At 40.9% G+C, this 72,089-nt stretch overlaps 1 protein-coding gene and 1 long non-coding RNA gene across 4 annotated transcripts; both read left to right on the top strand.

The window, feature by feature from the left end:
• Positions 1–58,057: 58,057 nt before the first annotated feature.
• Positions 58,058–61,156, top strand: LOC107798163 (homocysteine S-methyltransferase 1). 3 transcript variants are annotated; one of them, XM_016621130.2, is made up of 7 exons: positions 58,062–58,315; positions 58,388–58,444; positions 58,516–58,721; positions 58,825–58,954; positions 60,271–60,474; positions 60,579–60,650; positions 60,748–61,156. In XM_016621130.2, the coding sequence occupies exons 1-7, from the start codon at positions 58,145–58,147 to the stop codon at positions 60,898–60,900; spliced, it is 993 nt and encodes a 330-aa protein (XP_016476616.1). In that variant the 5' UTR covers positions 58,062–58,144; the 3' UTR covers positions 60,901–61,156. The 3 variants fall into 3 exon arrangements, with proteins under 3 accessions (XP_075085749.1, XP_016476616.1, XP_075085750.1); XM_075229648.1 differs by having other exon boundaries at positions 58,058–58,444; XM_075229649.1 differs by having other exon boundaries at positions 58,246–58,444; positions 58,529–58,721.
• A 1,473-nt stretch (positions 61,157–62,629) lies between these two features.
• On the top strand, positions 62,630–69,255 carry LOC142168745 (uncharacterized). Its single transcript, XR_012698692.1, has 2 exons — positions 62,630–64,856; positions 68,636–69,255. It is a non-coding gene; the product is annotated as an uncharacterized LOC142168745 (long non-coding RNA).
• The last annotated feature ends 2,834 nt before the right edge of the window (positions 69,256–72,089 follow it).

Below are 72,089 nucleotides of genomic sequence, written 5' to 3'. Positions count from 1 at the left end.
CGATTTCAGAATCGAACATGTGCTTCGAAGGCTGATGGATCGAGAAAGATGATATTCGAGGAGGCTTAGAGTTCGTAGAAATTTATTAGTTCAGGTGATACAGAGAAGGATTTTGATTTGGGGCAATATTTGGGCAGCGAAGGATGAGGAAGGACATGGCAGGAGGTGTCTTGCGGTGGTTGAATTTCTAGTAGGTCATGTATGAAAAGCAGAGGTTGAGGAGTTGCTCAAAGGAGGTGGTTTAACCGAAGTGAGAGTGGAAGAGTAGCATATAGATTCCGTGGTAGAAAAACCACTTGCCTTAAGGAAAGTTTAGAGCTATTTGGGAATCATGGTGGATAATGACTAAGCTTATGCATTTCATTTGGGATGGTGGCTGCTGGACGGAGGAAGCTTGATTATGGCAGAGGGGAGTTTGCTGGAAATGAAGAGGAGTGAAATGTGACTTCGAGTTTGGAATGTATAGTCGGACCTTTAGTTGATGTCAATGGAGAATGAACAGACTTCTACAGCTGGTGGGCGAGCATAGGCTCAGGAGGGTTTACTGATTTTGCGGCAGCGCCGTTGGGAGATGTCGGTTTGGAATTCCACAGGTGGGCTATCTCCTCTGAGCAGGTTGGCAGTTGTGTGATTTTGATGAAGTTTCTACAAAGAGTTCTACTTACTATCTAGCAGGAGGTCGAACAGGTAATTGTGGCTGATAATTTGGGATGTTTTATGAAAAGTATAACAGGAGGTTTCAAGAATTTGACGGGTTAACGATGTGAGATCATGGTGATCGAGAATGAAGAATCTTTGTGGGTTCTAGATTTATGTGATTATAGCTTAAAGCTATGTGGGGGAGCCTACCGTCTACGATTGGATCGCGTGGTTGTCTGTTTGTGTAGCTTCTGGTTATTGGTGCATTAGTGGATTATTTATGACTAAGAAAAGAAAACATCAGGGGTGATTCGAGCAAAGGATTTGATGAATATGTGCTATATTCCGCCTTATCGATTCATGTGCAGTTTTGGGATGATTCAGAGTTTATGCTTCTGGTAAATATGATGTACAAGGAAAAAGCAATTCATCCGGTTGCTTCTTTGGGAGTTTTCATGGGCTGAAGCACACTAGAGTTTGGCTTATATTTGGGACCAAGTCAGAGTGGGTGACTCTCAATAGTGGTTCTAATAGGTTCGTTATGTGGTTGTAGGCCAATATTTTGCAGCATAGTGTGAAGAATACTTGGGGAATTTTCTATGTTATCATCGGGTCTGCGGGGCAGTATAGGAAAAATGGGAGAAACAGTTTCGGATTCACTGAAGGTCTTTCAGAATATGTGTACCAGTTGGAGACTATATTGTGCGCATGAGGAAGGTATGAGATGGTTCATGGGTATTGAGATGATGTGGCCTTGTTGAGTTTTATTATGATTCTCGAATTGAGCTACTATTATTTCTAAGGCAAGTCAAGAGTGAATTGGAAGAAGTTGGTTTGGTTAGTAATGGTTGAATCAGCATGATTGTGTCAATGATCAGTTCCGTTGACGTGTGAAGTTACACATGTGGTTTGTGGTTGTACGTGCGAGCTCGACAACCACCATAACTTGATGATTTGGGAGGTATTTGATTCAAATGGCCTTGTGGTGTAAATATATTCCGGAAGAGTCATGGCGGTTAGATCACGACTTGAGGTTTGTATTTTCTGTGTTTTGGGAATTCAGCCACGTGCTGCATTGGTTCTTCTGAAATCAACTAAGTGAAAGGTTTCTAACCAATGAAGTATTTATTCTACTAGTAGTTCATGGGTTATTATGAATTCTTGTTTTCTCGTGTAGCGGCATCATAAGTGTAGTGAGCGGCATAGGATTTTGGAAGTTGAGGATCAAGGTTGCGGTTCAGTGTTGACAAGAATGTCACGAAGGGAAGAATTTAAATGTTTAGAGTAAGTTGACATTATCCTAGTGTCGCCTGGGAATGGTGTTCTGTGGAAGGAGCATTGTGTATTGATTTGCAGGTTCTTGAATTGCTTTACAGATTAGTACGGTTGGTGGTATAGAGGTGCAGACTTTGCTACCTGGTGCGGACGGTTGTAGGAGCGTACTCCACGGGGAGATTTGTATATGTGTGACATGTTAGTCACTTGATTGTTAAAGATTGAAACCAAGTATGGAGATTTTTGGTACTATCGTTAATGTGAGAGTTTATGCCTGGAAGGCACTCTATTACTTTTTTATGAACTGTGGGAGTTTGGTCCAGAGTAGACGGCTGCTCATGTGTGTCATGAATGGGGCCATTATGGATTCCTGGAAGGTTATTGGCTCAATATGGTATGATCAGAATTGGTTTAAGGTCCGTTGGTGGGTTTAATATGAATATGTGCTCTGTGTCAGGTCAGATGTATTCATTCGTCGTAGCATTGCTTACGGAGGAGTCGTCGGACATTGGATGTTATTCCAGTCGTCAGCTATTCCGTGTAGTATCTATTGTGCCATGTGAGTTGTGAGACAGCTTGATTATTCGCACATGTGTTAAGGTCCCGTGTATCCTGTGGTGTTATATCATCAAGATGGCTCTCGAGATGCAGGTCAATTATCGCACCTTAGTTGTGCTTGGGTTTCGTAGTGTATGGCGCTATCCGTCTCCTCAGGATTTGTATTATGCACTTGGCGTACTTGTGGTCGATATTTGGGCATTTCGTAAGTATAAGCATTACGGATTGATGTGTGTTTTCTTCTTGATTGTTGTGTGCGGATAGGGTGGCATGCCGCCACAGGTATATTGTTTTGATCGGGCGGGCATGTTGTATGGATCAGGTTGCACGCCGCAACTGTGTCATATTGGATTGGGTTGCACGCCGCAACAATGAGATGTTGAGTACAGTTCCCTATACGTATTTTTGTGTATTTGTTTCCCATTCTTTGATAAAGGTACATAGCGTCTCTTTGGATGTTTTTATTAGTTACGCGGGCCGGGTAGTTCTTTTTCAAGAGTTCGTTCTCCCTTATGTGTCATATTTGAGTTGTAGCTTGTCGGCGCGTTTATCGCGTCGTATGAGAGTTGGGTCAATATTTAAGATGGCTTATTGCATGAGCAGCTTGTACTGGGTGAGACGAGATTATTGGACATGAAATCAGTGCAATCAGATCTATATAAGGTATATTAAAGAGCAAATATCATTATTAAGTTCAGAATGAGGTAATGGTCCTTGTCAGGAGGAGAGAATCCATGATTTGTTAATTCGGCAGGTGGTTATGAATTTCTACACGTCTCTTCCATTGTGGAAGTATTGCGAGAGTTGGAACATGGCTTATATGTGTTTTGAGGTATACTACGGGCTTCAGGTCAGTAAAATTTCAGCGGTTGTGCTTGGAGAAGGTTGCCATGGGCAAATGAGTTATGCGGTACATTGTACGATGTAAGCATAGGTGCATGATCATGTTTTGGTACAATCTGTAGTGATTGATACGGTGTTCGTATGTTAGAATCAGGTCTTGTAGAGAAATTCGGAGGTTGGAATTTGGTTCTAAGTCTTATTGACCAAATAAAATGGAGGATCTTCATTCTGGCTCGAGCTAATGTGCTCAACTGGGTTGTGGTGGCACGGGTAGGTGCACAAGGTGTTGAACAGTGATTTTGGGGATACTCTGGAGAAGTTCTTAGCATGTTCGAGAACGAACGTATGTTTAAGTGGGGGTGAATGTAACGACCCGACCGGTCATTTTGAGCTCTAGTGCGTTGTTCGGCGGTTCGAGACTTTGAGTAGCTTCACTTCATGGTTTATGACTTGTACGTGTGGTCAGAATTGAATTTCGAGAAGTTCAGAGTTGATTTGGTAAGCAAATTCTAAATTCGGAAGCTTTAAGTTGGAAGAATTGAAAAAGGTTTGACTTTTGAGTAAACAACCTCAGAATTGGGATTTGAAGGTTCCAATAGGTTCGTATGATGATTTCAGACTTGGGCGTATGTTCGGTTGAATATCGGGTGGTCCGGGAGCATTTCGGCGCTTATTGTAGAAAGTTGGTATTTTTGAAAGTTTTAGAATTTTAGAAGTTTGGTTTGAAGTGGATATTGATCTCATCGATGTCCGTTTGGGGTTCCGAGCCTTGGAATAGATTCGTATCATGGTTTGTGACTTGCACGCAAAGTTTGGCGTTATTCCGGAATATTTTGATATGGTTCGGATGCTTTCGTCGATGTTTGAAAGTTTAGAGAAGGATTTCGATCGCCGATTCGTAGTTTCGATGCTGTTTGACATTATTTGAGGCCTCGACTAAGTTCGTAATGTGTTTTGTAATGCGTTGGTATATTTGGTCAAGGTCTTGGGGGTATCGGGTGGATTCCGGATGGTTAACGGATCGGATTTTGGACATAAGGAAAAGCTGAAGAATTCTGGTTGCTGGTGCAACCGCTTTTGCAGAAGCTTCATCGCAGAAGCGAGGCAATGAATTGCAGAAGCGACTGGAAGGGAGCTGGGCAGAGGACGCAGGTGCGAAGACGTTCACACACCTACGTGATCGCAGATGCGACCACTAGAGCGCAGAAGCGGAGGTTGGCCAAGAAGGCCTGGGCTGCAGAAGCGCTTGAGGCCCGCAGAAGCGGAAGCGCAGATGCGCTACATGGGGCGCAGAAGCAAGGGCTGTTTGTTTTAGCTGGAACCGCACCTGCGATGGATTTTCCGCAGGTGCGGAGTCGCACAAGCGGCTACTTTTCCGCAGGTGCGAGGGAGCGATGGGCAGATTTGATTTTTATACGGGATTTGGACCATTTTCTTTCATTCTCTCTTGGCTTGGGCGATATTTGGAGAGCTTCAAGTGGGCATTTTCATCATCGATGTCAAGGTAAGTAATTCCCACATATTGTGAGTTAACTACATGGTTTATATGTGGATTTGAACACGGAAATTAGTAGAAATTTGGGATTTTGGTAGAAAACTTAGAAATACGTATTTTTGGATTTTGACCACGAAATTGGACATGGAAATTGGAATGAATTATATATTTGAGTTCGTGGTGTCATGGGTAAAGTTTATCTTCGAATAGTTTTGGAATCCGGGCACGTGGGCCCGAGGGTTGACTTTATTGACTTTTAGAGCGGAGTTGGGAATTGTTATAAATTGATTAATTATAAGCATTTGAGTATATTTTTGATTGAATTGCACATTGTTTTACTTGTTTTGGATTGTTTGGCTTGTATTGAAGAGTTAGTGAGGCGTTGGAGCCAGATATTGAACTTCAGAGCATGGTAAGTCTCCTGTCTAACCTTGTGAGGTGGAAACTACCCCCTAAGTGATGTAATTGCTATGTGATACTAGTTGTGGGTGTTACGTACGCACGAGGTGACGAGAGTCCGTACGTAGCTAAAGCATGTTTATGTTCGGGTAGACTTAGGACCTTATTTTGAAATAATTGAATTATTTGAACTCGTTCTGCTGGCTTAATTAATTGAACTTATAATTGAAATTGATTTAGAAGTAAATGTATGTATACTAGGCTGAGCCTTATCACCTCGAGTTGTTGGCTAGTTATTTGAGAAAGGGTAAAGATTATATTCACTTTGCGCTCATGTACTGTGTTGTAAGCACGTGTCTCGTAATTCAGTAACTTCCTTCCTTTTTTGTGGAGCGGGCCGAACACCTCGGCAGTATAATAGATGCATCTATGGTTCATTCCGCTCGACCCTCGGCAGTATACACATTATTCTAGATCGGGTCAAACGACCTCGGCATAATCGTGCGTTATATCACTGGTAGTCCGAACATCCATGAGGTTATCTTTCCACTAATGCCCGGCATTTTATATGGTATTCCTTATTCATTTGATAGTGGCACTTAACATTTTTTGAGTTGTTAAGGTAGAATACAAGATTGGGAAATTCACACTTTAAAAGAAATATTTGGAAGATTATGTAACTCAGTGATCTACCCCATTATTCTTGTGTGCTTCTGTATACGGTCGAAATCGGGCATGTCAGATTTCGTAGGCATGAGAAGCTGCCTCGAGAGTAAGCTCATAATAGACCAGGCTCGAGCTCAAAGGCAGAGTATGAAGCATGAAGATCGAAGTGCTCGCTGAAGATCGAGACCGAGCATGACTGACTTCGAGTAAGTCATAATAACAGAATGGCGAGATATTAGCAACCGACCGAAGATCTCGGCGGAAATTCCAGAACAAAGCGAATCAAGCAGTTGTTGACGCCAATCATGGGATTTGTTTCCGTTATTAGAATTGTACCTTATTTAGGATTGCTCTACTATATAAAGAGGGACCCCATTCATTTGTAGGGGGTATTGATTCACTGAAAGACATACAAAAACGCTGCTCTCTATTTCACTTACTATCCATTACTATTCATCATTGTTTATTTTCTGTTCTTTACTGTTCTTCTTGCCCAACCTCGAGACCATCCCGAATCGAGGTCGAAAGCACTGCTAGAACACCACTAAATTTTACAATTCAGATTATTTATTGAATTCCTTGTTTATCAATTGGTATTGGATTAAATCACGTATCCTTAAAACCACTAAATAAGTTTAATTGTTACTCGAATTTTAGGGTAAATAGTTTGGCGCCCACCATGGGGTTAAGGATAATAGTGATTTTTCAGTACTGATTCTGGTAAAACACACTATTTTATGCTTGTTCTTGTCAAGTATCTTTGCGTTCAGGTTAAAACATGTCAGACTCACAAAACGCATCCACACACAGTGACAATGGCCTCTGATTCCATGGTCAAAACGAAAATGTGATTGCTCTAGGAATCGAAGTGCCACAGGCTAATCCCGGGGGAGCACCAGTTGCCCCAACCCCGTCGATGCCAGTTCGCATGTTGATCTAAATGCGAACCTAGGCGCAGATCTCGATGGGAGTATATGCAGAGAAGGCCGATCTAGTGGCCAAGGAACACAGGGCAGAGGAGATGAGGGACTCAGTCTCCAAGTAATATTCGAGATGCTTCAGGCTCAGCAAGCTGCTATTGCTCAGTTACAAAATCAACATAGAGCTCCGAATAGGGTCGAGTCGGAAATTACTCGCCGTACCGAGCCAGTACTGGAGAGGCCGAATGGTAATGAATCAGGGGAGAAGAGAATCGAAGCCAACGATATATAAGTGGAGACATACAACTCTCGAGTTGATCAGATACTGGGGGTACTGCCAATCTTGAAAGGGATGGATTCAAAGAAGTTTATACAAAAACCCTTTCCTCCAAGAGCGGCTCCGAAGCCTATTCCAAAGAAGTTTTGTGTGCCAGACATAGCCAAATATAATGGTACTACCGATCCCAACGAGCATGTTACTTCATATACATGCGCCATCAAGGGTAACAATTTAGAGGATGATGAAATCGAATCTGTGCTGTTGAAAAAATTCGGAGAGACCCATTTGAAGGGAGCAATGATTTGGTATCACAACCTGCCACCAAATTCCTTCGACTCATTTGCCATGTTAGCAGATTCTTTCGTAAAGGCACATGCCGGGGCCATAAAGGTCGCAACGAGGAAATCATACCTTTTCAAGGTAAGATAAAGGGATAATGAAAAGCTGAGGTAGTTCGTGTCCCGATTTCAAATGGAACGCATGGAGTTGCCACCGGTCACAGATGATTGGGCCGTTCAAGCTTTCACCCAAGGGTTGAACGAGTAGTGTTTGATAGGATCACGTCAGTTGAAAAAACATTTGATCGAATATCCAGCTGTAACTTGGACAGATGTGCACAATCGATACCAATTGAAGATCAGAGTCGAGGACGATCAATTCGGAGCCCCTTCCGGTTCAGCACATCCAAACAGGTTGGCAGTTAAAAACCAGAGGGACGTTGACAGGGACCCAAGGTCGAACAGAGACCGATATCAACCATATATCGCAGATCGAAGGAACAATAAGGAGAATGGTTCGGGACGCAATTCCGCCCGGAACGATCGGAGAAGTGATCAAGGACTTATGAGCAAAAGTGGTTTTCACAAGTACACCGATGCCACGAAAGCACCTCGGTTATCAAAATATAACTTTAGCATTGATGCATCAGGCATTGTATCGGCAATCGGAAGGATCAAAGATACTAGGTGGCCCAGACCCATACAAACTGATCCTTCTCAGAGAAACCCAAATTTGATATGAAAGTATCATGGCACGCATGGTCACAAAACCGAGGATTGTAGGCAATTAAGGGAGGAGGTAGCCCATCTATTCAATGAGGGCCACCTTCGAGAGTTCCTCAGCAATCGAGCCAAGAATCATTTTAGAGAAAGAGACGCCAACAGGAAAAATGAACAGGAGGAACCCCAACATGTCATTCATATGATCGTCGGTGGGGTCGTATTCCACAGGGACCCGTATTCAAACGCACTAAGGTATCAATCACTAGGAAACCACGAACCCGGGATTATGTACCCGAAAGCACTTTATCATTCAACGACGAAGAAGCAGAAGGCATTTCTCAGCCCCACAATGATGCTCTGGTAATTTCTATCTTATTACATGAAGTTCAAGTTAAGCGTGTTTTAGTGGATCCAGGTAGCTCGACGAATATCGTACGATCGAGGGTCGTGGAGTAGCTCGGCCTACAAAATCAAAGCGTGCCTGTAGCTCGAGTCCTAAACGGCTTCAATATGGCCAGTGAAACAACTAAAGGGGAGATTATTCTACCGGTGAACGTGGCTGAAACCATTCAAGATACTAAGTTCCACGTGATCGAGGGCAACACGAGGTACAATGCTCTACTCGGAAGGCCTTGGATCCACAATATGAGAACAGTTCCTTCGACTCTCCACCAAATTATAAAATTTCTGACATCAGACGGTGTAAAAATAGTATACGGGGAGCAGCATGCTGCAAGGGAAATGTTTGCGGTAAATGAGATAAGACCGATATCGACACTATCAACCTTGGAAAGGTCGAGCATCAAAGATAAACAGGAAGTCAAATAGCAATCACAGCCACCAGCCTTGACCGAATCGGGGAAACAGAAGATAGAAGAAGAAGAGGAGGATTTTCTGACCCCTCGAACTTTTGTTGTTCCCGAAGATACCGACGCCACCAAATCAACGGTCGAAGAGCTGGAACAGGTTATATTGATCGAGTACCTGCCCGAGCAAAAGGTATACCTGGGAACGGGATTAACCCCCGAACTCAGGAAACAACTTATTCAATTTCTTGTCAATAACATAGATTGTTTTGCTTGGTCCCATTTAGACATGACAGGGATTGCACCGGAGGTAACGACGCATAGGCTAAGCCTGGACCCTAGATTCAAACTGGTGAAGCAAAAGAGAAGACCCCAGTCTGAAGTAAAGCACCCATTCATAAAGGACGAGGTAACTAAACTTCTCAAAATAGGATCCATTCGGGAGGTGAAATATCCCGAATGGTTAGCCAATGTAGTTGTAGTCCCTAAAAAAGGGGATAAACTTAGAATGTGTGTAGAATATAAGAATTTAAACAAGGAGTGCCCCAAAGATTCTTTTCCACTGCCTAACATCGATCGCATGATCGATGCCACGGCCGGTCACGAGATCCTTACTTTTCTTGATGCCTATTCCGGGTACAATCAAATCCAAATAAACCCGGAAGACCAAGAGAAGACTTCATTTATCACCAAGTATGGAACATATTGTTATAATGTAATGCCCTTCAGGCTAAAAAATGTAGGAGCTACTTACCAATGCCTAGTGAATAAAATGTTCGAAGAACAAATAGGTAAATCAATGGAGGTTTATATTGATGACATGCTAGTTAAGTCCCTGCGCGTAGAGGACCATTTGGATCATTTGCAGGAAACGTTTGAAATTTTAAGGAAATACAACATGAAGCTCAACCCCGAGAAATGTGCTTTCGAGGTTGGTTCGGGAAAGTTCCTTGGCTTCAGGGTATCAAATCGGGGATCGAGATCAACCCCAATAAAATCAAGGCCATCGAAGACATCGCCGTCGTGGATAGTGTAAAAGCCATACAGAAGCTAGCTAGATGGATAGCTGCCTTAGGCTGATTCATTTCGAGGTTATCGGATCGAAGCCACAGATTATTCTCTTTACTCAAAAAGAAGAGCGATTTTGCCTGGACCACGAAATGCCAACAGGCATTGGAAGAGTTGAAGTGATACCTATCGAGCCCATCACTACTTCACACTCCAAAAGCAGATGAAAAGCTTTACTTGTACTTGGCAGTATCTAAAATCGCGGTAAGTGGTGTCCTTGTTCGAGAAGAGCAAGGTACGCAATTTCCCGTTTATTATGTAAGTCGAACCTTAGGAGAAGCAGAAACTAGATATCCACACTTAGAAAAATTGGCACTTGCACTGATAAAGCGCCTCTAGAAAGTTAAGACCATACTTTCAATGTCACCCAGTATGCGTAATAACCACTTACCCACTTCGTAATATTTTGCACAAGCCCGAACTGTCGGGCCAATTGGACAAATGGGCCGTCGAACTCAGTGGGTATAACATCGGATATGAACCCCGGACGGCCATCAAGTCTCAAATTTTAGTGGACTTCATGGACGATTTCACGCCAACCCTCATACCCGAAGTTGAAAAGGAACTCTTGTTAAAATCGGGTACGTCATCGGGGGTATGGACCCTTTTCACAGACGGTGCTTCAAATGTGAAGGGGTTCGGGCTAGGCATCATTTTGAAGCCGTCCACGGGTAGCACTATTAGGCAATCTATCAAAACTTCTAGGTTGACTAACAATGAGGCCGAGTATGAGGCCATGATTGCAGGTCTCGAGCTAGCTAAAAGCGTGGGGCAGAAGTCATTGAAGCCAATTGCGACTCTTTACTGGTGGTAAACCAAGCAAACAAAGCCTTCGAAGTTCGAAAGGATATAATGCAAAGGTATTTGGACAAGCTTCAGATAAATTTGCACCATTTTAAGGAATGGACTTTACAGTATGTACCTCAAGAACAAAACAGTGAGGCCGATGCACTTGCAAACTTGGGGTCATCGGTCGAGGAAGATGAGATCAGCTCGGGGACTGTCGTTCAACTCTTGAGATCTGTGATCCTGGAAGGTCATGCCGAGATAAACTCTACAAGCATAACCTGGGATTGGAGGAATAAATATATTGAATACTTGAAGAATGGAAAGCACCAATTGGACCCTAAAGAGTCGAGAACCCTACGAACCAAACTGCTCGATTCACATTGGCCGAAGATGGAACATTATATAGAAGAACATTCGATGGACCATTGGAAGTGTGTTTAGGACGAGGAGGCACCGATTATGTTTTACGAGAGGTCCATGAAGGCACTCGTTGGAACCACTCCGGCGCTGAATCACTGATTCACAAAATCATTAGAGCAGGATACTACTAGGATAGCATGGAAAAAGATACTAAGGAGTTTCTTCGAAAATGTGATAAATGTCAAAGGTTTGCACCGATGATCCATCAGCCCGAAGAACAACTTCATTTAGTCCTATCCTTATGGCCATTCATGAAATGGGGGATGGACATCGTCTGCCCTCTTCTATCTGCCCCAGGTAAAGCTAAGTTTATTTTATTTATGACTGACTATTTCTCTAATGGGTTGAAGCACAAACGTTCGAGAAAGTGAGAGAGAAAGAGGTTATAGACTTCATCTGGGATCACATCGTATGTCGATTTGGGATATCCGCAGAAATAGTATGCGACAATGGTAAACAATTTATCGGCAGTAAAATGACAAAATTTTTGGAAGATCATAAAATAAAAAGGATATTGTCAACACCGTATCACCCTAGTGGGAATGGACAGGTCGAATCGACGAACAAGACTATCATCCAAAACCTGAAGAAAAGGTTGAAAAAAGCTAAAGGGAAGTGGAGAGAAATTCTACCCTAAGTCCTTTAGGCATATCGAACAACATCAAAGTCCAGTACAGGGGCAACTCCATTTTCCTTAGTATATGGCTCCGAAGCTTTAATTCCAGTCGAAGTCGGAGAACCCAGTGCCAGGTTTTGACATGCAACAGAGGAATCAAACTACGAGGCTATAAATACTAGCCTCAAATTATTAGATGAAAAATGAGAAACGGCACTCGTTCGAATGGCTACACAAAAGCAACGAATCAAAAGGTACTACAATAGAAGAACCAACCTTTGCTACTTCAAGGTCGGGGACTTAATCCTAAGGAAGGTCACCATAAACACTCGAGATCCTAATGAAGGAAAGCTCGGCCCGAATTGGGAAGGACCCTATCAAGTCCTCGATATAGTCAGAAAAGGCTCTTATAAAATCGGAATGATGGACGGCGAACCACTGCCAAACAACTGGAACATATCACTTCTCAAACGATATTACTGTTAAGGTATGGCTTTCTCCTTTCTTTCGTTTATATATATTTGACGCTAACTCATTGCAGGAGTTCGACCAAAGACATCGAGACCTCAGGTTTTAAAGTACGCATTGCACTCTTTTTCCCTTAGATCGGCTATTATCCCAACTGGGTTTTTCCGGCGAGGTTTTTAACTATGCAATAATTACGTGGTACCTGAGGACAATTCAATAGTATCCAAGGCTTCTTTGAAATCAACCTCGAATACTGGAGGGCATCACCCTCGGATGTTGTATTCTCGAGAATAGTGTTTCATATCAAAAGGCCTCGATAGGGAAGCTTAATGGGCCAAACGGTCAGGTAAACCGTGTCCATATAGATTAATCGGGCCCCGATGGCAAAACATGTGCGCATGTATAAATTATTCAAAGAAGCATTCTCTCTTCATTAAACATTTTGTGTCTCGAAGAAAATTCTCTACTATACAAACCTCATTCTTATGATATTGTGAGAAACGACTCAAAAGCCAAAGTGCAAATGTACACTCGGGAACTGCCATCGATGATAGGCGTATTCGAGTTATCTAAACTCAAATTCATAAGACCTCAAAGAGGCACCCCTCGATCTATAGGCCAAGGCCACCGTTCTTGGAGACTGACATTTCAAACAAATTCTAAATGTTATTGGGAAATAAGCCCAAGAGGCATACCCAAAGGTTACATCCAAACTAAAGGTTACGGCCAAAATACATACCCGAAGGCTACGGCCAAACTAAAGGCTACATCTTAAATAAGGCGGCTCGGAGACGTCTGAATTCCGCAAATAATGATAGGCCTTCAAAATCTTTAAAAAATCGATTAAAAAGGCTACCCTCGGCAAATAATCAAAAGGTCTTCGATAAAAACAATCCTCGAAAAACCTTAAGAGGTATCAAATTATCTTAACACAAACATGCTAAGGCATAAAGAAAGTTTTACTAAGTCTTTTAAGCCGAAAGGGGAAATAATAGCCATCTTTTATAGGCCATATGGGCCCAACCTAAAAGGGTCTAAGGGCCAATACATTTAGAGTTCGAGACCTTGTTCTCACTCAACTCGGACCTAAGGGTTCTACTATTCCGAGTTCAAATAAAGTTGACTTGAATTTAGCTCAAGGATCTGCCATAAAACCTTAAGGGGTATGTTACTATAACTTCATAAATTACCCATTATATGATAAAAAACCTAAGGGTTTGTTCTATTCTAAGTTTGAAACATACTCGAACTTAGTTATAAAAACAGTGCAGTCATGGCATCGATCAAGCCATCCAAAATCTCAAACATATTATTGAGCTCGGGGACTCACCCTTGCATGTCTAAAAAACCTGAGGGTTTGTTCTAAGTTCGAATTAGTGTTCACTCGATTACAGAGGCTGCACAAAACACGTTTGAACATAAAAGTGAGAAGACATTCAAAATAAGTTTTTCTATTATATATTGGCAAAAAAGGTTATGTACAAGAGACCAATCAAGGTCTTAATAAAAGAGAAACTAAGTCCTAACTACGGTCAGTTTCGACCTCTTCTCCGGGAGCAACCTCTCCTTTAAGCCCCTCATTGGATCTGCCTAGACTGCCTTCTTCATCACCGTCTTTGTCATCAAAGGAGGCAAGCTTCCTGGCTTCAGCTTCAAGCACCTTGGCTCGGGCTATCTCCTCGGAAAAGTCAAAATCTCGAGTATGGATTTCCTTGAGGGTTTCCCTCTGGGATTGACACTTTGACGAGTCAATGATCCATTGCTCTCGGTCAGAAGCCTTCCTTAGCTGCATTTGAGCAGCCTCAGCATCGGCCCGGTACATGGCAATGGACTTGTCCGCCATGACCTTTGTCTTATCGATCTCCGCCTTGGCCTCAGCAAGCCCGGTTTCAAGCTCCTCGATTCTTTTGGCTTGGGCCGAACTTTTCTCTTTGATGCCCCGAAGTTGAACCTCGGCCGATGATAGTTTGGCCAAGGTAATTTCTTTTTCCGCAGCCAGGCAGTCCATATTCTCCTTCCACCGATCACAATCGGCCTTGACCTGATCGACTTCTCCCCGTAACAGCTCGATCCTTTTAACCTTTTGCTGCAGCTGAGATAATAAAGTATTAGCCTCCATAGTTGGGTCGAGTCAATACTTTATCAAAAGGATGCTCACCTGCTTATCTAGCTCGGCCTCTACCTCACGAGCCTTGGCCAAATCCGCTTGAAGGTCCTTTATAGTTTCATCTTTTTAGCCGCAAAGAAGCTTCAGAGCGTTCCTCTCCTCCAAGACCTTTTGGAGCTCAGTTTCACACTAGCTGAGGTCATCTTGAAACTTGGCAAAGTCCTATACGAAAAAGGAAAACACAAGTCAGATTTAGAGAAAAAATAAGAGTAAAGAAAAGAAGTGCAGTAAACTGATTCTTACCCGAGACAAGAGACGTTGGGCCTCTTCTAAAAGAATAGAAGCTTCACTGATATCAGAGGCATCATCGATTACAGTAAAGCAATCCCGAAAGGAATCCCGTACACTAGAGCCTCCGCCTATATCAGGGGTCTTCAACTCTCCAGCTTCCCTTAGTGCCTCCTCGGGAAAAGTTGGAAGAGAAGGCAAGTGACCTGCTATCATGGTCCCGAGCAAGTTGCTCGGGATGCTCTGATCGATCTTCGGGGTCTAAGAACCGACCCCGTCCGGTGTAGCTGTACATGGCCGAGAATCGACCTCGACCTCTGGTAATTCGAGATCTTCACTCTATTTCTTTTTGGAATCCTCCTCGACACGAGGCTTGATTTTAGCAGCCGCCGTCGGCTCAGAAGGTTTGGTGACCTCGACGGCTTTCATAGGTCAGACCGTCAGTGCCGAGGCATTTTCCTCTTCTTCCTCTTCTTTTTCACTCATGTTTTGGACCGAGTCCATTGTGAGAGCGATTACTTTCCTCCTCACCCTTCGAGGTTTGGGCTTGGGGTCCTCGAACTACGAGGCAGTTTTCCTCTCCTTGTCTTTCCCCGGCTTCGGAACCGGGGACTTGGTTTCTTTCTCGCCACTTGAAGGCCTCAAAATGGCATCCTTGGTCAGGCCTGCATGAAAGAAAATTAGTGACGAATGAAGTATAAAAAGTGTTTCAGAACATGAAAAAGGAGATCCTTACCGTGGTTCTTGGCCTCCCGTCTGCCCTCTGCCAAATCATACCATGAGTGTTCGGCCAAGGATTATCTGCATGCCGAAAGGGGATATCAGGCAAAGTCGAAGAAGGTACGAAGAACAAAGTTTAAAAGATCACTTACGATCGAAGTTCCACTCCTCAGGGAATGTCATCTTCTCTTCTGGGATAATATCACGGGTCCTCACCCGTATAAAATGGCTCATCAAACCTCGATCCTTGTCCTCGTTGATGCTCGAGATCAAGTCCTTCATTGCCCGGCGTTGGAGCCTGATTAGTCCTCGATATATTGGAGGCCGGTACAACCGTATGAGGTGATTTAGATTAAACTCTAGCCCTTCGGCCTTGCTAGAGAAGAAGCGCTACATGATTACTATGCGCCATAGAGGGGAGGATTTGGCCGAGGGTGACCTAATATCTTTTATAGAGATCAATAATCACTAGGTCGAGGGGACCCAATGTGAAGGGGTAGGTGTAAACACTTAGGAACCCCTCCACATAAGCGGTGATGCTCTTTTTGGGAACATGAATTTGCACAACGACCTCGGGACCCCAGTTACGGTCCCTCTTCACAGCCTCAAGGTGGCTTTTCATTATCGAGCACAAGTACATCGACACATGCTCACATCGACTCGGGATCGATGAAGGGTTTTCGACTTTGAAGTCGGAGTTTAGAGTACACGGACCGGGAACATACTCGTGGGGAAGCGGCTCCACCAGCGCCTTGTCGTCGGACGGACAGGAAGAGGAGAAAGAAGCTTTCTCCTTCTGCGGTATGGTCTTTAAGGTTTTCACCATTTGTATAAGTAAATAAGAGCGAAGGAAGATGAAAACTGGTGGTTTCGGTGCTAACGAAGGTGGCTCTACAGACGGCGACAAAGAGGAGACAAAAAGAGTGAGAAGACTTAGAGGTTTGATTAGAGAAAAGGTAAAGTTTGATTCAATGAAGGAACGGGTATTTATAGGCTCACAACGACGGTTCATTGGCACTAGTGGCCGACCGCTAACTGACAGACATTAATTATTTAGGGAACTGAACCGACAAAACGTTTCGATCACATCCGTCACTTACGTCATGAAGACGATGTCATGATCGAGGTTTCGGAAAATCAAGGCTCAAACCATTTCTTATCATTTTATTCCAAGAAACACGGGGACTATCTGTATACGGTCAAAATCGGACATGTCAGATTTCGTTGGCACGAAGAGCTGCCTCGAGAGTAAGCTCGTAATAGACCAAGCTTGAGCTCAATAAAAGAGTATGAATCATGATGATCGAAGTGCTCGCTGAAGATTGAGACCGGGCATGGCTGACTTCGAGTAAGGCATAATAACAGAATGGCGAGATATTAGCAACTGACCGAAGATCTCGGCGGAAATCCCGAAACCGATCGAATCAAGCGGTTATTGACGCCAATCATGTGATTTGTTTCCGTTATTACAATTGTACCTTATTTAGGATTTCTCTACTATATAAAGAGGGACCCCATTCATTTGTAAGGGGGGTTGATTCACTGAAAGATATATACAAAAACACTGCTCTCTATTTCACTTACTATCCATTACTGTTCATCATTGTTTATTTTCTGTTCTTTACTGTTCTTCTTGCCCAACCTCGAGACCATCCCGAATCGAGGTCGAAAGCACTACTAGAACACTGGTTTGATTTATTTTACTATTCAGATTATCTATTCAATTCCTCGTTTATCAATTGGTATTGGTTTAAATCATGTATCCTTAAAACCACTAAATAAGTTTAATTGTTACTCGAATTATAGGGTAAACAACTTCATATCTGCTTATGATTTATTATATTGCTTTATTGTACCTCTAGTAAGTGTCGATGTCGACCCCTCATCACTACTTCTCCGGGGTTAGGCTAGATACTTACTGGGTACGCGTTGATTTATGTACTTATTCGATGATCATCTTGGTGCGTAGACGCAGCTGTTGAGGAGACTTCATGCGTGCTGCATTCCAGGTTACGCATCGCAGTCCGCAAAGTCTCCATCATACTACTTATTTTATCTTGTCTTATTTACATTCTAGATAGATGTTGTATTATTATTGTGCTCCTTAGTAAATGTTCATGCACTTGTGACACCGAGTTTTGGGGTTATATTAGCTGGTGCTTATGGTTTTGTATATTATTATCGCCTTTCATTTCTTCTATAAACTACAAATGTTGTCTTAATATAATCTACGATTTCAAAATTCATAAAATAAGTAAATAAATGGATAAATCACCATTGGCTTGCGTGACAACGGCGTTAGGCGACATCAAGACCTGTAGTGAATTTTGGGTCGTGACATATTTAGCTAAATAGCCGAGCGGGATTAGGGAAGCTATGCAGATATGGTACTTTGGATTACCAATGATGTGTTTTATGGTTTCAACCTGCGTGGAGGAGTCTGCTAATGATGATCGGATTGCAGGATAATGCATTGTATCAATTTTTGGGCTTAGGGATTGCTCGAATGTTTCTTTGAATAGTCATGTGCTGGTGAAGCACGGGTTGGTTGGTGCGTATTAGTTGTGTACTGGAGATCAGAGTAAGGTAAAAGGCTAACGAGAAGGTTTTGATGAGTTCCAGATCATATATGGCATCTAAGGATTCTTGAATTTGTGTATGGATAGGGCTTGAGATCGGTAGTGGATGGTGGCCAGATCAGCGGTATTTTTATGTCAAGAATAATTCTATATGGCAATATTGGAGAGATGCAAGAAACGGCTTCGGACTCGTAGAAGGTTCCTTCAGAGCGAGCATATCAGATTGAGTTAATTTCATGTTGGCAGTCTGTGTGACTCGGTTGAGTTACAGGAGATCAGTTCTGATGACTCGATTATATGTTAATGAGTTCCGAAGAATTCACCATGGTTATGGCCACGACCCGGAGTTGATGTTTTCTATAGGTATAAAAGGTATATTGTTTGTGGTGATGTTCTCCTTGATTGAGTTAAATGAAAGGCTTTCAGTTGATGAGGTGTTCAACTTGCTTGTATTTCAGAGTTGATTATAAGATTTTTGTATTATCAGAAGTTAGCATATTAGTGGCGGTGTGCCGTGTGGGGTTGAAAGTTGCTTTTTCAAGGTTGCTATTTAGTTTTGAAGGGAAGGATATGAGTTCTTGATGACATGGGCGATTTTAGCTATTTAAGAGAATGCTGGCCCTATTTGATGTCGCTGGAGAAGAGTGCGCATGTTGGAAAGTGCATTGTGTTTTGACTTGTGTGTATGTTTTTGTAATATGATGGAGTATGAGCGGCGTATCAGCCATTTGAGTAGCAACGTTGGGATCAGATATGGAGATTCTAGTATTCATAAGGTTCAGAGACTGGATGTTCTCGTTGGGAGACTATTCCTTGATTGCGAATTGTGAAGAAATGTTGAGGATTGGATAATTGATGGTATGTGTTATGAAAGGTTGCTATGGACTTTTGGAAGGTTATTTACCTATTTGGTAATGATCAAAATTTTGTTTGGGGATTAATTGTGAGCCTAATAAGAATGTGTATTATGTATAGGATCAGATTTGCTTGCTCTTACGCAGTTGATATCACAGGTGTATCATCGAGCGGAATGGATGTTATTTACACCTTGGTCGTTGTTATGTGTTTCTCTCTATGCTATGACTGGTTGTGAGGGTTACATGATTTTTCGCACGCATATTGTGATTCCATTTAGGCTTTATGGCGTTATGGGAGAGATGACCCTCATGATGTTGATTTGATTATTGCACCATAGTTGAACTTGTCTTTCTCAGTATTTTTTATGCCTAATCATCTTCCCTCAGTTATATTTGTGCACTCTAGCGTGCTTGATGTTGAGCACATGTGATTAGTGATACCGAGCATTTTGGCTCTATGGGTACCCTTATGTGGATTGATATGATTGGACTGGGTTGCGCACCGCAATAGTACTGTGATGAGATGTAACTCATTATGTTTATTTCATGTGTTTTTCTTTTACTTTGTTGAAAATAGTTTATAGGAAGACGTTAACATTACCCCACCTACTTAATTAATTTAGTAGCCTTTTTTTTTATATAACTTTCTTACTATTATCTGTCATATCTGAATTATTACTTGTTTGGTATACGGACCGCGTTGTGTGGGGCTCTGTATGTCTTCTGGTATGACTTGTCGTTTAGGCTGCTTTTATTGGAGGATATGAGGTTTCTAGACCTGAGATTTGCACTATCGTATTGGGATAAGGAATGTTTGGAAGAATGATACCATATTTCTGCTAAGAATTTGGCTACAGTCCTTGTCGGACGCGAGAGCTCCATGACTTGTTGATCTGATAAGTGGTTATGAGTTTCTGTGTGTTTCTTCCACCATCGGCAGTGTAAAAAGGTTTTGAACGAGGTTTTATTTGATATGAGGTTTACCACCGGTACCAGATTTGTTTTTGGGCAGCTATTGTGGTCAGAACTTATTGTTGTGAGTAACTGAGTTATGTGGTATATCATGTGATTACATCTTGGGTTATGGTTATGGCTTGGTATAGTTTTTTCAGGCTTATGCGGTGTACTGATGTGAGAATTGGGTCTTAAAATGAATTTTGGATGTTGGAAATTGGGTTCCAAGGTTTATGGATTAGGTTGAAGGAAGAATTTTCAGTTATGTTGAGTTGGCAAACTTACATGGATTGGGGTGACGCGGGATCACCCACATGTATGCGTACGGTGAGCTCATGCTCTGAGTTGATGGCTTTGGAACAACTCTTGGCGCGTTCGATGATGAACGTATGTTTAAGTGGGGGAGGATGTAATGACCCAACCAGTTGTTTTGAGCATTTGCATTTTGTTCAGCTGTTTGAAGTCTTGAGTAGCTTCATATGATGTATTATGATCTGTGAGAATTGTTGGTTTAGGTTTTCAGGTGATTCAAGATCGATTTGGAAGAATGAAGCTCATGTTAGAAGCATTAAGTTGGAGGAGTCGATCAAGTTTGACTTTTGTGTATTTGATCTTAAATCGGAGTTTTGATGTTCCCGTTAGGCCCGGAAGGTGATTTTGGACTTGGGCGTATGCCCGAATTTTCATTTGGATGTTTCTTGAAGGGTTTGGCATTAATTGGCGAAAGTTGGCAATTTGAAGGTTTGAAAAGTTCATAGGTTTGGCCGGGAGTTGACTTTGATGATATCGAGTTTGGATTGCAGTTTTGGGAATTGGAATAGCTTTGTTATGTCATTTGGTCTTGTGTGAAAAATTTGAGGTCATTCCGAGTTGATTTGATTTGGTTCGGTACAATATTTGGAAGTTGAAAGTTCCAGTCCCGATCGCCAAGAGTAATTTTGTCTTTTGGTGGAGTTGTACACCGCGGACGTGACAGGTAGCGTACGATTGCGAATGTGTGAGTTGGTTATGGTCCGCATTCGCGACATGGGTTTCATGTTCGCGTAGGGAAGCTGGGGACTGGTGGTGTAGTCTACGCGTTCGCGATGGCCTCGACGCGTTCGTGAAGCTTTGACTCAGATTTAAATGGTGTTCGCAAGGGTTGTTATGCGAACACGAAGTGTAATTTTGTGGCAGTCGCGTCTGTGCTTCACGATCTCGAAGGGATTCTCGCGATCGCGACGAGTATTTCTGTTCAGTGGTTATAAGTACTCTATTTTCGGACCTTGAGTTGTTTTATCACATTTTGAGTTGAGGAGCTCAGATTTGGGCGATGTTGGAGGTGATTTTCACCACATGGATTGAGGTAAGTGTTTTCTACTTGGTTTTGATTATATTTTACGAATCTATCTTCGTTTTTGGCATTTGATTAGTGATTTCAAAAGAGAAATTTAGGGATTTTGTCTAAATTTTCCTAAAGTAAATTTTTGGGTTTTGAATATCGATTTTGAGTCAAATTTGAGTGAAATTTGTATGGTTGGACTCGTAATTGAATGGGTTGTCGGATTTACTGAGTTTTGTTGGGTGCCGAGGTGCGGTCCCGGGGTTGACTTTGGGTATTTGATTAATGATTCGACCTGTATCGTTTGGGTTTACTTCCTATAGCACTATTTGATGATTTAGAGTTACTTTTGGCTAGTTTCGAGCCGTTCAAATGTCGATTTGAGCGGGATGGCTCTTCTAGTGTATCGATTTGGCTTGTTTGAGGTACGTTTGTTGCCTAACTTTTTTGGGGGAATTTTTCTTACTAATTGATATTATTTGTTACATGTGGGGGTGATGCATATATGAGGTGACGAACATATATTCATGTGCTAGGGTTAATCATGCTTGGGGGTAGATTATACGATTATTTATGCCTTGTAGGATTATGTGACCTTCTTGCTTCGTGTTTTACATGATTTTTAGATTAATACGACTATGAAATAAAATGCTAGAAACCGTGATTTAACTTATTAAACTTGATTAAAAATTAACGGACTTTTTATGAAATTATGGACGTGCTAAATTTGGTCGACATTACACTTAATCACAAATACATCGCTACGACTGTTATTCTTGAGATATTGGATTCTATACTTGAGCTGAAGATCATTGTTTTGAGATTTGTTGAGATAATTGAACAATAAGGTTCTTGAGGTTTGTTGAATTGTTATTGGCCTGAAAGCTGTGATTTATGTTTATTTGGAATATTCTCTTAACCACTCTCCTCGATATTATTCTTGCTTCCTACCTTGCTTGTTATTGATACACATGTGCTTGGTGAGGAAGAGTGTAAGCACGAAGGGTGATGCTGTGCCATTGCATATACATTACCATGTGAGGTAGAGTGTAAAGCACGAAGTGTGATGCCGTGCCATTGCATATACATTACCATGTGAGGAAAAGTGTGTGATGCCATGCCATTTCATTTACATTATCATGTGATGATGAGAGTTAAAGCACGAAGGATGATGCCGTGCCATTGTTTTATAGTATCATGTGTTCATGGAACGAAGGGCGTTTTCATGCAGGCGAGGACGAGAGACATGCATTATATTGTGATATCTTTTCCTTGTGTATACATTGATGCCTTTATCTTGTGTTGTTACTGTTGCACCTATATTTTCTATGTGACTTGTCGATGTTGTTATGCCTTTGTCCTTTACATAAGTTGTTATCGTATTATCTATGACTTCTATCCGTTTAGCTTGTAAATATCATGCTTTTCATCTTGTTTGTCATATCTACATCTATGTCGTATCTCAATTGTTGCACTTTGCGTATAAGCCTTCTATCATGTTAGTTATCCATGCCTTCTATTTGTTTAGCTTGTGAATATCATATTTTCCTTCATGTTTGTGATATCTACATCTAAGCCTTCTACCATGTTATTTATCCATGCCTTCTATTAGTTTAGCTTATAAAGATCATGTTTTCTTCATGTTTGTTATATCTACATCTAAGCCTTATGCCATGTTAGTTAGTAAAATTTATGTTCTTCTATCTTAATTGCTATCATTACTTCTATGCCTCCCCCTAGTCTATAACTGTTGTCCATATGTACTACCTTGTTCGTTATTACTACCTGCATAATTCCCACTTTGACGTTACGGTTATTGACATTTCTTTTACCTGGTTGGTACTGTCAAACGTATATTTGGTGAGGATGAGATAAATGCACGAAGGGTGTTGCCGTGCCATTTGATTTGATATCTTGAGTACATTTCTCACACTATGAAAGTTATGAATTTACTACCGTGGTTTGTTGGTCGTCGCTTTAAGGAAAGAATTGGTTGTGATATTGAGAGATATTGACTGTGATTTCTTCTAGTAATAATTTACTGCTTCGCATATTTGTTCTTGTACTTTTTTATGTTATGTTCTAGTATCGTTTCTATTGCTAGTCTACTGCACATGTTATATCAGTGAGTATCTTTTAACTAAAAATCAACGTCACTGCTTCACTGAGGTTAGACAAGATACTTACTAGGTACATGAGGTCGGTTGTACTCATACTACACTCCTACAACTTGCGTGCAGATTTTGGAGCAGGAGTTGCTGTGTATGGTGGGAGCTGGCAACGAAAATGTACCTGCGTTCCAGTTATAGATTTCACTTGTCCTTGGTAACTTTAGATTTTGCTAATCTGTTTATTTAAACTTCAGAAAGATGATGTATTTATTTCGTACCAGCTTTTATAAATTCTAAATATTAGAAGCTCATGATTTGTACTACAACTCCTTGGGATTATTGTATGAATGTTCAGATAATTCTTCACTATTTTCTTATAAATCTCATTTGGATTATATTGTCTGTTTGTTGGATTACCTAGCGGGTTGGGTTAGGTGACATCACGACTAGTAGATTCTGGGTCATGACAATTATAGATAAAATACTAAATTTAATAAATAAAAGAAAGTAAGTAAAATACTCAATCTATTATTGTAAATTTAGACAATTGAAGAATTAAACAACTTGCAAGTGAATCCAAGTGTCAGTCATGCTTGATATGAAGATAATATATTAAAAGTTGCCGAATTATATTAAAATGATGGTAGTTAAGCTTGATATGAAGTTACGTGGCGCATTGAGAAAAAGTAATAATATATAGAATGATAAAACTTATTTAATTTTGAGCTGAGAAAGTGATTTTTTAATTATGATGAGAAAAGAACAATAGATAATACCACGTAGTTAAAAACTTAAAAAAATCAAAATCAAAATCAAATAATATTAAATAATGAAAGAATTTCATGTAACGAATAAAAAAACTTTCTCTCAAGAAAAATAAAAAATTTTATTATAAAATTATAGAGATAAAACTTATTTGAATTTGAGATGAGAAAGTATCTTTTAAATTATGATGGGAAAATTCATACAAATAATAAAACATAACAAAAACCAGAATACATAAAGTCAAAAAATAAAAAGATATAAAAAATGAATGAATTTCAAGTAAAAGAGTAATAAATTAATAATTAACTTTCCCGGGAGCATGAAATTTATATTATCTATGTTATATTAAAGGAGGTAATAAGCAAAGACATTAAATCTAAAGGCAAACTAATTAAAAAATCACATGATAGTGCAATCATATAGAGCCGTGAATAAATCAATGACGATAATCGAGGAACAAAAGGAGGAAAAATAGTGTAAGATATAAAGATATAAGATTTATTATAATTTCAAATAAGAAAGCATTTTTGAGTTATAATGAAAAAAATCATACATATGTAAAATATCACGTAACTTTAATCTTAATAGAGTAAAGGGAGCGGGAGGTAGGGCGGGGGTTGGGGGCGGGTCGGGAGGCAAGGGAGGTAATGGGAACAAGGGTGTCCACTGGTTGAGAATTGGGTCATGGAATGTAGGTACATTGACGGGTAAGTCTATAGAGTTGGCAAAGATCCTCCAGAAGAGGAGGGTCAATATAGCGTGCGTCCAAGAGACAAGATGGGTAGGGTCGAGGCCGGGGGACGCGGACGGGTATAAACTTTGGTACTCAGGAGTCCAGAAGGGTAAGAATGGAGTGGGTATCTTGGTGGATAGGGAACTTAGAGAGTCTGTGGTTGAGGTTAGACGAGTGAATAATAGATTGATAATTTTTAAGTTGGTGGTTGGAGAGTGCACCCTAAATGTTGTTAGCGCCTATGCGCTGCATGCGGGCCTAGATGAGGAGGTTAAACGGCGTTTCTGGGAGGGGTTGGATGAGATTGTGCGCCAGGTTCTGCCTGCTGAGAAGCTATTCATAGGAGGGGATTTCAATGGTCATATTGGGTCGACCGCAGGTAGTTATGGCGAGGTACATGGAGGCTTCGGTTTTGGGGAGAGGAACGAAGGAGGTACCTCGTTGTTGGACTTCGCTAAGGCTTTTGGGTTGGTGATTGCGAACTCTACCTTTCCGAAGAGGGAGGAGCATTTGGTTACTTTTCAAAATGCGGTGGCGAAGACTCAGATTGACTATCTTCTCCTCAGGAGGTGTGACAGAGTGTTGTGCAAGGATTGCAAGGTGATTCCAGGTGAGATACTCGTGACGCAGCATGTGCTCTTGGTAATGAACGTTGGTATTATGTTGAAGAGGAGGAAAAAGTCTGCTCGAGGAAGACCGAGAATCAGGCGGGGAACCTTAACTAAGGATAAAGCCCAAGAGTTGGAGGGGCGGTTGTCGGCTATGGGAGCTTGGAGGAGCAGTAGTGACGCGAGCACTATGTGGTCAACGACAGCAGACTGTGTAAGGGAGGCTGCGAGAGAGGTGTTAAGGGTCTCGACGAGCGTCGCTGGCGGGCACAAAGGAGACTGGTGGTGGAATGAAGTGGTCCAGGGTAAAGTGGAAGAGAAGAAAGCGGCGTACCTGAAGTTAGTGGGAAGCACAGGTGAGGATGAGAGGCGTGCGTGCATGGAGAGGTATAAGGTATATAGGAAGGAAGCTAAGCTGGCGGTCACGGAGGCTAAGACTGCAGCTTATGGTCATATGTACGAGGAACTGGGGGAAAAATGAGGGGAGAAGAAGCTATTCCGGCTGGCCAAGTTGAGAGAGAGGAAGGCTTGGGATTTGGACCAAGTAAGATGCATCAAGGACGACAAATGGTAGAGTATTGATGGAAGATTCCCAGATTAAGAAGAGATAGCAGACTTACTTTCATAAACTTCTGAATGAAGAAGGGGATCAGGATATCGTGCTAGGTGAATTGGAGAATTCCGAGAGTCACCGTGACTTTGGGTACTACAGGCGCATCAAGGTGGAGGAGGTCGTGGGAGCTATGAGTAAGATGAGTAGGGGCAGAGCGAGAGGGCCTAACGAGATTCCGGTGGAATTTTGGAAGTGTGTGGGGAGAGCAGGTTTGGAGTGGTTGACTAGGTTGTTCAATGTTATATTTAACGCGAAGAGGATGCCGGATGAGTGGAGGTGGAGTACGGTGGTGCAATTGTATAAGAACAAAGGTGATATCCAGAGGTGTAAAAATTATAGGGGTATCAAATTACTGAGTCATACCATGAAAGTGTGGGAAAGGGTGGTTGAAGCGAGGGTGAGGATGTCAGTGTCTGTTTCCGACAACCAGTTCGGGTTCATGCCAGGTCGTTCTACTACAGAAGTTATACACCTTGTTAGGCGGTTGGTAGAACAGTACAAAGATAGGAAGAAGGACCTCGACATGGTTTTTATTGACCTAGAGAAAGCATATGATAAGGTTCCTAGAGAAGTTCTCTGGAGATACTTAGAGGCAAAAGGTGTGTCGGTTCCTTACATTATAGTTATTAAGGACATGTATGATGGGGCTAAGACACAGGTAAGGACAGTAGGAGGTGACTTTGAGCATTTTTCGGTTGTTATGGGGCTACATCAAGGCTCTGCGCTCAGTCCGTTCCTATTTGCTCTTGTGTTGGACGTGTTAACACACCATATTCAAGGGGAGGTGCCATGGTGCATGCTATTTGCCGATGATATAGTTTTGATTGATGAAACGCGATCCGGTATTAACGAGAGGCTGGAGGTTTGGAGACAGGCTCTTGAGTCTAAGGGTTTCAAGCTGAGCAGGACGAAGACGGAATACCTGGAGTGTAAGTTCAGCAATGAGACGGGGGAAGTGGGTATGGATGTGAGGCTTGACTCATAGGTCATCCCAAGTAGAGGCAGCTTCAAGTACCTTGGGTCGGTTATCCATGGGGGAGGGGAGATCGACGAGGATGTCACACACCGTATTAGGGTAGGATGGATGAAGTGGAGGTTAGCATCTAGAGTATTGTGTGACAAGAAAGTGCCACTGATACTCAAAGGTAAGTTCTATAAAGCGGTGGTTAGACCGGCCATGATGTACGACGCTGAGTGTTGGGCTGTTAAGAACTCACATATCCAGAAGATGAGACTATCAAAAATGAGGATATTGAGGTGAATGTGCGGGCACACTAGGATGGATAAGATCAGGAATGTTGATATTCGGGAGAAGGTGCGCCTGGCTCCCATTGATGACAAGATGCGGGAAGCGAGGCTCATATGGTTCGGGCATGTACAGAGGAAGAGCCCAGATGCCCCGGTAAGGAGGTGTGAGCGGCTGGTCTTGGATGGCACGAGAAGAGGTAGAGGGCAGCCGAAGAAGTATTGAGGAGAGATGAACAGGCAGGACATGGCGAGGCTTTAGATTTCCGAGGACATGGCACTTGATAGGAAGATGTGGAGGTCGAGTATTAGGGTTGTAGGTTAGGAGGTAGTTGAGTCTTACCTTATTTCGTACCGTTGTGAGAGTAGTCTAGCAGAGTTTTTGTATAAGCTAGCTAGTGGCAATTTCGTGTCTTACTATTCTGCATTTCAGTATCGGACCTATTTACTAGCTATCGTTTTTGTTTTTGCTTTTTTCGTTTTTGCTTTGAATCTTTCTTCTGGATTTCATGTTGTTTCTATTTTTCCTATGATTTCTGTGGTGATACTGATATTGTCTTATTTTGTATTTTTGTCCTCTTGAGCCAAGGGTCTTTCGGAAACAGCCTCTCTACCTCTTCGGGGTAGGGGTAAGGTCTGCATATACACTACCCTCCCCATACCCCACTAATGGAATTTCACTGGGTTGTTATTGTTGTTTAATCTTAATAGATAAGTCAACAACCAAATATATTAGGCAATATAAGAATACCAAGCAATGAAGCATAATTTTAAAAGATAGTTGACTTTAATAATTAAATCTTAAAAATAAAAAATTTAATAAAAATTCAAAGGAGAAGAAAAAATTAATTTCTAGGCATATAATACAAAAACACCAATTATTAGAAAAATTGGTAGATTTATAAATAACATAGAACAAATTAATTTATATTTGGAGGAATTCAAATGAAGATGTACAATGGAAAAACATTTTCAAAAAAAAGTTCTAAGATTAAGAAAAATATATATTTATAACCATCTTATATTAAAAAGAGAGAATTAACAAAAATATTAAGTCAAGTAACAAGTTAATAAAACGCCATTATAGCAAATGAAATAATATTAAATATAGTAGATTATGTAATATAGAAAACTGAGGAACTGAAAAGTTATTCGATGATGAATCATTTTTTAATTTCATAAAATTTATTTATTGGGCATCTTTCACTAAATAAAAAATACTAAAGTTTAATTCAAACAATATAATATAATGTGGTCAAACAAATTAAATCATACAGCATGATTCATATTCTCGGCACATCGCGCAGGTGCTATACTAGTTCAAACTTCAAAACCCAGGCTTTTGGCAAGGACAATAATTCCATTATGTTAACGCGCCCGGCCAGCCGGCCTTCCTATTTGGGGATTTGGTAACGTCTACTGTATGAAAAGGCACCTATCCACAAAGAAACGTCAATTTTTGGTCTCTACAATATCCAAAATTTTGTTGTTTTATGCCCAAATACTATTTTCCTAACTTTGCTTTAAAATTCAAACTCCTCCTCCAATTTTGTACAATAGACATTACATAGGATGAGAGGATGAGAATATCTATTGGCCAAAGTTTGAGGAGGAATTTAATTTACAACATAAAGTTAGAAGATGTAAATAATTTTCACTCTTACATAAAATGTCCTACTTTATAATTATAACAGAAATTTCGCGAAAGTACTAAAGTATGGCCCTAGTTACTAAATCAAACGATAATACTCCTCTTTCTAAAGTAACAATAGAAACCTAATCTTCACGCCGCATGACTTTTCTCACGGCGCATATTTAGCCAAGGGAGGCTATACGTCGGAAATAGACTACATCAGTGAGCTTGACGACTACACCAGAAAATGATGTACAACATTCTTTCACCCCTCTAACATTTGGGAGCTTCTTCCCAGCTCAATTTCAACCGATTAGGGAGGATAGTGAAATTAGCTTTGAAAATGAATGTCACAGTGAATGTAACCGTAACGATCCGACCGGTTTTTTAAGTATTTTAGCCCCGATCCCCTAATTTATGCTCCCTCTATGTTATATCGTGATTACGTGACTTGCCGGGGTTCTTGGTGTTGGGTTCGGGAGAGTTTCGAAGTGATATGGGACACATAGTCCCTAAGTTGAAAGGTTAAGTCGTAAGAGTTGATCGTAGTTTGACTTGTATGAAGATTACTCCGGAATAGATTTTTAGTGGTTCCAATAGCGCCGTAGGGTGATTTTGGTCTTAGGAGAGTGTCCGTATGTTTATTTGGAGGTCCGTAGGTCATTTCGGCGTTAATTGGCGAAAGTTCGAAAGTTGGAAGATTTTGGAAAGTTTGATCGGGAGTGGACTTTTTGATATCGGGGTCAGATTGCGATTTCGAAAGTTGTAATAAGTCCGTAATATCATGTATGACTTGTGTGCAAAATTTGGTGTCAATCAGAGTTGTTTTGGTATGAATCGATGTTGGTTTCAGAATTTGGAAGTTCATAAGTTTTTTGGCTTGAATCGATGCGCGATTCGTGATTCTAGTATTGTTTGATGTGATTTGACGCTTCGAGCATTTTCGTATGATATTTTAGGACTTGTTGGTATGTTTGGTTGAGGTCCTGGGGGCCTCGGGTGTGATTAGGACCTTGTTCGGCGCATTTCAGATCATTAAGGAATGGCTGAAGTTCTAGTGCCTCCCAGTTCTGATTTACTCTTATGCGATCACTGAAGAGAGGCCGCGATCGCAAAGCTCAGAGATTTGGCGAGCGTGGATTGGTGCTATGCGATCGCAAAGCTTGGTAGGTCAGTGCATCGCAAAGGCGTGGGTGGTGCCGCGTTCGCGATGAAGGAAGGAGAGGTCTGGAGGTAAGTGCATTCCTCTATTCGGTCGCATTTTTGTTCACGCGATCGCGTAACCTTGGAAAAGTTTCTCACCTCGTTCGCGAGCGGCTTCGCATTCGCGTATAAGGTTTTTGAGCTGATGGAAATTTTGTTCTTCGCGATCGCGATGTGTAATTAAATGGGCAGCAGAACTTAAGTTTGAAATCGAGGGTTTATTTCATATTTCACCATTTGGCCTTACAGAGCTCGGTTTGAGGCAAAATTTCGAGGAATTTTTAAAGGGATTGTTGGGATAAGAGTTCTTTACTCGATTTTGATTAAATTCTACTAATCTATCATTGATTTTATCATGTAATTATGGATTTGGGATGGAAAAATTGGGGATAACGTTTAGAAGTTCTTAGACTAAAATTTTGAGTTTTGAAAGGCGAAATGAGGCCGGATTTGAATAATTCTTGCATGATTGGACTCGATATCGATTGAGTGTTCGGATTTTATGATTTTAGTCAGGTTTCGAGACGCGGGGTCCGGTCAACCTTTTGGGACGATTTTTCCATTCTTTGCTAAGATGATAATTTCATTATTTAAATTAGTTTCCTATAGTTATATTTATAGTATGAAATTATTTTGACTAGATTCGAGCCGTTCGAAGTTGGAAAATCGATGGAAACTAATTAAGGTTAGGCTTCCAACTTACTGGGTACCGTTGTGGTGTACTCATACTACACTTCTGCACATGTTTTGTGCAGATTCAGGTACATCTTATCAAGCCCGGTATTAGCGCACTAAGTTGCTTCATTTGGAGGCTTCAAGATACAGCTTCCCGCGCCCACAGGCCTCGGAGTCCCCTTCTACCCTGTTCTTCCTTATTGCGTATCAGGTTGAGTATCGGGTGGTCCGAGAGCATTTCGACGCTTATTATGAAAAGTTAGCATTTTTGAAAGTTTTAGAATTTCATAAGTTTGGTTTGAAGTGAATTTTGATGCTATCGATGTCCGTTTGGGGTTTCGAGCTTTGGAATAGGTTCGTATCATGATTTGTGACTTTCACGCAAAGTTTGGCATTATTCCGGAATGTTTTGATATGGTTCGAACGCGTTCGTCGATGTTTTGAAGTTTGAAAGTTTAAAGAAGAATTTCGATCATCGATTCGTAATATGTTTTGGGATGCATTGGTATATTTGGTCAAGGTCCTCGGGGCATCGGGTGGACTCCAGACGGTTAACGGATCAGATTTTTGGACTTAAGGAAAAGCTGGAAAATTCTGGTTGCTGGTGCAACCTCTTCTGCGAAAACTTCATTGCAAAAGCGACTGGAAATGAACTGGGCAGAGGTCACAGGTGCGAAGCAATTCCCGCACCTGCGTGATCACAGATGCGACCACTGGAGCGCATGAGCGGACAAAGGCATCTGGGCATGGCTTCGCAGAAGCGATTGTTTTGTCGCAGAAGTGACATTGTAGATGCGTAATGCCTTCCACGGGTGTGATGGGCTGCTGGCCAGGGACTTCCGCAGGATCGAGTTTTGTCTCGCAAAAGTGAGACCGCAGGTGCGCAAACTATGTCCGCAGATGCGAAGCAACTGCTTGGCAGAATTGTTTTAAGACGGGTCCTTGCTCATTTTTTTCACTCCATTTATTCATGGGAGCCGACTTTGGGAGCAATGTTGGAGCACCATTTTCATCATCAACTGGGAAGTAAGCAATGTTTTCACATTGTAAGTTAATTACACGGATTTTATAAGGATTTAACATCGAAATTTATGGAAAATTTTGGGATTTTGAAGAAAACCTAGAATTTGATAATTTTTGGATTTTGACCACGATATTGGACATGGAATCGAGAATACGTCATATATTTGAGTTTGTAGTGTGATGGGAATAGTTTATCTTCGAAAAGTTTCGGAACCCTGACACTTGGGCTCGAGGGTTGATTTTATTAACTTTTCGAGCAGAGTTGGAAATTGTTATGAATTGATTTAGTATGAGCATTAGAGTATATTTTTATTGGTTTGCACCTTTTTTGACTAGTTTTGGAGTGACGGGAATCGGTTTGAGGTGTTAGAGTTGCATTGGAACCGGTTATGGAACTTCGAAGCGAGGTAGGTCTCCTGTCTAACACTGTGAGAGGGAAACTATCCCTAGGTGATGTATTTGATATGTACTATTTGTTGCGGGAGCTACGTACGCATAAGGTGACAATAGTGCGTACGTAGCTAGATTCACGTTATGTCCGGGTAGACTTAGGTTCCCGCCCTGCTATAACTATACTAATTGAGCTATCCCTTGCTTATTAAATTCCTTTATTTTACGTTATGACTTGAGACTATACTTGTGTAGAGTGATAGACTTGCTATTATAGAGATTTGGTGAGCTTCATGATTAGCCGCAGAATAATTGTGCTCCTCATACGAATTTCTCCCACACTATGCGTTTTCATCAAAAGGGTTTCCTTAAAAATTCATAACTCACATGTTTATTTGTGAGTGGGGTCAATGACCCGTTAAAGTTTCTTATTCTAATGGAAGCGGGCTGGTCGCCTCGGCAAGATTATGTACCACACTCTTATGGGAGCGTGTCATTCGCCTCGGCAGTATAATAGATACATCTATGGTTCGTGCCATTCGACCCTCGGCAGTGCACACAGTATGATGAGATTCGGTCGTTTGCCTCGGCATTTCTATAAAATACTCTTATGAAATCGTGCGTAATATTTGACAAGGAGCCAGTGTATCTGTGAGTTTTTCCTAATTTGAATTATGATGACCTATCAGGTGAGGTCCATTGTATATACACTCCGGTTGAGGAGGTAACTGCTAATTGAGAGATTGAGTTTATTGTTGAGAGGAGGACTATACCACGTATTTATACTTGTTTATTTTGTTTGTTTACTCTGCCTCACATCTGTTTACTTCCTACTGTATTTGATTTATTGGACCACTAGTAAGTATTGATGTCGACCCCTCGTCACTATTTCTCTGGGGTTAGGCTAGATACTTACTGGGTACATGTTGATTTACGTACTCATGATGCACTTGCTGCACTTATTGTGCAGGTCTATATATGTTTCCGGTGGTCCTCTAGGTGCAGAGGCGCGAGCATTGCGGAAACTTTTTGGTGAGCGGCATTCCATGTTACGATCCGCAACATACAGAGTCTTCGTCAAAGTTATTTATATTCTCTTGTCTAACTTGTATTCCAGACGGATGTTGTATTTTTATTGTACTCCTTAGTAAATGCTCATGCACTTGTGACACCGGATTTTGGGGGTTCCTACTGGTTGTTCATTATTGTAGTTCACCTAAATATTATCATTTTACCCCGTAAACTCTATTTTATACTATTTAGTTAATGGAAATTATGGTTTCAAAAGCAATAAAAATGAGAATTTAATTAACTATTTAGTGTTGGCTTGCCTGACAGTGGTGTCCGGCGCCATCACGACCTTTAATGGATTTTGGGTCGTGACAACATGGTATCAGAGCACTAGGTTCACTTAGGTCTCACGAGTCATGAGCAAGTCTAGTAGAGTCTTGCGAATCGGTACGGAGACGTTTGTACTTATCTTTGAGAGGCTACAGGGCTGTTAGGAGCACTTCCCTTCTTGATTCCTCTTCGTGTGATTGATTCCTTTGAGGCTTATGCCTTTATTTCCTTCCTACTCAATCTCATGCAACGTGAAGCGCTTGTTACCAATTGGGAACCGAGGAGTTGTAGTGGTACTGCAGTCATGGTGCAGGATGTTTCTCCCTGCATATTCAGGCAGGCTATTATCGTCTCTTTGCGGAAGGGTGTTCTGTCTTTTCAGCTCAGTACCTATATTTTCTATAGTTTCAGGGCTATGCACAGATTATTATGATGTTCATGCATTGTTATCGCACAGTGTTGGGGTGATGATAGGGTGTTTCTTTATGTGTCGAGGCAGTGAATGACTCAAAAGGAGGATTTGTCAGTGCATGGTTTAGAGGTTCGGCATTTAATTCTAGCGGAGGAAAGGCAATTGGACTATGGATGTTCATGTTATAGCTGATGGAGTAATGAGACTTGATATTTCTGAGCATGGTAGAATTCTCATTTGTGGTGTGGCATCGTCGTCCTGGTTGGAACGCATTAAGGCCTATGGGTGTTAGGGCCTCCTTTGATTTGCCTTCGGGACAGGGTGTTGTAGAACGTTGCCTAAGCAGCGATTATCATATATGGCGGTGTATGTTGGCTTCAGAATCGAATCGGTGCTTCTAATGTTGATGACTCGAGGGAAATGATCTTTGAGGAGGCTTAGAGTTGGTAGCAATTTATTAGTTCAGTTGCTACAGAGAAGGATTTTGATTTGAGGCAGCATTTGGTCAGCGAAGGATGAGGAAGGACATGGTGGGAGGTGTCTCACGGTGGTTGAATTACTAGCAAGTCAAGTATGAAAAGCAAAAGTCGAGAAGTTTCTTAAAGGAGATGGTTTAATCAAAGTAGGAGTGGCAGTATAGCATATGGATTCTATGGTAGGATAGCCACGTTCCTTGAGAAAAGTTTAGAGCGATTTAGGGATCATGGTGGATAGTGACTAGGTCCACGAATTCTATTTAGGATGTTGGCTACTGTACCGAGGAAGATTGAATATGGCAAATAGGAGTTTGCTTGAAATGTTTATGGGAGTAAGGGCTTGATTATCGTTATGGGATGCAACGTGGCTTCGAGTTTGGAATGTGTTATTGGACTTTCAGTTGATGTCAATGGGGAATGAACAGACTTGTATACCTGGTGGGCGAGCATGGGCTCAGGAGGGTTTATTGATTTCACGGTGGTGGTACCCAGTGCAGCGTCGTTGGAAGATGTCGGTATGGAATTCCACAGGTGGGTTATCTCCTGTGAGCAGGTTAGCGGTTGCGTGACTTTAATAAAGTTTCTACGAAGAGATCTACTTACTACCCGGCAGAAGATCGAATATGCGATTGTGACTGATAATTCAGAATGTTCATGAAGAGTTTAACAAGGGACTACGAGAAGTTTGGTGAGTTGATAGTGAGAGATCATGGTAATAGAGAAAGAGGAATCTTTGTGGGTTCTACATTATGTAATGGTAGCTTAAAGCTAAGTGGGAGAGCCCACCGTCTACGATTAAGGGAGATCATGGTTCAGTTTGGATCGATTTTTGCCTAAAAAGAAACCAAACCAAGTGAGTCGGTTCTTCTAATATTGGAACCAAACCAAACCAATTAAATCGATTTTTTATCGATTCGGTTTTTTCGGTTATTTATCGATTTTTTCTTAAATATGAGACATACACCACCAAACACATAATCCGCCTACTACATTTTCAACGTAAGATTACCAAACCAATTGCTCTTTGAGAAATCTATCATTTACCAAGATGTATTGATGATAATTGAATTAAATAGTAATGAATAATTTAATTACTCAATTAAAAATTGATTATTTTTAACAAAAATTAAATTCTTGTACTTAGCAAAAGAAAACTACCATTCAAACTAGAATGTAAAAGAAAAGAATTTGATTATTATTATAATAGAAAAGAACTAGACTAAAAATACAAACGACTAATTGAACCATAAAATTTTAGAAACTTTATATAAAAATATACGTATATATAGGTGTAAATAATAATTTAAATATCGGGTTGTTTATAAGACAGTCCTTGCTCATTTTTTAAGACAGTCCTTGCTCATTTTTTTCACTCCATTTAATCATGGGAGCCGACTTTGGAAGCAATTTTGGATCACCATTTTCATCATCAACTGGGAGATAAGTAATTTCTTCACATTGTAAGTTAATTACACGGATTCTATAAGGATTTAATATCAAAATTTATGGAAAATTGTGGGATTTTGAAGAAAGCCTAGAATTTGATAATTTTTGGATTTTGACCACAAAATTGGACATGAAATCGAGAATACATCATATATTTGAGTTCGTAGTGTTATGGGTAAAGTTTATCTTCAAAAATTTTCGGAACCCTGACACATGGGCTTGAGGGTTGATTTTATTAACTTTTCGAACGGAGTTGGAAATTGCTATGAATTGATTTAGTATGAGCATTAGAGTATATTTTTATTGGTTTGCACATTGTTTGACTAGTTTTGGAGTGACGAGAATCGGCTTGAGGTGTTAGAGTGGCGTTGGAGCCGGTTATGGAACTTCAAAGGTAGGCAAGTCTCTTGTCTAACCCTTTGAGAGGGAAACTACCCCTAGGTGATGCATTTGATATTTATATTTGTTGCGGGAGCTACGTACGCATGAGGTGACGAGAGTGCATACGTAGCTAGATTCATGTTATGTCTGGGTAGACTTAGGTTCCAGCCCTGCTATAACTGTACTAATTGAGTTATCCCTTGCCTATTAAATTCATTTATTTTACGTTACGACTTGAGACTAGACTTGCATAGAGTGATACACTTACTATTGTAGAGATTTGGCGAGCTTCATGATTAGCCGTAGAATAATTGTGCTCCTCATACGAGTTTCTCCCGCGCTATGTGTTTTCATTGAAAGGTTTTCCTTAAAATATTCATAACTCACATGTTTATTCGTGAGTGGGGTCAATGAACCGTTAAAGCTCATATTTCTAATGGGATCGGGCCGTTTGCCTTGGCAGGATTATGTATCGGATTCTCATGGGAGTGGGTCGTTTGCCTCGGCAGTATAATAGATGCATCTATGGTTTGTGTCGTTCGACCCTCGGCAGTGCACATAGTATGATGGGATTGGGCAGTACGCCTCGGCATTTCTATAAAATACTCTTATAAAATTGTGTGTAATATTTGACTAGGAGCCAGTATATCTGTGAGTTTTTCCTAATTTGAATTATGACGACCTATCTGGTGAGGTCCATTGTATATACACTCCGGTTGAGGAGGTAACTGCTAATTGAGAGCTTAAGTTAATTGTTGAGAGGAGGACTGTACCACGTATTTATACTTGTTTATTTTGTTTGTTTACTCTACCTCACATATGTTTACTCCCTACTGTATTTGATTTATTGGACCACTAATAAGTGTCGATGTCGACCCCTCATCACTACTTCTCTAGGGTTAGGCTAGATACTTACTAGGTACGCATTAATTTACGTACTCATGATGCACTTGATGCACTTATTTTGAAAGTCTATATATGTTACCGGTGGTCCTCTAGGTGCAGAGGCGCGGCTATTGCGGAGACTTTATGGTGAGATGCATTCCATGTTACGATCTACAACATACAGAGTCTCCATCAGTGTTATTTATATTCTCTTGTCGAACTTGTATTCCAGATAGATGTTGTATTTTTACTGTACTCTTTAGTAGATGCTCATGCACTTATGACACCGGGTTTTGGGGGTTCCTACTAGATGTTCATTATTGTAGATATCATTTTACCATGTAAATTCTATTTTATACTATTTAGTTAATGGAAATTATGGTTTCAAAATCAATAAAAATGAGTAATTAAGTTGATCAATCACCGTTGGGTTGCCTGACGGCGGCGTTAGGTGCCATCACGACCTATAGTGGATTTTGGGTCGTGCCAGATGTATAGGATTGTTCAGTACTATATCTAGAGCTTGTGACTTATATCTCACCGGGTTTTGGGAATTATACGTATAGGGTTTACAATTTATTTACAATATTGGTTGAGTTTTGAAATTTTAAGCTTTTATTTATTATTTTCGCATGTTGTTTAGGCTTACCTAGTCTTAGAGACTAGGTGTCGTCACGACATCCTATGGTGGGAAATTGGGGTCGTGACAAGTTGGTATCAGAGCTCTTGGTTTATAGGTGTTATGAGTCACATGAAGGTTTAGTAGAGTCTCGCGGATCAGTACGGAGACGTCTGTACTTATATTCGAGAGGCTATGGAACTGTTCGAAAAACCTTCACTTATTTGATTCCTTATCGTGCGAAATTGTTGAATTCAGAATTCTAAATTCCTGTCTTTCTATTCTCTCACAGATGGTTAGGACACGTACAAACGGATCAGATGACCAGACACTTGCACCCCCTGCTAGATCCGCGAGAGGCCGGGCTGGGGTAGAGGCCGAGGAAGTCCATGTGGTGCAGCCAAAGCACCTGCACAAGCTGCTACAGAGGAGCCACCGGTAGCTCCAGTTGGAGGGCAGGCACCTGAGATGCCTGTTACTGCACCAGCACTCCAGGAGACTCTCTCCCAGTTTCTGAGCATGTTCGGTACTTCAGCTCAGGCAGGGTTGATCACACTTGCTCGCGCCATATTTCAGGTCGGGGGAGGAGCACAGACTCTCGCCACCGTACCCCGGAGCAGTGGGTCTAGGTTAACTAAGTCCCAGAGTTCATACCAGTGCAGTTGGTCGCCCCAGTTCTGCCCGAGGTTATGGCAGCAATTTTTGAGGGGGAGCAACTCAGGCTTGAGAGGTACAAAAAGTACCACCCTCCTACTTTCAGTCGGTTGGCGTCAGAGGATGCCCCGGGTTTTCTTGAGGAGTGCCACCGTATCCTCCGTACTATGGGTATTATGGAGTCTAGTGGGGTCGCTTTCACTACGTTCCAACTTATCGAAGCGGTTTATTAGTGGTGGCGAGCATATAAGTTGGGTAGTCTTGCCAAGGCATCTTCACTCAGTTGGATTCAGTTCTCGGATATGTTCTTGAGGGAGTTTGTTCCCCAGTGTCTTAGAGATGCATGGCGCGCAGAGAGCGAGTCTGTCGATTTATCGAGGTGCTCAACCCCGAGAGTTGTAGATGGACATCGCATAGCAACAGGTAGGGCAGATCGCTAGGAGATTGGAGGCTATATTGACTCGGGACAGAGAGGAGAGGGAGCCGAGAGGCCTTGAGATTCTGGCACATACAGTGGTACCCATGCCTTAGTTGCAGCTCGTCATGGTATGGGCTATGTGAGTCGCCCTGTTCATTTAGCACTTCTAGCCTGCAACAGTATTTTGGCCACTCCTAGGCCTCAGGATCCCTATTATGCACCACCATTGTCCAGTGCACCTCTTGTACGGGGTGCTTTAAGTGGTCAGTCTTGTCAATCAGGCCCGAGCCATCCATAGCAGCCATGTCCTCCAAGAGCTTGTTTTGAGTGTGATGACACTCGTCATATGGTGAGGGATTGCCCCATACTCAGGAGGTGTGCACCTCCACCGACTACTTAGGCTCTGCGTATTCCACTGGGTCCTCAGGCTTCTAAAGTCCATGGTCGTCGCACTAGTTGCCACTCCTCCTGCACAACCAGCTAGAGGTGGAGGCCGAGTAGGTAGAGGTCGCCCTAGAGGGGGAGGCCAGGCTAGATATTATTTTATTCCTGCTATGACGGAGGCAATTGCATCTGACTCAGTCATCACAGGTATTGTTCCAGTCTGTCATACAGATGCATCGGTCTTATTTGATCCAGGCTCTAGTTATTCCTATGTGTCATCTTATTTTGCTCCATATTTAGGTGTATCCCGTGCTTTGAGTTCTCATGTCTATGTGTCCACACCTATGGGAGATTCTATTGTTGTTGACCGTGTGTATCGGTCGTGTTTAGTTGTTCTTGGTGGTTTTGAGACCAGAGTCGATCTATTGTTTCCTAGTATAGTAGATTTTGATATTATCTTGGGCATTGACTGGTTTTCACCCTATCATGCTATTCTCAATTGTCACGCCAAGACCATGATGCTGGATATGCCAGGTATTACCACGGATAGAGTGGAGAGGTGCTTTAGATTATGTTCCTAGCAGGGTTATCTCATTTCTAAAGGCTCAGTGTATGGTTGAGAAGGGGTGTAATGCTTATTTATCTTTCGTGAGGGATGTCAGTGTTGATACTCCTACCGTGGAGTTAGTTCCGGTAGTGAGGGATTATCTAGATGCTTTTTCTGGTGGATCTTCCGGGCATGCCGCCCGACAGGGATGTCGATTTTGGCATTGATTTGTTACCGGGAATTTCTATTCCACTTTATCATATGACCCTAGTAGAGTTAAAAGAGTTAAAGGAGTAGTTGCAAGATTTGCTTGATAAGGGCTTCATTCGGCCCAGTGTATGGACTTTGGGTGCTCCGGTCTTATTTGTAAAGAAGAAGGATAGTTTTATGCATATGTGTATTGATTATCGCCAGTTGAACAAGGTTAAAGTGAAGAACAGGTATCCATTGCCACGTATTGATGACCTATTTGATCAGCTACAGGGTGCCAGCATGTTCTCCAAGATTGACTTGCGTTCAAGCTATCATCAGTTTAAGATTCGGGAGCCAGATATCCTGAAGACTGCTTTCATGACTCGGTATGGTCATTACGAGTTCCTTGTGATGTCTTTTGAAGTAGTGCAGAGTTGGCCCAGATCGTCTTCAGCTACGAAGATACAGAGTTTTCTTGGTTTGGCGGGGTATTACCGTCGATTTGTAGAGGGTTTCTCGTCTATTGCAGCACCTATGACCAGATTGACCCAGAAGGGTGCTCCGTTCATATGGACCGAGGAGTGTAAGGAGAGCTTTCAAAAGCTCAAGATAGCTTTGACCACAGCCCTAGTTTTGGTGTTGCCTTCGGATTTGGGGTCTTATACTATGTATGGTAATGCGTCGCGTATTAGTCTCGGCGCTATGTTGATGCAGGACGGTAGGGTGATTGCCTACGCATCTAGACAACTGAAGTGCATGAGAAGAACTATCTCGTCTGTGATCTCGAGTTAGCAGCTATTCTTCATGCCTTTAAGATCTGGCAACACTATTTGTACGATGTCCCTTGTGAGGTCTACACCGACCACCGGAGTCTACAATATCTGTTCAAATACAAGGATCTTAACTTGCGGCAGCGGTGGTTATTAGAGTTGCTTAAGGACTATGATATCACTATTCTATACCATCTCGGGAAGGCCAATATGGTGGCAGATGCCTTGAGTCGCAAGGAGGAGAGTTTGGGAAGTTTAGCATATCTACCGTAGCAGAGTGGCCATTAGCCTTGGATATTCAGGCCTTGGCAACCCAGTTTGTTAGATAGGATATTTCTGAGCCGAGCTGAGTTTTGGCTTGTGTGGTTTCTCTGTCTTCTCTTTATGATCGTATCAAAGAGAGTCAGTATGACGACCCCCATCTACTTGTCCTCGAGGATACAGTTCAGCACGGCGATGACAAGGATGTCACTATTGGAGATGACGGTGTATTACAGATGTAGGGCAGGCTATGTGTGCCCAATGTAGATTGCTTGCGTGAGTTGATTCTCCAGGAGGCTCACAGTTCGCGGTACTCCATTCATCCGGGTGCCGCCAAGATGTATCGGTACTTGAGGCAGCACTATTTCTGGAGGAGAATGAAGAAGTACATAGTAGAGTATGTAGCTTAGTGCTTAGACTGTTAGCAGGTGAAGTATGAGCATCATCGGCCAGGTGGTTTGCTTCAGAAGCTAGAGATTCCAGAGTGGAAATGAGAGTGGATTACTATAGATTTTGTTGTTGGGATCCTACATACTCTGAGGAAGTTCGATGCAGTTTGGGTGATTATGGATAGACTGACAAAGTCAGCTCATTTCATTCTAGTGGTGACTACATATTCTTCAGAGCAACTGGCTCAGGTTTATATTCGCGAGATTTCAGGCTTCATGGCGTGCCGGTATCTATCATCTCTGACCGAGGTACGCAGTTTACATCGTGGTTCTGGAGGGCCGTACAGAATGAGTTGGGAACGCGGGTGGAGTTGAGTAAATCATTTCATCCTCAGACGAACAGACAGTCCGAGCACACTATTCAAATATAAGAGGATATGCTTCATGCATGTGTGATGGAGTTTTGGGGTTCTTGGGATCTGTTCTTGCCACTTGTAGAGTTTTCCTACAATAACAGCTACCAGTCGAGCATTCATATGGCCCCGTATGAGGCTTTGCATAGTAGACGGTGCCAGTCTCCGATGGGTTAGTTTGAACCGGGTGAGGCTAGGCTATTGGGTATAGACTTGGTTCGTGACGCTTTGGAAAAGGTTAAATTGATTCAGGATCGACTTCGTACAACCCAATCCAGACATAAGAGTTATGCGGATCAGAAGGTTCGCGACGTTGAATTCATGGTTGGGGAGCGGGTCTTGCTCCGGGTTTCACCCATGAAGGGTGTTATGAGGTTCGAGAAGAAGGGCAAGTTGAGCCCTATGTATATCGGACCTCTTGAGATTCTTGAGTAGATTGGAGAGGTGGCCTACGGACTTTCACTACTACATAGTCTAGCTGCAGTTCATCTAGTGTTCCATGTTTCTATCCTCCGAAAGTATCACAGCGATCCGTCTCAAGTGTTAGACTTCAGCTCAGTCTAGTTGGACAAGGATTTGTCTTATGTTGAGGAACCGGTGGCTATTTTGGACAGGCAGGTTAGAAAGTTGAGGTCGAAGAACATTGCTTTAGTGAAGGTTCAGTGGAGGGGTTAGCCAATCAAGGAGGCGACTTGGGAGACCGAGCATAATATGCATAGCCGTTATCTTCAATTTATCACCACTTCAGGTATGTCTCCCTACTCATTCGAGGACGAACGTTTGTTTTAAGAGGGTGAGGATGTAACGACCTAGCCGGTCATTTTGAGTATTTTAGCCCCGATCCACTAATTTATGCCCCCTCTATGTTATATTTTGGTTACGTGACTTGCCGGGGTGCTTGGTGTCGGGTTCGGGAGAGTTTCGAAGTGATATGGGACACATAGTCCCTAAGTTGGAAGGTTAAGTCGTAGGAGTTGACTGTAATTGGACTTGTGTGAAGATTACTCCGGAATGGAGTTTTGGCGGTTCCAATAGCTCCGTAGGCTGATTTTTGTCTTAGGAGCGTGTCCGGATATTGATTTGGAGGTCCGTAGGTCATTTCGGTGTTAATTGGCGAAAGTTGGAAGATTTTGGAAAGTTTGATCGGGAGTGAACTTTTTGATTTCGGGGTCGGATTCCGATTTCAGAAGGTGGAATAGGTCTGTAATGTCATGTATGACTTTCGTGCAAAATGTGGTGTTAATCGGAGTTGTTTTGGTATGAATCGGCGTTGGTTTCAGAATTCGGAAGTTCATAAGTTCTTAGGCTTAAATCGATGCGCGATTCTCGATTCTATTGTTGTTTGATGTAATTTGACACTTCGAGCATGTTCGTATGATATTAGGACTTGTTGGTATATTTGGTTGAGGTCCCGGGGGCCTCGGGTGTGATTCGGACCTTGTTTGGCGCATTCCGGATCATTTAGGAATGGATGAAGTTTTGGTGCCTCCCAGTTCTGGTTTCCTCTTATGCGATCGTGGAAGAGGGGCCGATATCGCGAAGCTCTGAGATTTGGCATGCTTGGATTAGTGCTATGTGATCGCGAGATGGCTTGTGCGATCGTGAAGCTTGGTAAGTCAGTGCATCGCGAACGCGTGGGTGGTGTCGCGTTCAAGATGAAGGAAGGGGATGTCTGGGAGGTGAGTGCATTGCTCTATGCGGTCGCGTTTTGGTTCACGTGATCGCGTAACCTTGGAAACATTTCTCACCGCTTTCGCGAGCAGTCTTCCACATTTGCGTATAAGGTTTTTGAGCTGATGGAAATTTTGTTCTTCGCGATCGCAAGAGAATTGCCGAGATCGCGGTATGTAATTAACTGGGCAGCAGAACTTAAGTTTGAAATCGAGGGTTTATTTCATATTTCTCCATTTGGACTTAGAGAGCTCGGTTTGAGGCGAAATTTCGAGGGATTTTCAGAGGGATTGTTGGGGTAAGAGTTCTTAACTCGATTTTGATTAAATTCCACTAATCTATCATTGATTTTATCATGTAATAATTTGGGGTGGAAATATTGGGGAAAAAGTGTAGAATTTCTTAGACTAAATTTTTGAAAGGCGAAATGAGTGTTCGGATTTTATGATTTTAGTCGGGTTCCGAGACACGGGCCCGCGTCGACTTTTTGGGGTGATTTTTTAATTTTTTGCTAAGATCATTATTTTGTTATTTAAATTAGTTTCCTATAGTTATATTTAAGTATGAAATTGTTTTGTCTAGATTCAAGCTGTTAGGAGTTGTAAAATCGAGGGAAAGGCCTTCTAATTGATTGATTTAGCGTGGTTTGAGGTATGTGACTTGTCGAACCTTGTGTGGGGAAAATTCCCCTTAGGATTTGGTATTGTTATGATAATTGTGATATGTGGAGGCCGTGTACGCAAGATGACGAGTGTGTACACAGGCTAAATGTTGAAATTTCGGTTTTAGCTACATAGTGTCCTTTTCATGCCTTATTTGAGTTACTTTAGCAGGTTATAGTCATCATGTTTAGCCTAACTTCACATGTCTACTTGTCTTATCTCTTATTTGCAATTTGTACTGCATGTTTAGTTGAATTACTTGGTATCTTAATTCCGTATTCATTATTTAACTGTGGAATTCTTTACTTGAAATTGCTATCCTTGAAATATCTTGTTGTTGAGTTTGGTGTTGAGTTGAAAAGGCCATGGTTTCTACTGAGGCAAGTAATAAGTTGTGAAGTATCATTTTACTTAGTTGTTATGTTTTGCATTCGTGTTATTGTTGAGGTGATTGGTTTGTTGTTTTCACGAGGTTTATACCGTGCTGTTGTTACCATTTGCACGAGGTTTCTGTCATGCCGTTGTTACTATTGATAGGCATGTTGTGGTATAAGGCCTGGGTGTTGAAACGCATGCGGTGAGATAAGGTGGGCTTGATACACGTGGCTAATAGGAGAACTACTAGAAGCCATGCGGTGTGATAAGGTGGGCTAAAATGCGGGGTGCTATTTCGGGAAAATGATTTTCAAAACTAAATGTAAAGGCTCCCGCGGTGATATAAGGAAAGACTGTGAGTTACTTTTATGATTTGGAACTATGATGCGGTACCTCGGTAGGGCCCCCTGTTGATCTTTCTCTAGTTGTTGTATTTGTTTTGGTTGTTGTTTCCTTTACATGTAAAATCTTTGTTTTCCTTTCGTGTTGTATTAATTGCCCTGATTTCGTGTTGTTAACTTTTCATAGATTCTTTATTGTTTCACTTCCTTTGTCATTATCATTATATTGTTATGTCTTTTGTATTGTTTTCTTATTATCTCGAGTAGGGCCTTGACCTGACCTCGTCACAACTCTATCGAGGTTAGGCTTGGCACTTACTGGGTACCGTTGTGGTGTACTCACACTATACTTCTGCACATGTTTTGTGCAGATCCATGTCCATCTTATCAGTCCCAGTACACCTACCAGCGTTTGCAGTGATGTTATTCTTTGTTTCTTTACATTTTTATAGTCCGTGATGTATAGGATTGTTCGGTACTGTATCTAGAGCTTATGACTTATATCTCACCAGGTTTTGGGAATTGTACACATTGGGTTTATAGTTTATTTATGATATTGTTGGAGTTTTACAATTTTAAGCTTTTATTTACTATTTTCACATGTTGTTTAGGCTTACCTAGTCTTAGAGACTAGGTTCCGTCACAATATCCTACATAGAGAAGTTGGGGTCGTGACAGTAATAATGAAAATCAAATCGTGATGGAGGATCACCACAAGGACAATGTTCAAATGGCAGAGCTACCTCGACGACTTAAATTCTCTGAAATTGGGTCCTCTGCGCAGCCATCCCCAACCCTAGAAGGACAAACGCAAGCACCTCAAGGTGATAGCCCTACCAAACAGATGCAACATGCAAAGGACCTAAGGAAACGCAATCGCAGTTCTCAGATGGGAATGCGACTGGAATATGTGCCTCCTCGCCACCAAAATGGTAAGATTGTTGTCCAAATTGTAGAGGAAGATATTCAAAAGCTAAAAATCATTGGGCTACTGCCTTAATAGGATATGTGCTAGGAGATACTCCTTATGAAAAGTCTATGGAGAATTTTGTCATAATTGTCTGGGATTTTGCCTCAAATCAAAAATTCTATATCACACTGATGGTTATTATATATTTCGATTCCCAACAATTGAGGATAGAGGTATGGTCATGCAAGCAGGCCATTACACCTATCATAGTAAGCCATTTATTTTACAGAATTGGGAAAGAGACGTCTATTTTGACCCTCAATGCATCACATCTATTCCCCTATAAAACTTTCTTGGGCTACCAGCGGGATACTGGACTGCAAAAAAACTTAGCAAAGTGGCTAGTGCCACTGGATCCCCTATGTACACTGATAGATATACGACTGATCTCAAAAAAAGCTCTTATGCTCGAGTCCTAGTGAAGTTAGATATCACAAAGCCATTGGTGGAGTATATTGACATTGGCACCCCTTCAGTGACTATTCAGCAACAAATTGCTTATGACTGGAAACCTAAGTTTTGTTTGGAATGCAATCATTTTGATCATAATAAGAATACCTACTAGAGAAACAGTCATAAAGAAACTGAAGGGGGAGAATTCCAAGCACCAAAACGAAGAAGAAGGACTAAGAAGAAGAGAGTAGTGCAAGATTGGAAACAAAAAGAACATGTAAAGCATGATGATGACATTACTATAAATGATGTGGAGGCTCCACAGGTAAATGCTTGTGATGACAGGAAGAAATTAGTTGTTATAGGTGATCCTAGACATACACCCATAAGGGGTGAGAATAGACCTGCTCAAACACATGTTTTTGCTCATAGGCAACAGATATGAGGCTCTAAATGCTTGTGTTCCTAGTACCTCAGGAATGGACAAGTCTGGGAATGTGTCACGACCCACTGAGGTTAGTCTGGATACTTATTGGGTACCGACCGTGGTGTACTCACACTACACTTCTGTACATTTTTGTGTAGATCTAGGTATTGGAGATATCAAACTCAGGCAGAGTTAGTGTATTGATAACGAGGATTCAATGTAGAGCTGCTTGGTCGTCGCAGTCCCTTGGAGTCCTTTCCTTTCCTTGTACAACCAACATATTATTTGAACAGTATTGTATTTCAATCTTTGAGATCTTTCCATGTATCCAGATAGAGTTTGTGACTCTGTATTACCTAGTCTTGGGAGGTTGTGATGATTATGGTCGCGTAGTCTTATTTTGCTTTTCTTTCAGTATTCATATTAAATAGTATTTTAAGATTATCATTGTTAAGCTAGCTTAATTGTTGTAAGTAATCGGCTTACCTAGTCTTAGAGACTAGGTGCCATCCCGATGCCTATGGTGTGATTTTGGGCCGTGACAAGTTGGTATCAGAGCTCTAGGTTTATAGGTTCTACGAGTCACGAGCAAGTTTAGTAGAGTCTTGTGGATCAGTACAGAGATGTCTGTACTTATCTTCGAGAGGCTACAGAACTATTAGGAAAACACATTTCTTTCATTACTGGCATGCGAATTTGTTGATTTTAAATTTTTAGCCTTTGTATCTCTATTCTCTCACAGATGATGAGGACACGTGCTACCGTATCAGCCGAGTAGACACCGCACCATTAAAAATTCGTAACTGCACTCCTTAGTTCAATTTTGAAATTCTTCCATTAAATCTTATTTAACTTCCCATGTTAAGATTTATATACTAATCAAATAAATTAAATTACTGACAATTTAATTCATTGATTATTTCCTTTAGACTTTCGCTTAACTTATTTCATGTGACGGATAGAAAATCCACCTGCAGGGTTTACACATGAAACTTATAAGCTTTCATAAAGGTGTATCATCAATCTCTAGATCGAGACATGGATTTCATCAACTAACTATTACTTCGCCAATGTATATCATCATTGTCCAATTTACCAGGCATATTGACCCACAAAAGAATCTCGCCTTTTAATAAATCAAAACAATAAATAATATACACAACTAATAACAATTATATCAAGATTAAGAGTATAAGTACGTTTAATGGCTAGAGAGGTTATTTTATTAAGTCAATATAAAATACTTATCTCTACTTGGTCCGTTCAATACATACAAAATGTACTAGCACAAGAAGTCGGAATTAAACCATTCCCATAATCAAGATAAATTATATTTAATCTTATGCTACAATCATTCCTGATGGTTTGTCCAATTCCATTATTAGATTGTGAACATAATCTTTATACTTATAAGAACCGATGATTTAATATTTCGTGTATAAGCTAAACTTTATATACTAAATCATCTACTATATAAGTAAAGGACACAGACGAACATATGATCTATTTAAAACTTTATTAAAATTGAATAAACAATTGTTTCATAATAAATACTATATCCAAACCAAATTCATAGTTAATAGTATATATCTCAATAATTATACTTATATTAAAAGCTTATTTTTATAAACCAACATTTTATTCATACTTTTATAATAATATAGATACAGATAGACAAGTAAAAGTAAGGGAGGAAATATCTCTGTTTACCCGAAAAACGGATAGAGTTGAATTTGTACGTAGTTCTAAGGGTATGTGGTATAACTTGACACAAATTGCAAGAGTAAGTAGAAATATCGAATATTGACTATAAAGAAAAGATACAAACGAAGTTGAAAAGAAGATGATTTATGGATTAAGCAAGATGAATCAATCTATAAAGCTAAAAAGGATAATTCTTCAATAGGGGAGTGTATTGTATCTGAGTTACAATGTATTAATGACTTGATAGCCCCCTTTACAAGAATAATAACCATCCCTCTTATAGAGGAGGGATCCTACTTTGGATATAATAAAAAATACATAGTAGGAAACCCATGATGAATCATCTTTTCCCTAGTTTCCGCCGAGATTCCCTCTCTTAGTGCAGTTGTAACGGCTCTTGTCTCTTGGCTCGATCTTGATCGGACTTGGTATCGGTCGGTTTCCAGGTTTAGAGCTCGATGTGGGTTTGAGCTCGATATTGACTCGGGGCCCAGTATTGACTCAGGGTCGGTATTGGTTAGCCTCTGGTCCTTAAGCTTGATTCCATCACTTCTCAACATAGTTCGATTTGGACTTGAGCTCGATAATGACTTCGAGCTCGGTATTTGACCTGTCCCTGAAACTTGAAGCTCGTTTGTTCCTTCTTCGGATCTCATCTCGATATTATGAAGACTCTCTTTGGTCCATTATGTTCCAATCTCGACCAGTCGTACGAAGGCCAAAATCGGTTTCGACCGTATACAAATAGTCCCCTCGTTTCTCGGAAAGGATATGGCGAGAAACGACGTGAGTTTTCAACGGTACTATTAGATGCACACTGAAGTTTGCATCAAGCCCGACCATGACGCACGTGATAGCTGTCCCGTCGGTTCAGTTTACCAAGGCATTTAATTCATGTCAGACGATGGTCGGCTACCGCCGATATTGAACCGCCATTGCTCAATCTATAAATAGCCCCTCCTTTTACCATTTATCACTTTTACATCTTCAATCTCCAAATTTTCCAAGTTATTTCTCGCACCTTCTGAGTTCATTTGTAAATCTGTGATTTTCACAGCAAAATATTTCTTATGTGATTTTCACTGCAAAATCTTTCTTCTGTGATTTTCACTGCAAAATCTCTCTTTAAAAACCTTTGTTATGCCCTTCTATTTTCAATCTTTAAATCCATAATGGCGAAAACATCTAACACCGTTCCTCAACAAGAAAAAGATTCTTCTTCATAGCCTGCTGCTAACAAAACACCGGTAGAGCCACGGCCTGAGGAGTGTGTTCCCGGGGCGTGTGTTCTTACCTCCGATTTTAAGATCGACAAAGGCTCGTCAGTTCCCGGTCGATTTGAGCCAGTATCGAGGTATATGTTCTCTATAACTGAGGGGCATCTTGAACAGATAAGGAAAGAATGCAACTGGGAGAACAAAGAGGTGGTAATCCCGGCTCCCGAGGAAGATATTACTACTAATGTGAAAGGGTTTTTAAGTGTTTATTCTTATCCTTTCACTTTGGGCCCACTCAACCCAGTTGTCATCGATTTTTGCCGTAAATACCAAATAACCCTAGGCCAAATCCATCCTTCTTTTTGGCGGATCATTATTCTGATTCGCTTCTTAGTGAACAAAATTAAGGGGATGCCTTTCACCGTCGACCACCTTATCAGATTGTACAGTCCCCACCTCTTTCGAGGCGGGTTAATAAAACTCCAGCGCCGGGCTACCAAGGTGCTTTTCTCGAGCATAGACGAGAACAAGTATCGAGGCTGGATGGGAAGGTTCATTCGAGTGAAGACTTCGGACCTAATTCCGGCCGACAAGATGCCATTTCCCGAGGAATGGAACATGAAGCGTAAGTGTAATTCTGCTGTTATCTCTTATTGTTTTGCCTCTTTGTTTCTTTCTCACCGATATCCCTTTTTGTGATGTAGTGGTTCCTTGGATTCCCGGTGTAGTTCCTAATCTTAAGAGCTGGGTACGGGACCTAGCTTCGACTTCTACATATGCTGAGCGCTCGTGGCGTGATTTGTCAAAGGGACGATGGGAGGCCAAAAATCATGGTAAGCTTCTTTCTCATGTCTTTGATAGTTCGAACAAAATTTTTTACATATACTTAACCAATATTCTTGTGTGTAGGCCTGGGCAAAGATGCGGTTTTGAGGCCCCCGTCTGGTGAGGAAGAGATGCCGGCCCCGATCCTGAAACCGGCGAAGGACCATAAGAGGAAAAGGGCCTCTACTTCCGAAGATCCATAACTTAACACGAGGACGACTCGTAAGCCGAGGAAGAATAAAATCCTTTTGACTGAAGAATCAGTTCTGCGTCTAAGGGATGAAGACGAAGAAGAAGAAGAAGAAAATGATGGGTCCGTACTGGTGGCCCAAGTGAAGAAAACCATCGACGCCTCAAAGGCAGCTGGAGTGATGGTGGTTTATGTGTCTCCGCCTAGAACTGAAGGGATATCGGAGAAGGATTCAGGCAAAGACCCCATGTTGATGGAGATCGAGGATGCCTCCTACCGAAGCCAACAAACGGTGGGTTTATCCAAAGGGGCTCATCCTGAAGCTCTCTGAACCGAGGAGAATGCCCCAAGCGACTCGCCTACTCTCCCCGCTTTTTCCGAAGGGCGATTCGGGAATCCCAAGCTTTGGGGACCCTCGAGGTAGGCCGGTTCCACGAAGGAGAGGATCTCTTTCGTGATTTGTTTACTGGTGTTGAGGATGTCGCTGGCCCTAGTGATGTGTCGGGCCTTTTCTTTAAAGTTCAACAAGCTCTGAATCGGGTAAGCTCTAACTCCCTTCATTGGTGCCAGTTTTATGTTTTCTTTTATTTTCTAACTTCTTTTCTTCTTCCTTCGTAGGCCTCAGTGGTTCATCGAGAGGCATGTTCCCGATCTCGAGCTGAGTTGAGTTGGTACGAGGCCGACCTCTGAAGGGTCATTAAAGAGAGAAACGCCCTTAAACTCCTCTGCGGGCAAAGGGAAGAGTAAATCAGGTAGCACCAAGGTGAGTTGGCTAAGGCTCATCAAGACCAGGCCAACCTGGCTGAGTAGGTAATGATAATCTTAAAAACCCACGGGCTCAATTCTGGAACGATGGCTAATATTTCGATCCCACAGTTGCAGCAAAAGCTTGAGGTGATCGGGTTGCTTCGTGAGGAGGTTGATACGACAAGGGCGGAGACCTTGGGGTGGAAAGATGGCATGGACCGCCTTGCTGCAGAAAAAGAAACTGCTCGAGCCCAATTATTATCGGCTGAAAGACAACTTCAAGGCATAAAGTATAGGATCTCGATTCAAGCAAGGAAAATAGAGGAGATCGAGGCTCGACTGACATCCGAACTTGCTAAGGCCAAAGCTGAAGTAGAAAAAGCAAAGGCCGAGGCAGATCCATGCTCGAGGTTTTGATCTCACTGAAGAGATAAAAAAGACTAAAGAACTTCAAGCCGAAGCTGGAGCCATGGTTTCCTATGAAGATGATGATGATTATGAGAGTAAGAGCAAGTCTGAGAGCGGGGAGGAGCTCAATGGTGAAGAGGCTACTACAGGAGATAATTAGGAACCTTAGGGTTTTTTGTTTTTGATCTTTTTTGTGTATGGTCTTGATCGGACCTTGTAAATACTCATATATATGAAGATCTTTTCCTTTCCCGATTTTCTTTGTTTCATATTCTTCCTTGTAAAAACTTTGCTTCAATAAGGCCTTATGAAAACTCTATTTCATACATGTCTTATGAAAGTTTTCATAATGTCGAGGCTTTAGGTAAATCGATCGAAGTTGGATCTTGTAGTCTTTATAACCGAGTGAGTGATTGTTCAAAATTGAAGTAATCATAGTCCGTAGGCCTTTAATAGTCGAGTGAGTGATTTCTCAAAATCAAAATAAGAGTAGCCCGTAGGCTTAGTGATCGAGTGAGTGATTGCTCGAACTCGAAATAAGAGTAGCTCATAGGATTAGTAATCGAGTGAGTGCTTGCTCGAACTCAAAGTGAAGTAGCCCGTAGACTTAGTGGTCGAGTGAGTGATTGCTCGAACTCGAAATAAGAGTAGCCCGTAGGCTTAGTAGTCGAGTGAGTGATTGCTCGAACTCGAAATAAGAGTAGCCCGTAGGCTTAGAAATCAAGTGAGTGCTTGCTCGAACTCGAAGTGAAGTAGCCCGTAGGCTTAGTGGTCGAGTGAGTGATTGCTCGAACTCGAAATAAGAGTAGCCTGTAGGTTTAGTAGTCGAGTGAGTGATTGCTCGAACTCAAAATAAGAGTAGCCTGTAGGCTTTGTAGTCGAGTGAGTGATTGCTTGAACGCGAAATAAGAGTAGCATGTAGTCTTAGTAATCGAGTGAGAACTTTCTCAAACTCGAACTGAAGTAGCTCATTGGCTTAGTGGTCGAGTGAGTGATTGCTCGACCTCGAAATAAGAGTAGCCCGTAGGCTTAGTAGTCGAGTGAGTGATTGCTCGAACTCGAAATAAGAGTAGCCCGTAGGCTTAGTAATCGAGTAAGTGCTTGCTCGAACTCGAAGTGAAGTAGCCCGTAGGCTTAGTGGTCAAGTGAGTGATTGCTCGAACTCGAAGTAAGAGTAGCCCGTAGGTTTAGTAGTCGAGTGAGTGATTGCTCGAACTCAAAATAAGAGTAGCCCGTAGGCTTAGTAGTTGAGTGAGTGATTGCTCAAACGCGAAATAAGAGTAGCCCGTAGTCTTAGTAATCGAGTGAGAACTTGCTCAAACTCGAAGGGAAGTAGCTCGTTGGCTTAGTGGTCGAGTGAGTGATTGCTTGATCTCGAAATAAGAGTAGCTCGTAGGCTTAGTAATCGAGTGAGTGATTGTTGAAACTTGAAGTAATCGTAGCCTGTGGGCCTTTAATAGTCAAGTGAATGATTGCTCAAACTCGAAATAAGAGTAACCCGTAGGCTTAGTGATCGAGTGAGTGATTGCTCGAACTCGAAATAAGAGTAGCCCGTAGGCTTAGTAATCGAGTGAGTGATTGCTCGAACTCAAAATAAGAGTAGCCCGTAGGCTTAGTAATCGAGTGAGTGCTTGCTCGAACTCAAAGTGAAGTTGCCCGTAGGCTTAGTAGTCGAGTGAGTGATTGTTCGAACTCGAAATAAGAGTAGCCCGTAGGCTTAGTGGTCGAGTGAGTGATTGCTCGAACTCGAAATAAGAGTAGCCCGTAGGCTTAGTAGTCGAGTGAGTGCTTGCTCGAACTCGAAGTAAAGTAGCCCGTAGGCTTAGTAGTCGAGTGAGTGATTGATCGAACTCGAAATAAGTGTAGCCCGTAGGCTTAGTAGTCAAGTGAGTGATTGCTCGAACTCGAAATAAGAGTACCCCGTAGCTTAGCAATCGAGTGAGTGCTTGCTCGAACTCGAAGTGAAGTAGCCCGTAGGCTTAGTGGTCGAATGAGTGATTGCTCAAACTCAAAATAAGAGTAGCCCGTAGGCTTAGTAGTCGAGTGAGTGATTGCGCAAACTCAAAAGAAGAATAGCCCGTAGGCTTAGTAGTCGAGTGAGTGATGTCTCGAACTTGAAATAAGAGTAGCCCGTATGCTTAGTAGTCGAGTGAGTGCTTGCTCGAACTCGAAGTAAAGTAGTCCGTAGGCTTAGTTGGACTTGATCTCGTTGATGTTTTGGTTGGCAGTCCCCGTTTTATGGGGTAATGGTCGGCCGTTAAGCCTGTTTGCATACTAGATCACGAAATAAAGGATGGATTCTGAGATATGGGATATCGGTAAAAAATTCTCTTTATGTCATTATACATGTGTTTATGTTCTATACTAGGGATCGAGCAAAACTATGCGGGCATGGTTCGTTTTGACCATTTGGCCCTTACATTTTTCCCTATCAAGACCCTGTTTGACATGAAATAAATTTCTTATTAGATGGTAATGCCCCCCAGTATTCAAGGTTGTTTGTAAAGAGGCCTCGGATACTGTTGAATTGTTCCCAGTTAGCAGGATCGATGGTTGCCTCATTAAAAACCTTGCCAAAAAACTGTGGCCGGCCGTGGCATCGATCATGCGTTCGATGTTAGGCAGTGGAAAAGTAAGGATCTCGTGGCCGGCCGTGGCATCAATCATGCGATCGATGTTAGGCAGTGGAAAAGAATATTTGTGGCACGCTTTGTTTAAATCCTTATAATCTACACACATTCTAAGTTCGTTCCCCTTTTTAGGGACTACAACTACATTGGCTTACCATTCGGGATATTTCACCTCCCGAATGGACCCTATTTTGAGAAGTTTAGTTACGTCGTCCTTCATGAATGCATGCTTTACCTCTGATTGGGGTCTTCTCTTTTGCTTGACCGGTTTAAACCTAGCGTTCAGGCTTAGCCGATGCGTCGTTATCTCCAGTGGGATCCCTGTCATGTCTAAATGGGACCAAGCAAAACAATCTATGTTATCAATAAGAAATTGAATAAGCTTTTTCCTGAGTTTGGGGGTTAATCCCGTTCCCAAGTATACCTTTCGCTCGGGCAGGTACTCGATCAATATAACCTATTCCAGCACTTCGACCGTTGATTTGGTGGCATCAGAATCTTCGGGTACAATAAAAGTTTGAGGGGTCAGAAGTTCCTCCTCTTCTTATTCTATCTCCTGCTTCTTTGATTCAGTCGAAGCTAGTGGCTATGATTGCTATTTGACTTCATGTTTACCTTCGATGCTCGACCTTTCCGAGGTTGATAGTGTTGATATCGGTGTTACCTCATCCACCGCAAATATTTCCTTTGCAGCATGCTGCTCCCCGTATACTATTTTTACACCGTCTGACATTGGGAATTTCATCATTTGGTGGAGAGTCGAAAGGACTGCCCTCATATTGTGGATACAAGGCCTTCCGAGCAGGGCATTGTACCTCATGTCACCCTCGATTACGTGGAACTTGGTATCTTGTATGGTTCCAGCCACGTTCACAGGTAGAGTAATCTCCCTTTAGTTGTTTCACTGGCCATATTGAAGCCGTTTAAGACCCGAGCTGCAGGAACAATTTGATTTTGTAGGCCGAGCTGCTCCACGACCCTCGATCGGATGATATTCGCCAAGCTACCTAGATCCACTAAAACACGCTTAACTTGAACTTTATTTAATAAGATAGAAATTACCAGAGCATCGTTGTAGGGCTGGGAAATGTCCTCTGCTTTTTCGTTGTTGAACGATAAAATGCCTTCAGGCACATAATCTCAGGCTCATTTTTCTCTAGTGATTTATATCTTAGTGTGTTTGAATATGGGTCACTGTGGAGTATCGACCCCACCGACGATCATATGAATGATATGTTGGGGTTCCTCCTGTTCATTTTTCCTATTGGCGTCCCTTTCTCTGAAATGATTCTTGGCTCGATCGCTGAGGAACTCTCGAAGGTGGGCCTCATTGAATAGACGGGCTACCTCCTCCCTTAATTGCCTACAATCTTCGGTCTTATGACCATGTGTGCCATGATACTTGCACATCAAATTTGGGTTTCTTTGGGAAGGATCGGTTTGTATGGGTCTGGGCCACCTAGTATCTTTGATCCTTTCGATTTCTGACACAATGCTCGATGAATCGATGCTAAAGTTATATTCTGATAACCGATATGCTTCTGTGTGATCGGCATACTTGTCAAAACCACTTTTGCTCATAAGTCCCCAAGAATTCTGTCCTCGATCACTTCTTTGATTGTTCCGGGCAGAATTGCATCCTGAACCATTGTTCCTTCGATCTGCGGTATATGGTTGATATCGGTCTCTGTTCGACCTTGAATCCCTGTCGACGTCCCTCTGGTTTTTAACTACCGACCTGTTTGGATGTACTGAACCGGAAGGGGCTCCTAATTGGTCGTCCTCGACTCTGATCTTTGATTGATATCGATTGTGCATATCTTCCCAAGTTACAGCCAGATACTCGATCAAATTTTGTTTCAGCCGACGTGATGAAATCAAACTCCGATCGTTCAACCCTTGGGTGAAAGCTTGAACGGCCCAATCATCTGTGACCGGTGGCAATTCTATGCGTTCCATTTGAAATTTGGACACGAATTCCCTCAGCATTTCATTATCCCTTTGTCTTACCTTGAAAAGGTCTGATTTCCTCGTTGCGACCTTTATGGCCCCTGCGTGTGTCTTTATGAAAGAGTCCGCTAACATGGCGAATGAGTGGATAGAGTTTGGTGGTAGGTTGTGATACCAAATCATTGCTCCCTTCGAAAGGGTCTCTCCGAATTTTGTCAACAGCATATATTTGATTTCATCGTCTTCTAAATCGTTACCCTTGATGGCACATGTGTAAGAGGTGACGTGTTCGTTGGGTTCGGTCTTTCCATTATATTTAGGAATCTCGGGCATGCGGAGTTTTTTGGGGATCGGTTTTGGAGCTGCACTTGGCAGAAAAGGCTTTTGCACGAATTATTTGGAATCCAACCCTTTCAACACCGGTGGTGCCTCCGGGATCTGATCGACCCTGGAGTTATATGTTGCCACTTTTTTGTTGGTTTCTTCGATCCGTTTTGTGAGTTCCTCAAGTATCTTAGCAATTTCGGGATTAGTTCTCGATTCTTGCTCATTTGATCATACTACTGCTGGCTTCGTTCTGTGAGTGATTTCTCGGGGTAGACTGGGCTCTGGCCTGCTCGGTACCTGGGTTTCTCGATCTGCAGATCGAGTACCACCATGAATGCTATTTTCAGGTTCAGAATGTAGGTTTGCCTCAATGGCCACATGCGAATTAACGTCTAATGGCACTTCGACTCGAGCTCCAACAACATCGACAAGCGGCCTTTTGGCCCTGGGCGTCAAGTTGTTGTACTCACCTTGAAGGCCAACTTCGTTGTCGATAGGTAAGGCCATTTAATTAACAGCTCGTCGTTGCTAATCCAAAATCAAAGACACTTCCGAAAACAAGCGTAAAATGGTTTGTTTTGCAGATTCATATCAAATAATCACTATTATCCCTAGCCCCACGGTGGGCGCCAAACTGTTTGTCCGAAAAATGGATAGAGTTGAATTTGTACGTAGTTCTAAGGGTATGTGGTATAACTTGACAGAAATCGTAAGAGTAAGTAGAAATTTCAAATATTGACTATAAAGAAAAGATACAAACAGAGTTGAAAGGAAGATGATTTATGGATTAAACAAGATGAATCAATCTATAAGGCTAAAAAGGATAATTCTTCAATATGGGAGTGTATTGTATCTGAGTTACAATGTATTAAGGACTTGATAGCCCCCTTTACAGGAATAATAACCATCCCTCTTATAGAGGAGGGATCCTACTTTGGATATAATAAAAAATACATAGTGGTTGTAACGGCTCTTGTCTCTTGGCTCGATCTTGATCAGACTTGGTATCGGTCGGTTTCCAGGTTTAGAGCTCGATGTGGGTTCGAGCTCGATATTGACTCGGGGTCCAGTATTGACTCGGGGTCGGTATTGGTTGGCCTCTGGCCCTTAAGCTTGATTCCATCACTTCTCATCATAGTTCGATTGGACTCGAGCTCGATAATGACTTCGAACTCGGTATTTGACTTGTCCCTGAAAATCGAAGCTCGTTTGTGCCTTATTCGGATCTCATCTCGATATTATGAAGACTCTCTTCGGTCCATTATGTTCCCATCTCGACCAGTCGTACGAAGGCCGAAATCGGTTTCGACCGTATACAATCTCTCATGGTCATGTGAATGCTTTAATGACTTATTTCTTTCCAAAGGAAAATCCGTTTGACTAAAATGATGCGTATAAGATTTAGGTAGGTAACATAGCGATAGTGGAGAGTTGAACCGAAACACATAAAATTCTAGGATGAACTTACTTTGTTAAATCGTCCGCGTTCACAGCTGTGCTATCTGCACGTCTATTTACACATAGGAAAATAAGTCCATACGTCCACCGAATAACGCGTAACTGGCGCCTATAAAATCTCTCCCAAAAACCTCTTTGTTCATTGTTCCTGCCCTAACACCAGAAGAAAGAGCAAAAAAAGAATTGCAGAGAAATGGGTATTCTCAAAGCTACTGCGTTGTTAGATGATCTGATTGAGAAAGCAGGAGGTTGTGCTGTCGTTGATGGCGGTTTGGCCACGCAACTCGAGAAGCATGGCGCTTCCATTAATGATCCTCTCTGGAGCGCTCTTTGCTTGATCAAAGATCCTGATCTTGTCAAACGGGTACGCCAAACGCAAGGAATTTATTTGCGTACTACTAATATGTGGCTAGCTTTATTATTTGAATGCGCGCAGGTACATTTGGAATATCTGGAAGCTGGCGCAGATATACTAGTGACCTCATCCTACCAGGTACGTTATGGCTAATTCCAGGATTTAAAAATCCTACTTATTTGGAACAGTTTCTAAGTTTATGGTTGTAGGCCACAATTCCAGGATTTTTATCAAGGGGATTATCCATTGAAGAAGCAGAATCGTTGTTAGAGAAAAGTGTGAAGTTAGCAGTTGAAGCCCGGGATAAGTTCTGGAATGTTGTGAAAAGAAATCCCACACAGAGCTATAACAGGGCTCTGGTTGCAGCCTCAATTGGAAGCTATGGAGCGTATCTTGCTGATGGTTCAGAGTACAAGTAGATTACCTTGTTTTATTATGAACTACGAACAAATTCAATTACATTTAATGTATGTTTGAGGTCCCAAAAGTCTTCATCTTGTGAACTTTGTCCCTACCAGCGGAGATTATGGACCACATGTAAGTCGGGATAAGCTCAAGGATTTCCATCGACATAGACTACAACTTCTTGTGGATGCAGGACCAGATATACTGGCATTTGAGACCATTCCCAACAAATTAGAAGCTCAGGTATTGTCTTGCATTTAATTCCTTGTATATAGATCGCCATTATTTTGTAGGAAGAGCTATGACATCGTTGTTTGGCAGTAATGTTCACCAGACATCTTGTTAATCATTGTGGATATTGTTTACCCTTAAAATGAGTAACAATTAAATTTGTTCGCGGTTTAAAGGATAAGGATTTAATTTAACACGAATGATCTAAGAACAACAAATAATTAAATTAAAGAGATAAAAAAGGATCAAACCAAATGCGGTGGAACGATTTAGCGTGGCTTTAAGTTGAACTTTGAAATTGGCTCCGATCGAGCCCTCGATACGGGCTTAGTTGTAACTAAAGAAAAGAGGAACTGAAGAACACTTTGAGCAACAACTAAAAGACAAAAATAAACTTTATTGCTATGATATGCGTGGGACAGTGGGTTAAAAATAAAAAAGTTCTCCCTTTTATATAGTAGGGGAGTTTAATCCTAGTACAAGTCTAAATAAGATAAAAATCCTCTCTTTTTTTCGGTAAATGTTGATCTGCAGTTGATATCAGGCGAGATTTGCGCCGTAATATCCGGTTGAGGGCGGATATTATGGCTCCCCACTTATCGTGCTTAACTGTTTCTATTTTTCCTTAATCTCGAATCTTTACTCTGCCCGGACCCTATGTTCAGCCATGTCCAATTCCGAATGTACAGTTCGTCCTCCCCAGGCTCCGAAACGAGGAACCCTTCGGCTGTAATCGAGGTTGCGTCAGATCATGCTTCCATCTCGTTTCTTTACCGGAAAATCGGGGTAACATTATCCCCGATTTTAATTGCACACAAATATCTATCTTAATCGGTTCTTGCTTTCTTGATTAAGAGCAGAATACATTCATATAATTGACATCTCCATATATTTATTTGTCTTGGCAGGTCAATAACATTCTTTTTGAAACATGGATCTATTAAATTGCTTACACAGTAAAAACACTGGCATAAACAGCTTCTTAATAATTCTTTTTTTATTATTCAAACAATGTATCCCCAGTCTAATTCTTAATAACACAGCTAAAGTAGGACAGAGTTTATTTCCCACGTAGAGGAAATAAGAGCTCCAAGGTGCCTCATATAGGCTCAAATGCCAAATCATCTGTGTGTCTTAACAAAAAATGTTGCTTAAAATGCCTTCTAGAACGACAAATGATTTTTGCCTGCACCCTTTGAAATTGACATAATTTGTAGCTAAACGTTCTGAATTTTTACTTTATTTGGTAGTTTTCGCCAAGGCAATACTAGGCTTGGAGATTGGTTCATTGAAATTTTCCGTACCACATTATGAAATTAATGGTGCAGGCATGTGTGGAGCTGCTTGAAGAAGAAAATGTACAGATTCCTTCTTGGATATGTTTCAGCTCAGTGGATGGTAAGAACGCGCCATCGGGAGAAAGCTTCAAGGACTGCCTTGATGTAATTAATAGGAGTGACAAAGTTAGTGCATTTGGAATTAATTGCGCACCTCCCCATTTTATTCAAACTCTCATCCAGAAACTTAAGGAGGTAATCATTCTCATTTGTAAGAAAATTATCTTTATAAGATAAGTTCAGTAGAATCATAACTTAGAAATTGGGCACATCATTTCTGATCTAGTTCAATTCCACAGTTGACAACAAAGGCAATAATTGTTTATCCCAATAGTGGTGAGATATGGGATGGCATTTCAAAAAGATGGCTGGTAACTTTTTCTTATCACATGCCTGGATTCCCAGACTTCCTTTTGAGTGAATCTCTAGGTATATATTCATAACACTATTTGATGACCTTATTGGCAGCCATCGAAATGCTTTGATGAAGAGAAGTTCGAGCTGTTTGCACCAATATGGCGCGACGCAGGTGCTAAACTCATCGGTGGTTGTTGCCGGACAACACCGTCCACTATTCAAGCTATTTCAAAAGCCCTAAAGGAAAGATCTGGATTCGACTGAGCTTTCTAACTGGGCCATCAAAGGTTCAGAAAATGCTTATCAAATTGTTGTATTTGTGTATCTTCATTTATAACATAGGAAAAACGATATAACTTCTTGTTAGGGGTGGGGGAAAAAGGTGTTGTTGGGGGTGAGTGGTGATTAAGAGGTAGTAGATGGAGCAGATAGTAGCTATTGATCCAAACAGAGCAGAGAGAAGCAATTGATAAGGATTTGGTTAGCCCATCAAGTACCCCTTTGTTGTGGCATTGGTTCGGAATATCCCAGTAGCCATGCTGTGTCTGCAAAAATTGCATATTTACAAATTATCTCTATCTCGGTAGGCAACATTAGCACTTAAAAACTGTTTGACAAACAGAACTTAAGGTAATCCATAGATTAAACTATACCATTGAGCAAAAAAAGATCTGTGGGGTACACTCAAAGTTAGATGGTGTTGAGCTGAGCCTGAAATGATGTTTTGATAATTAACATACCATATCCGAGAACCAGGTTTCATGTTCCAACTTGGTGTGCTACTAGACTAATAGACAGATTGTTGACGATTAATTTTGACCCTCCCTCTCTTCTAATTAAATTATTACGCTTCTTGATCAATAATAATGTAATAAGGTATTTTTGAAATTATTATTCAAATTATCTATTTTTCTAGACATATATAGTAAGTAATATATAATATGCTTATAATTATAAAATAATAATGTAGTCTTAAATAATTACAATCATACCACCACTATTATTTTAATTAATTAACCAATCGGCTTTTATGATTTTAATATATATAACTATGAGATTTTTTAAATTATTTTGATAATATAAAATTAGCTTGTAGTAGTTGGTTAATAATATTTCTGTTAATTGTACTTAGTATGTTTTATTTGGGATTAAATAAGTTTACTTAATTTAATTATGAAAAAGGGGTTAAGATTTAAAACAGGATACATTTGCAATTAGTGAGTTTAGATTAAAGTGGCTATGGGGTTTAATTTCAGCCTATTCTTACAGAACCCAACAAATTTGTCCAAAATTGGCCGAAAAAAGCACTCCAAAGTCTCTCACAGTGCACAGGGATCGTTGATCAAACTTATCAACGGTCCACATTAATCACACTTTTTCCCTTTAATTTTAATCCCTTCAGTTTGTATCTCAACCGTTGGATCAATATGATCCAACGGTCCCCGTTTAATCCTCATAATTATTATTTTTTTATTCTTTAAACTAAAAAAATATGAGCCATTGATCTAATTGATCCGACGGCCCAAGAACACTCCTCCATTTTAAACATACCAACCCCCCAAACCCTATGACATTCCCTCATTATGACAGCCGCCAAATCTCCCCTTTCCTCTCTCGCTCTCGCCGTCCTCTCCTCTTTTCAATCTCTAAGACTTAGCACAAATTGAAGCAAAGTCACTAAGAGACAACTCTGAGACCATTATCATTACCCCCAGCTACGAATCTAGCCGAAAATGCCTATTTCCATCATCCCATTCCAAACCCCCAAATTCTGAAACCTTATCCTCAAATATGAAAGGCCCCGAATCTCATCATCACACCCACCTCTGTTCAAAATTTCCATTAAAACATGGCATGCAACTTCAGATTCATGAGAATCTCAACCTCACCGTGACGTATGATGACCCAGAGGCCAAACAAAGGGACCTCTGGGTAAAAGCTTTGTCCGGAGGTCACTAAGCTTCAACGACTAGCCTGTTCTGAGAGGGTAATCCTTATTCTCTTTTCCCTCTGTTTTTTTTATCTTTTTCCCTTGATATGGTCATATGATCTTTCATTAGCATTCATAATTCTTCTCTGTCTTCTGTCAATTTTGAATGTTCAAACTAAGAATCCTAAGGCCAATCCTTGGCTATAAATACCGTCTTAAATGCATCACCTAACAATCGAACAACTGGTAGTAAATGCAACTACACTAAAGTATAAATATCTCTGCCCATCGCTTATAATTTCTTTTCCTTTTTTTCGTTTATAGTTGAGCTTAATCGTCTTGAAGTTGGCTGTGAGTACTAATTCCTAACAACTAAGTTCAATAAACTGGTTTGTTGCCCTACGGAAGGTCAGTACACTTTTTACAATTCGTTTCAATGGCCAGATCTCGTTTGTAGCTTCTCATGTGTAGTTATTCTACTTAATTGGTGTAATGTGTGTGTTTCAATCTTGTATTGGCAGTCGTGTGTATCTTATCATGTTAGCATATGAAGCATGTTATGAGATTTGTCTACCTAGCTTAGCATGTTATACTTTATGGTTTAATCGTGATCATGTTTCGTTTTGTTAAATACCTATTGACTTGAAATCACATGTCTGCTTTGTTAGTGTAAGCTGTAAACAAGTGCTCTTGCCATCTTATGACTGTTTGTTGTCGTGAAGACTATGTTTCGAAGTTTTTCATTAGCATGAGTTGACACTGCCTAGTCTGTTGGTTAAGCACTGTTGGTATATGATGCTTGATAGTTCTAACTAAATGTTATTCTCTTTTACTATGCACTATTATGTTATAGATACCATGCCTATAGGGTTTAATTTGATATTAAAATCAGATTACTCTATCATGTTGAATAGCTCTTGTTGTCACCTCTGTTAACATGACCTTTGTGAGGCTAGTTCTGAGCCTGAAATGCTTGATCGAGGTAGCTAAATATGCATTGAAGTTTGGGTCATTAAGTGACTGTCCTAGGGTTGTTTTGGTTTTCTGTAAGTTCTGATTCATGATGAGTGCAAAAGTAATGCTTGTTGTTGTGTTCCTAGTGAAGTGCTAGACCTCTATTGAAACCTAATAAGGGAATACATGTTTGGAATGTTTATTTCTTGCTAAACTCTAACTAATGTCTCAATCTTGAAAGCATCTTTAACATAGTAAGCATGCCTATAAGAATAAATGATTAACAACTTTTATTCTGAGATTTTATTTGATCATATTTGGCTGAAACAATGACTCCTAAGAAGATTATGTATGTGTCATGGCATGTAGAGTGATTCTTAGTTGACTCTGAGCCTTTGAAACTTCTTAAACCCTTTTGAGATCCTATAAGTGATGATATACTCCTGCATCATATACTCTAACAGTGATCATTTACTAAGGATACTTTGAATTTGAAGCATGTGTTAATGCCCTGCTTATCTATGTCATTTTACCTAACTGATAATTTAATATTAGTGATAATCTGTGAATAAGACTAGTTTTTTTGAGACTGTTGTGCTTCATTTGATTAAGTCCTTAAACCTGTCATGAATTTAAGAAATTGCATAGACCTTCTGTGTTTTAAGAAGTTTTATTGTGGTTGCTACTTGGGCCTTCTTGACCAATTTGCTTGTGTGAAGACTTTAAGTCAAGATTTATATGTCAAACCTCTATGGAAGAGCAGGGTTCAGTTGTTCATGGCTTCTGTTGTGAGCTTGACTTCACTATCAAAGGACCCCGTCCCTGGCACAAGCACTGTTCCAGGTCCTAGAGACCCTTGTAAACTCCGAAGTGTCAGGGTTCATAGGAAGACTTTGTAGGTGAATATGGTTCATTCTAGCCAATGATGCTTGGCCTTGACTAATCCTTAGAGGGGTGTCACAAATAAATTTTAGCTTAGCTTTGTCCTTTGGATCAAATTCATATTCATCTTTTATGATTCTGTATTATGTCTCAGGTACAAGTGCTAATGAAATCTTTTTTTTGCATGAACCATTGCTAATGAAATCTTTTTTTTGCATGAACCATTTGGGCCTGTGGAGTTCATGATAAACTCTTGCGCAAGACCACTGAGCTGAGCTGCGTACTCTTTCTGTCGGGCCACTGTGCTAAAGTCTGCTGCTGCTTAAATTTAAATTGGGCCTGACTAATTGTCAGCCCAACACAGAGTCAAGTCCTTCTCCTCACTTTATATCATTGTGTCACGACCCAAAATCCCGCCTTAGGCGTCGTGATAGCATCTAATCTCTAAGACTAGGTAAGCCGATTACTTACAACAGTTAAACAAGTTAAATAGGATATTTTAAAGAAGAATTAGATATAAAAATCGAAATAAAGGTGAAACAAGCATATGCGGCAATAATCACTACAACCTCCCAAGATTAGGTAATACAGAGTCACAAACTCTAGATGAATACATAGAAATATCTCAGAGTCAAAATACAATACAGTTCGGATAACGAGTTGATAGTACAATCAAAAGGAAAAGGACTCCAAGGGACTGCGACGACCAAGCAGTTTTACCTTAAATTCTCACGATCAAGAAGCTAACTCCGCTGAGTCCGTTATCTCCAATAACTGGATCAACACAAAAATGTGCAGAAGTGTAGTATGAGTACACCACAGTCGGTACCCAGTAGGTATCAAGACTAACCTCGGTAGAGTAGTGACGAGGTACAAGTCATGACACCTACTAGTCATAATAACCTGTACAGTATATGAGTATAAAGCTAATAAGGTAAGCAAGAATCAGTAAAATGACAATAAGGAATAAACATGTGATATAAACAGTAAAGTAACCCGAACACCGTTAAAGTACCAGCGAAACTAAATAAGATAAACAAATGACAACCAAATAATCAAGCCGTTCTAACACAAGGTTTACAACAAGATTACTCCGAGATACCTCATCTCATAAACACAAGTCACGAGTCTCAAATCACATATCATATGCTCACAACACCTCGTGCCCATATTATCAATTACGACCGCAAGGACAACTCACGTGCCAATATCTCAGTCCGCTTGGCATGGTAACAGGCTCACTATCGCAATCCGCCCGGTGTGGTTACAAGCTCAATTCCACAATCCGCCTGGCATGGTCACATGCTCAATATCACAATGGAAGCAGATAATACAAGAATACATGTGCATGATCAATGAATGTCAAGTTTCATACTCCTGAACTGGTGTAAACGGCATGCTACGGTGTATGCTTGTGCGAGTGTACTATTACAGTCCAAGTCAACAAGTAATATCAAAGACATCGAGTAGTTCATTGGAAACAACACAACAAGACACGTAAGGCACATAGCACACACACGGAAAATCACACCATCACACAAAATTCATCACATTGTGCCCCCAGGACAAAACATATCAACCCTAACATAGCCCTCTTATCTCTCTGTAATGATAATATCATAATAGCCACCCTTATCACTCTGTCCAGACAATACATCACGATAGCCACCCATATCACTCCATATAATAGCCACTCTTATCGCTCCGCCCAGACAATAAACTCAATAGTCACTCGTATCACTCCGCCTAATCAACAACAGTGAGATGCCACCCTTATGTTCCGCATTAAATAATCAATCGACACAAAAATCCACATGTGCTAACATCACAACAACACGACATATCAATTCGTATCATAAGTGCCCATAGGCCACAACCTTTCCAAAACAGCAATATCGATGTCACCACAACACATATCCCACGGCTCAACCATGATGTGAACAAAAATCTCACTAACAATAGAATGAAACGGAAATTAACTCAACAATGAAAGATACTCCATAAATAACAACTTCAACTAAAGTAGGTTAATAACTCTCAATAAGTCCAACTTACATTAATTTCTTATGAATGAACTTAACAATGAAAGGCATGACATATACTAACAACTTCAATTGAATACATATAAGAGTAACTCAAGAACGGCGGATAGAACATGTTGTAACAACTTTGGTTAACGCATAATAAACTTGACAATGAAAGATGTAAAATATAATCGAAACTTCAATTAAGACACATAAGAGTAAACTCGACAATGGGAGCTAGAGCATGAAATAACAAATATACAATATAAGCATATACGAGTGAATTCAATAACGAAAAATGTAACAAGTAATAACAATTTCTAATTATATGCATAAAGTAACCCATGAGTCTAAATCGATCAATTTTTTCACATATAAGGCACCACACACTCGTCACCTCATGTACACATCTTTCACATAATTCAAACAATACAATCAATCTAAATCCTAAGGGGTAGTCCCCCCTCCCCCCCACAAGGTTAGGCAAGATACATACCTCAAACAAGCTAAATCAGTACTCTAAAAAGAACTTCCCGTGTGAAACAACCTTCGGACAACTCGAATCTAGTCAAAATAACTTAATATCAGAAATAAAAGTAATAGGAAACAATTTCGAATAATAAAGCTCAATCTTGAACAAGAATCAAAAAGTCAACAACGGGCTCGCACCTCAGAACCCGACAAAACTCATAAAATCCGAACACCCATTTTGATACGAGTCCAACCATACCAAAATCATCCAATCCTGACCTCAAATCAACATTTTATGTTTTAGAAAGTTTATACAAAAATCTCCAATTTCTCCAATTCAAATCACTAATTTAATGATAAAAACAAGGATGAAAACATGAAATATAACCAAATCCGGGTCAAGAATACTTACCCCAATCCAAATCGTAAAACTCTCCTCCAAAATCGCTCAAAACCGAGCTCTACAACTCAGAATATGATAAAATAACCAAACCCTCGAACTATATACTTGCTTCCAGGGATTTCCGCATTTGCAGACAAAACAGCGCATCTGCGCTCTCGCTTTTGCGAGCCAAATCCCACACCTGCGGCTTCCACTTACCAGACCAGGATCGCACCTACGAATAGATCACCGCATTTGCGACCCCGCAGAAGCGCCCAAATCTCTGCAGAAGGGAACGACCACCTTGAGTCTCTATTTCGCATTTGCGATCAATATTCCACAAATGCGATATCGCACCTGCGGTTCCACATCCACAGGAGCGAAACATCTGAACATGCCCCAACATCGCAGAAGCGACCAAAATTTCATAGAAATGACTCCGCACATGCACTCCCACTTGCGCAGATGCGAAACACGAGAACCAGGCCTGCCTAAAATATGGAAATGATCCGAAACTCGTCTGAAACACACTCGGGCCCCTCGGGACCCTGTCCAATCATTCCAAACAATCCCATAACATAACCCGTACCTGATCGAGGCCTCAAATAACATCAAACACTATCAAAACTACGAATTGCACCTCAATTCAAGCCTAATGAACTTTCAACTTCAACAACTCGTGCCGAATCATATCAAATCAACTCGGAATGACCTCAAATTTTGTATGCAAGTCCCAAATGACACAATGAATCTATACCAACTCCCATAATCACAATCCAAACTCAAAATCAATAAGGTCAAATCCCGATCAAACCTCTCAACCTTCCAAACCTTCAACTTTTCAAACTTTCGCCAAAAAGTTTCAAATCAACCTACGGACCTCCAAATCCAAATGCAGACATACACCTAAGTCAAAAATCACCATACGAAGCTATTGGAATCATCAGAACACAATTCCAACATCGTCTACATAAAAGTCAAACTCCGATCAACTCTTACCACTTAAGCTTCTAAAATGAGAATCATCATTCCATATCAACTCTGAAACGCACGAAAACCAAAACTGACCATAGACACAATTCATAATACACAACTCGAGACCTTAAACCACCGAACATAATGCTGAATCTCAAAACGACTGGTCGGATCGTTACACGTTGCCACTATTAGCCCATTCATATTTATATGTTGAATTGTGGAACTAATAATGTATTATGTGATTTTACTTTGTGGTGTGATGGTAGGCTATAATATTGTATTTTAGTCGCCTACTGCACTTTAATTTATTTCACTTCAATTGAGTTTGATCTTTAATCGCTAGTGTTTTGTACTAATTGTGTGTTTTATGCCTTGTAGGAGTGATTCCGAGCTATGTAGATATTTTGGAATGAATTCGAGTTATTCTGAAGCTTTGAAGTCTGAGTAAAAGCCCAAGGATTAAGTTGGAGTCATGTTCGGGGTTCAACGGGCAATAGTACACTTAACAAGAGAAACAAATTGCGAGCAAGAGGTCACCTAGGTGCGCGATCGCGCACTAGGCACGTAAGTAGAGTAGTACACTGTCCAAAGTGCGCGACCATATGCGCCAGCACACCTCCAGGTGTGCGACCGCACACATCCAATCCCGAAATTGTCTTATTTCGCCTAAGAAAAGGTGTGTTCGTTTTGGCCCGACCCTAATTGGTATATATATATATATATGGAAAAGTGGTAATTTTTGGACTCTTGACACATCTAAGACCTAAGGAGGCTAAGGAGGAGTTAGAGAAGCAAAAGCACAAGGAGTTTATCATTCAATCCTCACTCAAGACAAGAGTTTCGATCGTTTTATATTTTCCTTTGCTTTAAACATACTTGTGATGAATAGCTCCATATCTATGGAGTAGTTCTTTTTAGGGTTTGATGGATTTGGTGTATTGATATTTGTTTGTGGATTATAACTCTAGTTTTTATGTATTGACTCATTTTGGATGATTTAATTGTTGCATCTATATTCACATGTTCATGTAATCGAGAGAGGTATAACTTGTGATATCGTTGCATTATCTTGTTGGCTGAGTTCATTAATTCTTCTTAGTAATAGAAAGAGTCTAGTTGAATTATTGTTTAACCCTAGTTAGGCGGATAATCGAGAGAGGTTCTCCTAAAGACCAATCCACTACAAATTCTTGCATATCTTCACTGAGCTTAAATTAGTTCATATTGTGAGGTTGAGACTTAATCGAGAGAGAAGTTTCTACTAAACATTTGAACTAATAATTGAGTGAGTTCGAGAGACTCACTTGAACATTAGAAGTGAATTAACTAGAGTTAAATCCCAGACATTTATCCTGCACCTATCCAATCAATCCCTATTTTCTCCCATTGATATCTTCCTTGCTTACTTTTGTTCGAGTGTCATTCGTTAATAAGTTGGACTCTTAGTTATTTTAGTTTTAATCACATAAATTTCAATTGCTAATTATCTTGGATAGCAATCAAGCTATAAACTACGAAAATACTGTTTAAATCTAATCTCTGTGGATACGATATTATATGATATTATATTCGACCAGCGAGCATATTTAAGTGTGTGTTTTGCGCTCGTCATGGTGGTTGTTTAGAAAAAAAATCCCAGGGTAACCAAATCTCGTAGGATAAAAGGTGACATGATTTAGATAACTCTTTACTTCAGAAGGCTACTGATTTTCAAGATTTGAATATATTTCAACTATTTTGTTCATCAATTAAGTTATTTTCGCCCAACTATGTTTTCCTAATGAATTTTACTATTAAGAGCATTTGCATAATTCAAACGAAAATAATTTTGGAAAAGGCCTTCAAATGAATCACTTAGGCAAAAATTCAACATCTAAATTATTTTGGAAAGAAAGCAATTGCCCAATGTAAATCAGACCTCGATTTTTACAATGACGGTACAATTACTTCAGAAAATCAAAATGATTTATATCAAATGAATCTTCAAAAACAAACAAGTTATAACTCATTTTCACATCTCTTTGGGTATACAAAAGGATTAAATAACAACTTAGACTTGCATCTTTAAACAAACATCCCCATTTTTAAATAAGTCACACAACATAGTTTTGAAACCACACATTTTCTTTTCTAAAGGTTTTAGACCCATTTTTGAAAACAAATACTTCATCACTTTAAGTAAGTTTTTTCACATAGAGCCACTTAGTAACTTTTGAATTAACCAGGATACAAACAATTCTTTTCTCCACATTTAGCCTAAGTTTAAGGAACTACTTAACATAGATTTTAAGGGATGCCTAACACCTTCCCCTTGGAATAACTAGAATCCTTACCCGAATTCTTACTTGTTTAACGGACCATTAAGAAAATGATCTTTATAGACTTATAGGTACCCTAGTATACTTTTAAATATTATGTGGCGACTCTTATTTTATCAACTTCAGAAGGACCTCAAGTTGTATTTTGTTTTGATCTTTGCAAAATAAGGTGCAACAACATTACGACTCTGCTGGGGATTGTTACACTTAGGTTCTGACATCAGCAGATTTGACATGATTATTTGTTAGTGCTTTTATAAACTTTCATCACAACTCTCTATCATGTCTTATCCATACAAAATCGCACACAAATCACGCGAGGGTTGTCTTTTCATTCCTTCAAACTTTCTTTTTAAAACTCTTTAGTTTTAGAGAACGACATTGTGAGGTTAACTGATATGTCTCTCGCAATTATTCAGTCCCACTCTATCTGTTTAGGATACACTCTACTCTTAGTAAATATAGGTTATGCTGCATACACCCTAGGTGAGTCGATACTTGGCATTGAATCACAAATAGAAAAGCCTCCCTAATGTCAGCGAGTCATGCACCTAACGACATGCCTTTTGTGAAATGATAAATTAATGCAGATCAAGACACTAAGGATTCAGAGAAAAACACTTACCTAGTCTTTTCTCCCTTTTTAGATGGAAATCAACTATAACATCCCTAAGATTATCTTGGTTATGAGAGCGCCCCACAAGTTGAAACAATGGTGTAGAAACATCCGGCGAGCGCATGGGGACTGAATTAGGACACATCTTGGGGTGTTGACTGCATTGATGAACGTCCGAGCTGATAGAGTGCTTACCAGATTGTTGATAAAATTCTGGGATCCGACCAAAGTGATCTTTAAAGTTTGTCTACTATGAGCTAACACCTACCCTCAAAGAGGTTACCGGCTTTACTGAGTTTCCGTTCACTGGACAAAATCCCATACTGCCGGGCCATATGTTTCTCTATGAATTGGGATTGAAGAGAAATGGGAACCTGAGGAACGTCAAAGATGGGCAGATAAGTGTAGACCAGCTGTTCGATAGATTTGGGAATCTAGAAAGCTATGGTCTACATCATTAGGAGTTTTAGTGTGACATGGAAATGTGGGAGATCCTTCACCCCTTGACCTTCTCTCTGGTATTCATGGGACTTCTAGTTTTTCCACAGTGGAAGGGGCGGATCCACATCAATTTTCTACCTCTAGTCTTAGCTATATTTTGGGGAAGGGTCACTTTTGTCCCAATGTTGTTGGCAGAGATATTCAGAGCTTTGTCAGCATGTTCGAGGGGGTATGACTTCTTTAAGGGATGCAACCGACTATTTTAAATATAGGCTACAGAGCACTTTTTTCAAAGAGAGCTGACCATCGATTACTTTGTCGACACCATAAATATGATTTGCAGTCATGAAGAGAGAATGAGGCACCGGGAAAAAACCCATGGTTAAGAAGAATGGTGTGAATTTTTGACTCACCTAACTGGGAGACTTCATCAACTGGAAGCTTTCTTGGCTAAGCG

The sequence above is a fragment of the Nicotiana tabacum genome, chromosome 14 (assembly GCF_000715075.1).
Source record: "Nicotiana tabacum cultivar K326 chromosome 14, ASM71507v2, whole genome shotgun sequence".
Classification (NCBI taxonomy): domain Eukaryota; kingdom Viridiplantae; phylum Streptophyta; class Magnoliopsida; order Solanales; family Solanaceae; genus Nicotiana; species Nicotiana tabacum.
This window is presented reverse-complemented; position numbering and strand designations above follow the sequence as displayed.

Coding starts and splice junctions, on each gene's coding strand:
- LOC107798163 (XM_075229648.1), top strand. CDS start 58,145: ATGGGTATTCTCAAAGCTACTGCGTTGTTAGATGATCTGATTGAGAAA. Junction 58,955..60,270: donor CCAACAAATTAGAAGCTCAG/GTATTGTCTTGC, acceptor TTAATGGTGCAG/GCATGTGTGGAGCTGCTTGA. Junction 60,651..60,747: donor GCATTTCAAAAAGATGGCTG/GTAACTTTTTCT, acceptor CCTTATTGGCAG/CCATCGAAATGCTTTGATGA.